Consider the following 62644-nt stretch of genomic DNA (forward strand, 5'->3'; position numbering starts at 1 on the left):
TGTGTGTGGAGTAAAGGTGGTCTAGAGTTTTTTTCCCTCTGGTTGCACATTTGACATGCTGGTAGAAATGAGGTAGAACGGATTTAAGTTTCCCTGCATTAAAGTCCCCGGCCACTAGGAGCGCTGCATCTGGATGAGCGTTTTCCTGTTGATTAATGGCCTTGTACAACTCATTCAGTGCAATCTTAATGCCAGCATTGGTTTGTGGTGGTAAATAGACAGCTATGAAAAATATAGCTGAAAACTCTCTTGGTAAATAGTGTGGTCTACAGCTTATCATAAGATACTCTACCTCAGGCGAGCAAAACCTCGAGACTTCCTTAGTATTTGATTTTGTACACCAGCTGTTGTTTACAAATATACAGAGACCGCCACCCTTTGTCTTACCGGAGCCAGCCGTTCTGTCCTGCCGATGTAGCGTGTAGCCTGCTAGCTGAATGGTATCATTGTTGTCGTTCAGCCACGACTCCGTGAAACATAAGATATTACAGTTTTTAATGTCCCGTTGGTAGGATAACCGTAATCTTAAATCGTCAATTTTATTCTCAAAAGATTGAACGTTGGCTAATAGTATTGATGGGAGAGGCAGTTTACTCGCTCGCCGTCGGATCTCACAAGGCACCCCGACCTACGTCCACGATATCTCCGTCTCTTCCTCAGGCGAATGACGGGGATCTGGGCCTTGCCGGGTGTCTGTAGAATATCCTTCGCGTCCGACTCGTTGAAGAAAAAGTCTTCGTCCAATGCGAGGTGAGTAATCGCTGTCCTGATATCCAGAAGCTCTTTTTGGTTATAAGAGACGATGGCATAAACATTATGTACAAAATAAATTACAAATAACGCGGAAAAACACACATAATAGTACAATTGGTTAGAGGGCTGTAAAACGGCAGCCATCTTCTCCGGCGCTGTTTTTTGTCCCAATGGATGGCAGAAATGTCAAGTTATGTATCACCAGATTAGATTTATTACAGGATGAAGGGTATACTGGGCATCTTTCATAAGGTCTGGATGCCTTCTATCAGATACTGGACGACTAAAGGAGTCTGTATTGAAAACACGCCCACATCAAGGGAGATACCTATTTAGGAAATCCCTAGCTGCTGGGCTGCTCAGTCCTGGCCCTGGGGGTCTGCTGGGCTGCTCAGTCCTGGCCCTGGGGGTCTGCTGGGCTGCTCAGTCCTGGCCCTGGGGGTCTGCTGGGCTGCTCAGTCCTGGCCCTGGGGGTCTGCTGGGCTGCTCAGTCCTGGCCCTGGGGGTCTGCTGGGCTGCTCAGTCCTGGCCCTGGGGGGTCTGCTGGGCTGCTCCCGGCCCTGGGGGTCTGCTGGGCTGCTCAGTCCTGGCCCTGGGGGTCTGCTGGGCTGCTCAGTCCTGGCCCTGGGGGTCTGCTGTACTGCTCCCGGCCCTGGGGGTCTGCTGTACTGCTCCTGGCCCTGGGGGTCTGCTGGGCTGCTCAGTCCTGGCCCTGGGGGTCTGCTGGGCTGCTCAGTCCTGGCCCTGGGGGTCTGCTGTACTGCTCCCGGCCCTGGGGGGTCTGCTGGGCTGCTCAGTCCTGGCCCTGGGGGTCTGCTGGGCTGCTCAGTCCTGGCCCTGGGGGTCTGCTGTACTGCTCAGTCCTGGACCTGGGGGTCTGCTGGGCTGCTCAGTCCTGGCCCTGGGGGTCTGCTGTACTGCTCAGTCCTGGCCCTGGGGGGTCTGCTGTACTGCTCAGTCCTGGCCCTGGGGGTCTGCTGGGCTGCTCAGTCCTGGCCCTGGGGGGTCTGCTGTACTGTTGGTTGTCACTCTGGCCTTGGCCTAACACACTCAAAACCAATAATGAACGTTTCACTAACATCCTAAAGCTGAGTGGGGTGTGTTGGGTTGGAGCGCTGCAGGGCGGTGGACCCCCAGGGGGGCAGGACGATCCTAAAGAGCTCTACAGTACTATTAGGCAGTGTTGTAGTACGCGAGTCAGGTCTCGAGACCAAATATTGAGTGTCTCGGTCTTAATAATAATAATAATAATAATAATAATATGCCATTTAGCAGACGCTTTTATCCAAAGCGACTTACAGTCATGTGCGCATACATTTTTACGTATGGGTGGTCCCGGGGATCGAACCCACTACCCTGGCGTTACAAGCGCCGTGCTCTACCAGCTGAGCTACAGAGGACCGGTGTCGGATACATTTATACTCTGAATTGACTCGGTCTCGGACGGAGAGGACTCCCGAGACCAGCCGGGACCGGCAGAGTAGAAAACTCATCATTATCAGCTTCCATTTAGTCAGTGCATAAAACCGCTTATCCAGGCCAAATATATACACTCCTTCATTGATACATTAATATCTTAACAACGTTATCTATTATAGACTTGTTTGATCAGTGGTGAACCTATAGGCCTTCAGTGGTGACAGTGGTGAACCTAAAGGCCTTCAGTGGTGACAGTGGTGAACCTATAGGCCTTCAGTGGTGACAGTGGTGAACCTATAGGCCTTCAGTGGTGACAGTGGTGAACCTATAGGTCTTCAGTGGTGAACCTATAGGTCTTCAGTGGTGAACCTATAGGCCTTCAGTGGTGAACCTATAGGCCTTCAGTGGTGAACCTATAGGCCTTCAGTGTGTGACAGTGGTGAACCTATAGGTCTTCAGTGGTGAACCTATAGGCCTTCAGTGGTGAACCTATAGGCCTTCAGTGGTGAACCTATAGACCTTCAGTGGTGACAGTGGTGAACCCATAGACCTTCAGTGGTGACAGTGGTGAACCTATAGGACTTCAGTGGTGAACCTATAGGCCTTCAGTGGTGACAGTGGTGAACCTATAGGCCTTCAGTGGTGAACCTATAGGCCTTCAGTGTGTGACAGTGGTGAACCTATAGGCCTTCAGTGGTGAACCTATAGGCCTTCAGTGGTGAACCTATAGACCTTCAGTGGTGACAGTGGTGAACCTATAGACCTTCAGTGGTGACAGTGGTGAACCTATAGGACTTCAGTGGTGAACCTATAGGCCTTCAGTGGTGACAGTGGTGAACCCTATAGGCCTTCAGTGGTGAACCTATAGGCCTTCAGTGGTGACAGTGGTGAACCCATAGGCCTTCAGTGGTGACAGTGGTGAACCTATAGGCCTTCAGTGGTGACAGTGGTGAACCTATAGGCCTTCAGTGGTGACAGTGGTGAACCCTATAGGCCTTCAGTGGTGAACCTATAGGACTTCAGAGTGTGACAGGTTCGTGATTCTGAAAGAACAGCAACCGTAATACCAGAGAACTCATGTAGGAGAGTTCACTTTTTGTAAACACAAAGGGCCGGTGGTGTAGTGGAGGCTCTACGCAGGTATAAACCGTAAACCCAAAGGGCCGGTGGTGTAGTGGAGGCTCTACGCAGGTATAAACCGTAAACCCAAAGGGCCGGTGGTGTAGTGGAGGCTCTACGCAGGTATAAACCGTAAACCCAAAGGGCCGGTGGTGTAGTGGAGGCTCTACGCAGGTATAAACCGTAAACCCAAAGGGCCGGTGGTGTAGTGGAGGCTCTACGCAGGTATAAACCGTAAACCCAAAGGGCCGGTGGTGTAGTGGAGGCTCTACGCAGGTATAAACCGTAAACCCAAAGGGCCGGTGGTGTAGTGGAGGCTCTACGCAGGTATAAACCGTAAACCCAAAGGGCCGGTGGTGTAGTGGAGGCTCTACCCAGGTATAAACCGTAAACCCAAAGGGCCGGTGGTGTAGTGGAGGCTCTACGCAGGTATAAACCGTAAACCCAAAGGGCCGGTGGTGTAGTGGAGGCTCTACGCAGGTATAAACCGTAAACCCAAAGGGCCGGTGGTGTAGTGGAGGCTCTACGCAGGTATAAACCGTAAACCCAAAGGGCCGGTGGTGTAGTGGAGGCTCTACGCAGGTATAAACCGTAAACCCAAAGGGCCGGTGGTGTAGTGGAGGCTCTACGCAGGTATAAACCGTAAACCCAAAGGGCCGGTGGTGTAGTGGAGGCTCTACGCAGGTATAAACCGTAAACCCAAAGGGCCAGTGGTGTAGTGGAGGCTCTACGCAGGTATAAACCGTAAACCCAAAGGGCCGGTGGTGTAGTGGAGGCTCTACGCAGGTATAAACCGTAAACCCAAAGGGCCGGTGGTGTAGTGGAGGCTCTACCCAGGTATAAACCGTAAACCCAAAGGGCCGGTGGTGTAGTGGAGGCTCTACGCAGGTATAAACCGTAAACCCAAAGGGCCGGTGGTGTAGTGGAGGCTCTACGCAGGTATAAACCGTAAACCCAAAGGGCCGGTGGTGTAGTGGAGGCTCTACGCAGGTATAAACCGTAAACCCAAAGGGCCGGTGGTGTAGTGGAGGCTCTACGCAGGTATAAACCGTAAACCCAAAGGGCCGGTGGTGTAGTGGAGGCTCTACGCAGGTATAAACCGTAAACCCAAAGGGCCGGTGGTGTAGTGGAGGCTCTACGCAGGTATAAACCGTAAACCCAAAGGGCCAGTGGTGTAGTGGAGGCTCTACGCAGGTATAAACCGTAAACCCAAAGGGCCAGTGGTGTAGTGGAGGCTCTACGCAGGTATAAACCGTAAACCCAAAGGGCCAGTGGTGTAGTGGAGGCTCTACGCAGGTATAAACCGTAAACCCAAAGGGCCAGTGGTGTAGTGGAGGCTCTACGCAGGTATAAACCGTAAACCCAAAGGGCCAGTGGTGTAGTGGAGGCTCTACGCAGGTATAAACCGTAAACCCAAAGGGCCGGTGGTGTAGTGGAGGCTCTACGCAGGTATAAACCGTAAACCCAAAGGGCCGGTGGTGTAGTGGAGGCTCTACGCAGGTATAAACCGTAAACCCAAAGGGCCGGTGGTGTAGTGGAGGCTCTACGCAGGTATAAACCGTAAACCCAAAGGGCCGGTGGTGTAGTGGAGGCTCTACGCAGGTATAAACCGTAAACCCAAAGGGCCGGTGGTGTAGTGGAGGCTCTACGCAGGTATAAACCGTAAACCCAAAGGGCCAGTGGTGTAGTGGAGGCTATACGCAGGTATAAACCGTAAACCCAAAGGGCCAGTGGTGTAGTGGAGGCTATAGACCAGGTATAAACCGTAAACCCAAAGGGCCAGTGGTGTAGTGGAGGCTATAGACCAGGTATAAACCGTAAACCCAAAGGGCCAGTCGTGTAGTGGAGGCTATAGACCAGGTATAAACCGTAAACCCAAAGGGCCAGTGGTGTAGTGGAGGCTATAGACCAGGTATAAACCGTAAACCCAAAGGGCCAGTGGTGTAGTGGAGGCTATAGACCAGGTATAAACCGTAAACCCAAAGGGCCAGTGGTGTAGTGGAGGCTCTACCCAGGTATAAACCGTAAACCCAAAGGGCCAGTGGTGTAGTGGAGGCTATACGCAGGTATAAACCGTAAACCCAAAGGGCCGGTGGTGTAGTGGAGGCTCTACGCAGGTATAAACCGTAAACCCAAAGGGCCGGTGGTGTAGTGGAGGCTCTACGCAGGTATAAACCGTAAACCCAAAGGGCCGGTGGTGTAGTGGAGGCTCTACGCAGGTATAAACCGTAAACCCAAAGGGCCGGTGGTGTAGTGGAGGCTCTACGCAGGTATAAACCGTAAACCCAAAGGGCCGGTGGTGTAGTGGAGGCTCTACGCAGGTATAAACCGTAAACCCAAAGGGCCAGTGGTGTAGTGGAGGCTCTACGCAGGTATAAACCGTAAACCCAAAGGGTCGGTGGTGTAGTGGAGGCTCTACGCAGGTATAAACCGTAAACCCAAAGGGCCGGTGGTGTAGTGGAGGCTCTACGCAGGTATAAACCGTAAACCCAAAGGGCCAGTGGTGTAGTGGAGGCTCTACGCAGGTATAAACCGTAAACCCACTTCCTTTTTCAGTGGGCGTTGCGTAATACTCATTGGTTAATCCCTACTGATGCATGTGATAGTAATGTAGTGGAGGAATACGACTTATCAATTCCAGAGCCTTCGGAAAGTATTCAGACCCCTTGACTTTTTACACACTGTGTTACGTTACAGCCTTATTCTAAAATGGATTACATATTTTTTTCCCTCATCAATCTACACACAATACCCCCATAATGACAAAGCAAAAACAGTTTTAAAAAATGTGTGTGCAAATGTATTAAAAATTTTAAAAAACGTATTTACATAAGTATTCAGACCCTTTGCTATTAGACTCGAAATTGAGCTCAGGTGCATCCTGTTTCCATTGATCATCCTTGAGATGTTTCTACAACTTGATTGGAGTCCACCTGTGGTAAATTCAATTGTTTTGCCATGATTTGGAAAGGCACACACCTGTCTATATAAGGTCCCACAGTTGACAGTGTATGTCAGAGCAAAAACCAAGGTTAAAGTAACTGTCCGTAGAGCTCCGAAACAGGATTGTGTGGAGGCACAGATCCGGTGAAGGGTACCAAAACATTTCTGCAGCATTGAAGGTCCCCAAGAACACAGTGGCCTCCATCATTCTTAATGGAATAAGTTTGGAACCACCAAGACTCTTCCTAGAGCTGGCCGCCAGGCCAAACTGAGCAATCAGGGGAAAAGGGCCTTGGTCAGGTAAGTGACCAAGATTCCGATAGTCACTCTGACAGAGCTCCAGAGTTCCTCTGTGGAGATGGGAGAACTTTCCAGAAGGACAACCATCTCTGCAGTACTCCACCAATCAGGCCTTTATGGTAGAGTGGCCAGACGGAAGCCACTCCTCAGTAAAAGGCAAATGACAGCCCGCTTGGAGTTTGCCAAAAGGCACCTAAAGGACTCTCAGACCATGAGAAACAAGATTCTCTGGTCTGATGAAACCAAGCGTCATGTCTGGAGCAAACCTGGCACCATTCCTACGGTGAAGCATGGTGGTGGCAGCATCGTGCTGTGGCGATGTTTTTCAGTGGCAGGGACTGGGAGACTAGTCAGGATCGAGGGAAAGATGAACGGAGCAAAATACAGAGAGATCCTTTTTTACATGTTTTATTATTATTATTTAATTTTTTCGTGATATCCAATTGGTAGTTACAGTCCCGTACGGACTCGGGAGAGGCGAAGGTCGAGAGCCATGCGTCCTCCGAAACACGACCCGCCAAGCCGCACTGCTTCTTGACACACTGCTCGCTTAACAGGAAGCCAGCCGCACCAATGGAAACACCGTACAGCTGGTGACCTGAAGTCAGCGTGCATGCGCCCGGCCGCCACAAGGAGTCGCTAGAGCACGATGGGACAAGGACATCCAATACGCTGGGCCAATTGTACGCCGCCTCATGGGTCTCCCGGTCGCGGCTGGCTGCGATACAACCCGGGATCGAACCCGGATCTGTAGTGATGCCTCTAGCACTGCGATGCAATGCCTTAGACCGCTGCGCCACTCGGGAGGCCCACAGAGAGATCCTTGATGAAAATCTGCTCCAGAGCGCTCAGGACTTCAGACTGGGGGTGAAGGTTCACCTTCCAACAGGACAACGACCCTGAGCACACAGCCAAGACAACGCAGGAGTGGCTTCGGTCTCTGAATGTCCTTGAGTGGCCCAGCCAGAGCCGAGATCGGAAAATAGCTGTGCAGTGACAATCACCAACCATCAAAATGTGGAAAAAGGGAAGGGGTCTGAATACTTTCCGAATGTTGCTAAAATGCTGTCAGTTCCACTTTAAATGCAACAGTGTTTCACACACAGAAGTTATTTTCAAAGAGATGGCTAACAACAGCAAGCTGCAATAAAAAGCACAGTTCCACCAGATGACGATCATTTGAAACTTAACTTCTTGTTGAAAGTTATTCTTGAAAAGGAAGAAGCTAACAAATTAGCAACATCATCCTCTTTGATAACACCTGCTGCAGCCGCTGCAAACTAGCCGACAACAAAAGCTAGCTAGCTAGACCGTGGGAAAATTACTGCTCGCTATTGCGCAGTGACATGTTGGCCTTCGAGAAGGCAGAAGTTTTTGTAAAAACGTTCCCACCCATTAAGTCAAAATGTGATTGGTTGATTCTGCTGTCACTCCAAAATGTTGCCCTAATACAGTTGAATGGCAGATGCCTTCTATCTAGCTTCTGATGGCCTAGCCAATGGCTGACTTTGCCAGCTACATTTATCTCCCCCAGAGACCAGAACATTTTAAAAACTGACTGGATCTTTTTATCTCTTTAGTGTTAACCGATTCCTTTCCAACAAAAGCTGCAGAGATTAAATCAGAACATCACTGAAAATAATAGTATAATTATTATTATAATATAAATCCTTAGCCCTTCTCTGAAGGCGTAGAAGGCCCATTGTTCATGTGTTTGGGTTAGTCATCATTTTTTTCCCAAAGCATGCATTTTTTCACTAATCTGAATGTCTAAAGAATCCATATGTTGTTCTGAAATATGAACACAGAAATACTGGACATTTTGGACTCTTATTATGGTGGTTATTTGACACAATTTCAATCATGGTCTTGAATTGGACTCGCATGGTCTTGACTCGGTCTCGGACCCCTTGTCCCCCCTCCCGGTCTCGGTCTTGACTCGGTCTCAAACCCCCTTGTCCCCCTCCCGGTTTCGGTCTTGACTCGGTCTCGGACCCCTTGTCCCCCTCCCGGTCTCGGTCTTGACTCGGTCTCGAACCCCTTGTCCCCCTCCCGGTCTCGGTCTTGACTCGGTCTCGACCCCTTGTCCCCCCTCCCGGTCTCGGTCTTGACTCGGTCTCGGACCCCTTGTCCCCCTCCCGGTCTCGGTCTTGACTCGGTCTCGTACTCCCTTGTCCCCCTCCCGGTCTCGGTCTTGACTCGGTCTCGGACCCCTTGTCCCCCTCCCGGTCTCGGTCTTGACTCGGTCTCGAACCCCTTGTCCCCCTCCCGGTCTCGGTCCCCTTGTCCCCCTCCCAGTCTCGGTCTTGACTCGGTCTCGGACCCCTTGTCCCCCTCCCGGTCTCGGTCTTGACTCGGTCTCGGACCCCTTGTCCCCCCTCCCGGTCTCGGTCTTGACTCGGTCTCGGACCCCTTGTCCCCCCTCCCGGTCTCGGTCTCGACCCCTTGTCCCCCTCCCGGTCTCGGTCTTGACTCGGTCTCGGACCCCTTGTCCCCCCTCCCGGTCTCGGTCTTGACTCGGTCTCGGACCCCTTGTCCCCCCTCCCGGTCTCGGTCTTGACTCGGTCTCGGACCCCTTGTCCCCCTCCCGGTCTCGGTCTCGGACCCCTTGTCCCCCTCCCGGTCTCGGTCTTGACTCGGTCTCGGACCCCTTGTCCCCCCTCCCGGTCTCGGTCTTGACTCGGTCTCGGACGCCTTGTCCCCCTCCCGGTCCCGGTCTTGACTCGGTCTCGGACCCCTTGTCCCCCTCCCGGTCTCGGTCTTGACTCGGTCTCGGACCCCTTGTCCCCCTCCCGGTCTCGGTCTTGACTCGGTCTCTGACCCCTTGTCCCCATCCCGGTCTCGGTCTTGACTCAGTCTCGGACCCTTGTCCCCCCCGCCGGTCTTGGTCTTAGAGTGTTGAAATATATATTTTTATGCAAAAATGTGAAAGAATTGAAGGTGCCAACAAATGTTATAGTCATCATAACAATATTTTACTGTCATATACAAAAAAATCAGGTCCTCCCTCGACTGGCATCGATTAACTTCGCTCTTTTCAGCTTCTGCCCACCACCTGATAACACAACCACACCACAGATAGAACAATGAGCCAGATATTTCACCTGATGTATAAATGTGAAACATAATGTGAAGCATCCGGTTGGCGTTTCAACTCACTACCAAATATGGTGATGAGAGGAAGCCCAGTGGCCGGCAGTGGGAGAAGATGGAGCGAGATGGATTTTGGCCGATATTCCGCAATTTTTCTCATGATAAACGGTTGATCTCAATACAGTTTTCTATTTTCAAAACTAGAATCTGTGTCAAACAGAGTGGACTACGTTTTGTAGACTTTAACCTTTTACAAAGTTTCTAATAATTGTGTTGTTTAGAAGGAGTGCAAGGGCGAATTGAGTTATTGCAGAGTAGGCGTTCCCTAACGGAATAATGCAAATAAATGCTAGAACGCGCCAATAGGACCTCTCTTGCTCCTGCTTGGCTCTGCCCACCTCCTTGCTTGTTCTGCCCACTATGATTAATTTGCTCCTATCGGAAACGACAGGCTCTGGTCTATCTTGGGTTGTACAAGTCTTTAGCCACACAAGTCCAGGTGTGGCTAACGTTAGCCAGCTTGAGCTAGCTGCAGAGATAGCGTTCAAACTCGGTAGCACAGAGTAGACCAATATTTAAACAATAAATAAAAAAAGAGTACATCAATATGACGTTGAGAAATAATGCATTGTGGGTAGTTTAGAAGATACTTTGGCTTCCTACCCTTGAACTTTTATTCTAAACATAAAATCTACATTTTACTCAACTTCGTTACCCACTCCAGTCAGCAGATGGCGATGTTGGACTTTAAGGCTATGCTGCTAGTGTGACGTATAATCTAGTGGACGGGACGCTTCTTTCAACGGCAGCAACAGTTAGTCAGACACCTCGGTAGCTTGCTAGACAAAATAGCTGAACCAATAAAGCTCTTTAGACGCTTTCGTGTATATTAGCCACTGTGTTTTAAACCCACTTCTGTCGTCTAGTTAGTTATCCCATTTAATTTCATATTTACGGTGTTGTTGTTATTGGTCAGCTAGCTGGCTGGTTAAGTTAGCACTAGCCTAGCTAGCTAACATCCCCGACCATGAGCTCACTAAGCTACTCTCCTCCTGCTAAAGAAGAGGAGGTCTGCTGGACGGAGAAAGAAGCTCTAGTGAAAGAGGAGGAGGAAGAGGAGGATGTTACAATACAAAAACAAGTAGAGGGTGAGGCTGTTACCGTGAAAGAAGAAGAGAAAGATGTTACAGTGAAAGAAGAGGAAGACGCGTTCAGAGTGAAAGAGGAGGAGGATGTTACAGTGAAAGAAGAGGAAGACGCGTTCAGAGTGAAAGAGGAGGAGGATGTTGCAGTGAAAGAAGAGGAGGCTCCCGTTTTTGGAGTGAAAGAGGAGGAGGGGGAGATGACTGTCACATCGAAAATGGAGGAGGAAGAAGAGGAGGAAACTGGATATCTGGTTCCGGGTTCCCAAAGGCATCTTAAGGCATCCAATGGTTCTAATGATGAACTTAGCAGTAAGATGGTTTTGAGAAACCGGGCCCTGATTAACACTAGTAAGTACTGTCTTAAAAACAGAGGCACAAACTCTGCAGTTGTTGAACTGATGTGTGGTGTTAAAGGGGGAATCTGCAGTTGCTACATCCATATTTGGACTTTTAAATGATTTATATATAGCCATTGATTCTTGAAGAATATAACACATGCCTCATGAGCTTAGTTCAACTGTTGCCAACCCTCACCACCTGGGGGCAGCCTGTCAGGATGTTCAGGATCCAGTTGCAGATGGAGGTGTTCAGTCCAAGGGTCCTTAGCTTAGTGATGAGCTTTGAGGGCACTATGGTGTGGAACACTATGGTGGTTTGCTTGAAACATGTAGGTACTGAGTCAGGAGACGTTGAAAATGTCAGTGAAGACTGGTAATCCGTTTGTCCCTGCAGCTTTGTGAATGTTAACCTGTTTAAAGGTCTTACTCACATCGGCTAAGGAGAGCATGATCATATGTGATCATATCATTAACCCCTTAGAGTAGACTGACACAAATTTGCTTCAGTCTAAGTAACCTAAGTAATCCATAGTACGACCATCTTAAAACGATTCCATATGTCAGTTTAGACCCCCCCCCCCAAACGGTATTAAATTGAAGGAATGAATCCAAGCCTCACGCTCATCACCTGTGGAAGGCGGGGCTTCCAGCGAGGCGTGGATTTGGTAGTATGTTGTACCTAGTTTCCCTCCTTCAGGGAACAGTAGTTATAGTCATACCGTTACGCTTGTCATATGATGTATTAAGCATTTAACAGTTAAATTAGGCCTCGACATTGAACTACACTGAACAAATATATAAGCGCAACATGTAAAGTGTTGGTCCCATGTATTTGTAACCAGGGCCTGTAGGACCTGCCTTGTTGATAGTGCTGTTAAGAAGGCAGAGCAGAGCTTTATTATGGACAGACTTCTCCCCATCTTAGCTACTGTTGTAGCAACATGTTTTGACCATGACAGTTTACAATCCAGGGTTACTCCAAGCAGTTTAGTCACCTCAACTTGCTCAATTTCCACATTATTCATTACAAGAATTAGTTGAGGTTTAGGGTTTAGTGAATGATTTGTCCCAAATACAATGCTTTTAGTTTTTTTAGTTTTTAGTTTTTGTAATATTTAGGACTAACTTATTTCTTGCCACCCATTCTGAAACTATCTGCAGCTCTTTGTTTGTTAAGTGTTGCAGTGATTTCATCCGCATACATACACACTGGCTTTTCTCAAAGCCAGTGGCATGTCGTTAGTAAAGATTGAAAAAAGTAAGGGGCCTAGACAGCTGCCCTGGGGAATTCCTGATTCTACCTGGATTATGTTGGAGAGGCTTCCATTAAAGAACACCCTCTGTGTTCTGTTAGACAGGTAACTCTTTATCCACAATATAGCAGGGGGGTGTAAAGCCATAACACATACGTTTTTCCATCAGCAAACTATGATCGATAATGTCAAAAGCCGCACTGAAGTCTAACAAAACAGCACCCACAATCTTTTTATAATTCATTTATCTAGGCCAATCAGTCATTTGTGTAAGTGCCGGGCTTGTTGAATGTCCTTCCCTATAAGCATGCTGAAAGTCTGTTGTCAATTTGTTTACAGTAAAATAGCATTGTATCTGGTCAAACCATTTTTTCTCCAAAAGTTTACTAAGGGTTGGTAACAGGCTGATTGGTCGGCTATTTGAGCCAGTAAAGGAGGCTTTAATATTCTTAGGTAGCGGAATGACTTATGCTTCCCTCCAGGCCTGAGGGCACACACTTTCTAGTAGGCTTAAATTGAATGTATGGCAAATAGGAATGGCAATATCGTCCGCTGTTATCCTCAGTAGTTTTCCATCCAAGTTGTCAGACCCCGGTGGCTTGTCATTGTTGATAGACAACAATACTTTTTTCACCTCTTCCACACTCACTTTACGGAATTCAAAATTACAATTGCTTGTCTTTCATAATTTGATCAGTTATACTTGGATGTGTAGTGTCAGCGTTTGTTGCTGGCACGTCATGCATAAATTAGCTAATCTAGCCAATGAAAAAAAACATTAACGTAATTGGCAATATCAGTGGGTTTTGTGATGAATGAGCCAACTGATTCAATGAATGATGGAGCCGAGTTTGTATTTTTGTCTAAAACGTCATTTAAGCTAGTTTCTTCTTATTTTTATTCAGTTTATTCACATGATTTCTCAATTTGCAGTAAATTTTTTTACATTTACATTTTAGTCATTTAGCAGACGCTCTTATCCAGAGTGCATACATTTTTATTTTTTTTCAGTACATATGCTAATCGGTTATGCAGCCAGACTTATATGCCATTCCTTTTGCGTCATGCCTCTCAACCATACAGATTTACCAGGTTATTACTTCTAAATAAACTGCTGTTCATCATCTGGGACCATTCAACATCCTAGATTTACCAGGTTATTACTTCTAAACGATAGACACTTTTTTTGCGTTCTCGTAGACTTAACAATTGTTGTCTTGATTATTGCTTGAACAGTCGCTAAGATATGTGATCCGAAAGCTGGGTGTCGCGCGTCACTACTTCACAGGAGAGGCATTTGAACATTTAAAAAAAAACATCAACATCAAAAAGCCTTTTTTTTTGCAGAAAAACTAGAACTTTCATGTGCCTTAATAACAAACTCTTATGTAATCTGGAAATATAAATAAAATGTGAACTCTCTAAGCTGATTAGACATGGAGAAATTACAGAATCTTGCCTAGCCATGATTGGTTGAGATAATGAGGGTGTGGGACATTCAGGTGAAAGAGAGTCTATTCTGTGACTCAAGGCTTCTCTGTCAAATGGCACGTCCTGCTCTCTGCTACCGTGGATATTTCAAAGATCCATTGGATTTACTAATATTTTCATCATGGACTACATGCAAAGTGTATCTACAGCTTTCAATACCAGTGTTGTCCTGAATACAGCCGCTGGTATCGACACAGTTCTCTCTACTGTGGCTAAAGCAGTCTGAACTGGTTGAAGCTGAGTGGGAAGGATTATTTAGAAAGTGTTTGTCTGCCATGAATTATCATAATCCATACACCGGTAAGAGTCTACAGGTAAAATGCTAAAATAGCTACATGTACATACGTTATTGTCTCAACTGTATCAAAAAGTCATTTTCATATTAGCTATATAGCTAGCTAGCTAGACAGTTGCATACAGGTACCGTTATAGCTTGCCATTGTTTACAGAAGTCTTCTAAGTCCCTATAGCAACAAGCCATTGTTTACAGATGTCTCGTTTCGGGATGAAGCAACATTAAGACAGATAGCTGAGCTGGCCAGTTGCATTCTGCCGTGAAAGCATCCCCCGGACTAGACACAACCCAGCAAACATATATTTCTGAGAAGAGCAGGACTTTTGCAATGAAAAGGCCGTGGACATTACATGTCCTGGCTTAGGGTTACACTAACCCTAACAAAGAGCAGTACTGTAGCTATACAACAGTAGAAGGATCTGATGATCTAACCCTAACAAAGAGCAGTACTGTAGCTATACAACAGTAGAAGGATCTGATGATCTAACCCTAACAAAGAGCAGTACTGTAGCTATACAACAGTAGAAGGATCTGATGATCTAACCCTAACAAAGAGCAGTACTGTAGCTATACAACAGTAGAAGGATCTGATGATCTAACCCTAACAAAGAGCAGTACTGTAGCTATACAACAGTAGAAGGATCTGATGATCTAACCCTAACAAAGAGCAGTACTGTAGCTATACAACAGTAGAAGGATCTGATGATCTAACCCTAACAAAGAGCAGTACTGTAGCTATACAACAGTAGAAGGATCTGATGATCTAACCCTAACAAAGAGCAGTACTGTAGCTATACAACAGTAGAAGGATCTGATGATCTAACCCTAACAAAGAGCAGTACTGTAGCTATACAACAGTAGAAGGATCTGATGATCTAACCCTAACAAAGAGCAGTACTGTAGCTATACAACAGTAGAAGGATCTGATGATCTAACCCTAACAAAGAGCAGTACTGTAGCTATACAACAGTAGAAGGATCTGATGATCTAACCCTAACAAAGAGCAGTACTGTAGCTATACAACAGTAGAAGGATCTGATGATCTAACCCTAACAAAGAGCAGTACTGTAGCTATACAACAGTAGAAGGATCTGATGATCTAACCCTAACAAAGAGCAGTACTGTAGCAATACAACAGTAGAAGGATCTGATGATCTAACCCTAACAAAGAGCAGTACTGTAGCTATACAACAGTAGAAGGATCTGATGATCTAACCCTAACAAAGAGCAGTACTGTAGCTATACAACAGTAGAAGGATCTGATGATGTAACCCTAACAAAGAGCAGTACTGTAGCTATACAACAGTAGAAGGATCTGATGATCTAACCCTAACAAAGAGCAGTACTGTAGCTATACAACAGTAGAATGATCTGATGATCTAACCCTAACAAAGAGCAGTACTGTAGCTATACAACAGTAGACAATGTAATAATGTTAATGGTTTGCCTAATCAGGTAACCTGGTGAGATAATGTTCAGAGAATCCATTTTGGCAATTTGGTGAAAGTATTTCTTTTCTAAATATATGTAACTACATGAGACTGAAAAGGGACGGTGGGTCACATATTTGGTTGTGATAGTTGCAAACTATGTATTTTGGATGCAGCACTTGTTAGCTTGAATGCTAACTCTCATTAACAGGCTGGTAGCAAAGCTAGCCAAAGAGCATTTTACTGGTTGAAGTTGAAGTGTTTTTTTAAAGTATAAAGCAGTTGATTTGAGACGATGGCACAAACATTATATTAAACAGGACATTCAAACGAGCCTTACAATTATAATCCAAAAGTAGTGTGAAATGCACTCTGTAAATGGAGGCTATTTTTGCTGGCAGCCTCTGAGAACTCCTTGAGTTTACCCCACGGTGGTGAAATTGTGAATAGCGACACAGATCTTAATGCTGCAATTCTTGCAATCACAGAAATGGGCCTATATTGGTGATCAAAAGTCATCTGGCAAAGTGCTTAGGGTTTCAGAAACTTTAATAACTAATTTCTAGCCTAGAATCATTCACTATACTAGTGAAAAAATAAGACAGAATATGGCTGTTGTTGCTCACTTGATGTCTTATTAAGACAATTGTCAAATAAACATGAATTACAGACGTAAATTGTTGTACAACATCATGGACATCACCTTTTTAGCTCAAATAAACAGTGGATTTCTGCTGTTGTGGGACTTTAACCATCTGTCTGACTTTGTTGTTCACACAGGAGAGAGACGTGACTATCGTGGATCCTCTGGGGAGCCTCAACAACATCATGAAGCTGACAAGGCAGAGAAGAGTCTTTCCACATCAGAACATCTCAAGAAACACCAGTGGAAACCCACAGGCAAGAAATCTCACCACTGCTCTGACTGTGGGAAGAGTTACTCAAGCTCAGATTCACTAAAAGTACACACAAGAATTCACACTGGAGAGAAACCTTATAGCTGTGATCAATGTGGGAAGAGTTTTTGTTCATCAGGAGAGTTAAAATCACACCACATAACACACACAGGAGAGAAATCTTACAGCTGTTATCAATGTGAGAAGAGTTTTAGTCACTCAAGCAGCCTGATAGTACATCAGAGGATCCATACAGGAGCGAAGCTTTATAGCTGTGATCAATGTGAGAAGAGTTTTAGTCACTCAAGCAGCCTGATGGTACATCAGAGGATCCATACAGGAGAGAAATCCCATAGCTGTGATCAATGTGGGAAGAGGTCTTTTACAACTAGCTGTCTTACTATATACAAGAGAACACACACAGGAGAGAAACCTTACCACTGCTCTTACTGTGGAAAGAGTTTTGTTTCGTCAGGATATTTAAAATCACACCAGAAAATACACACAGGAGAGAAGCCTCATAGCTGTAACCAATGTGGGAATAGTTTTGTTACATCTGGAATCCTGAAAACACACCAAAGAACACACACAGGAGAGAAGCCTTTTAGCTGTAATCAATGTGGGAAGCGTTTTGTTGCATCTAGCCAGCTGACTGTACACCAGAGAACACACACTGGAGAGAAACCTCATAGTTGTGATCGATGTGACAAGAGATACTCTGATAAAAGATCTCTGATTAAACATCAGACAATTCATACATGAAGGAGTTGTTCCATGATATCAATGAAATAATGTCTCAATGTAGAATGTTTTAACAATGTAGAAGGAGTACTTTAATGAATAATGTCACGATTTAGAATGTATGCAACACTTCAAAATGTAGCTAGATGTTTTCTACAAATGTTCCTCTACACATTATTCCCAGATTCCGTGTGGTTTTTTGAGCTGTTAGTTTTAACAGGACCAGCAACCTCATCTCCCCCCTCCCCAATTGATTTCAACGTAATATCGATGAGTGATGACAAATAAGTATTGAATTTGTCTTTGTTTTGGGGACCCCTGAATTTAAATGCATCACTTTAAATGTAGCTGACTGTCTTCTGCAGGTTGTCCTCTAACCAGTGAGGTAAAATATATCACCCATTTCCATGTGACTTTTTAGTTAGTTTCAACAGAACGTACAACCTGATTTAATCGATATCAGTGATTTATTGCCACAAAACAACATTGTTGTTTTAAGATGCTTGTTTAAAAAAATACAAGTAATATGATTATTGAACACATTAAAACTGTGTTTTGAAATTGGGCTACCCCACCTAGCAAAATGTTGTTGAAACGAAGACTATACCCGACATCCAATCTGCATTTGGTTGAAAGTGAAAGTTGAACATATGTATTTTTCTTGCAGCCTTGGCATTCAGGCCATAGAGTCTTGGTCACCTCCCTGACCAAGGCCCTTCTCCCCCGATTGCTCAGTTTGGCTGGGCGGCCATCTCTAGGAAGCGTCTTGGTGGTTCCAAACTTCTTCCATTTAAGAATGATGGAGGCCAATGTGTTCTTGGGGACCTTCAATGCTGCAGACATTTTTTGCTACCCTTCCCCAGATCTGTGCCTCGACACAATTCTGTGTCGGAGCTCTACGGACAATTCCTTCAACCTCATGGCTTGGTGTATTTCTGTTTATTTTATTTTATAAATGTTCTAACATTTCTAAAAACCTTTTTTTGCTTTGTCATTATGGGGTATTGTGTGTAGATTGATGAGGGGGAAAACAATGTACTCCTTTTATTTAATCCATTTTAGAATAAGGCTGAAACGTAACAAAATGTGGAAAAGGAAAGGGGTCTGAATACTTTTCCGAATGCACTGTAACTCATAAACTAAGGACTTATTAACCTACTCTGTTGTTTATGATTTTGTTGTCATGGAGGACTGATTCGGCTCATTGCTTCTAGTTGAAAAAGAAATGCTGCTCTCGGGAAAGGCATATTTGCAGGGCCGCAACTTTCACTGGAGACGGGGGTGCTTTAGGACCTTGCGGTCGGGTAGGCTGTGTGAAAGGGAAAGCTTCTGGAAGCCTGGCTGGACACAACATAGCAGGCGGCACGGGAGAGTTGAACAGAGGAGTCTGTGTGTTGCTCTTTTTCCCAGTTGTAAAAGCAAGCAGAGCAGAAACTGGCTACTCTTTAGTTGATTGATGTAGCTGGCAAGGTAACTGCTGTTTAACTTAACAGAAAAAAAGTAAAAGTAGTGTTTATTCCCGGTGCTGAGCTATTAGCTAGTGTAACTGACATGTAACGACATGCAATGGGGAGAATTCTATTGTCCCCATCAGGAGCCCAGGCTCTTGCCATAGGTAGTAGAGTTCTCATCTCTGGACCACACAAGCTTTAGATTTTATTCTGCTAAGGCACTTGTCTCTCTACATCAGTCAGCTACATTGGTGACCAGGGTGGCATCTTTTCCATACACCTTTGGGGACTGGGCACACAAATGCTCCTAGAGAGAAGGGGGAATATGGAAGCATGTGTTTGACAGTTCTACAGCCTCCATCAGATGCCCAGACTTTGGCAGAGATGGTAAAGCTCTCTTTTCTGGACTGCAACATTGTAAGATTGTGCCCTCCATGGCACTTGATATACATTGATTGGTAGGTTAAACTATATTTAGATACTTCACATACTGCCCGAGACACCTTTGGTATTTGTCTCCGTACTCAATAAATGGTGAAACACTTTTTGTGATAGTGTTCGTATGTATATGCATGAAATGTACATTGTCTCACACTCAGTCATAGTTAGTAGAATAATGAATGCATTGGTAAGATTTTGGCACCGTCAACTTCTAGAAGGTTAGCAGGACAGTTAATCATGTAAATATACTCACATTCACTAAACATTTAGTATTTGAAAGTCAAACATTCATTTCCCAACAGTTTTGTCTATAATCCTATAGGCTCTTTATCAGTTTCCATACCTTATATTCCAATGCATCCAACATGATGCCCACCATGGTATTGGTCAGCTGCTATTTGAGAACTCATCTGGTTTAGAAATCAAACTCTGGGTATCTTATCACATTGTCCAACTGTTTTTAGAGTAGATTGTACTGCAAGGTATGCTATATGTGTAGGCTATGCCATATGTACTGGTTAATATGCTGCTGTCGTTTCGAAACCTCTATTCTAGCAGACATGACACACACACTTCTTTCTATAAACATGCTTTTATTTGGGTTTCTGTGCAAAGTATATGATTGGAATGTTTCTTTAAGCCTGCATCAAGTTACTTGAAATGAGACATATAATCATGACAAAACATGATTCAAAATGTCAATTAACTGACAGAGAGAGCACTAGATAATGAAACACACATTGACATTTACTGTAGCTGGCTAGGCTATTAAAACTGTAACATTGACTAGCTTTCATTAAATTGGATAAATGGTCCAGGGAGTTACTTCTTCATACTATCAATAAAATTTGTATTGCATGCTGAATATTTCAAGTGCACTCGAAACATTATATTTATCTGATTTCAGTCTTCGGGAGCTAGATATATCTGTTTCTCTTCATCAAACAGCAGTTTTCACAAGATGCTGTAGTTACATCGTAGACAGAAGCAGGCCATTGGCTGCCTCCATCACCAGGGGTATGTACGGGACCTCTGATTGGTTCCAAGTTTAGGAGTGCGGCAATGTTGCCAGAGCTGACAGTGTTGAAATATACATTTTATGAGAAAATGTGTAAGTATTGAAGGTGGCAACAAATGTTATAGTCATCATAAAAATATTTTACTCTCATAAATTCGAATTGAGTTATTGCACACATGCGCATCACACAGTGGGCGTTCCCTGAAGGACATATGCAAATAAACTCGTGCTTCCTACCCTTTAACTTTTTGTCTGAAAATAAAATCTACATTTTACTCAACTTCGTTACCCACTCCAGTCAGCAGATGGCGATGTGGGACTTTAAGGCTATGCTGCTAGTGTGACGTATAATCTAGTGGACGGGACGCTTCTTTCAACAGCAGCAACAGTTAGTCAGACACCTCGGTAGCTTGCTAGCCAAAATAGCCCAACCAATAAAGCTCTTTAGACGCTTTCGTGTATATTAGCCACTGTGTTTTAAACCCACTTCTGTCGTCTAGTTAGTTATCCCATTTAATTTCATATTTACGGTGTTGTTGTTATTGGTCAGCTAGCTGGCTGGTTAAGTTAGCACTAGCCTAGCTAGCTAACATTTACATTTACATTTTAGTCATTTAGCAGACGCTCTTATCCAGAGCGACTTACAATTAGTGAATACATATTTTTTTTTTATACTGGCCCCCCGTGGGAATCGAACCCACAACCCTGGCGTTGCAAACGCCATGCTCTATCAACTGAGCTACATCCCTGCCGGCCATTCCCTCCCCTACCCTGGACGACGCTGGGCCAATTATGCGCCGCCCACGAGTCTCCCGGTCGCGGCCGGCTGCGACAGAGCCTGGATTCGAACCAGGATCTAGTGGCACAGTTAGCACTGCGATGCAGTGCCTTAGACCACTGCCCCACTCAGGAGTCTAACATCCCCGACCATGAGCTCACTAAGCTACTCTCCTCCTGCTAAAGAAGAGGAGGTCTGCTGGACGGAGAAAGAAGCTCTAGTGAAAGAGGAGGAGGAAGAGGAGGATGTTACAATACAAAAACAAGTAGAGGGTGATGCTGTTACCGTGAAAGAAGAAGAGAAAGACGTTACAGTGAAAGAAGAGGAAGACGCGTTCAGAGTGAAAGAGGAGGAGGATGTTGTTTTTGGAGTGAAAAAGGAGGAGGGGGAGATGACTGTCGCATCGAAAAAGGAGGAGGAAACTGGATATCTGGTTCTGGTTTCCCAAAGGCATCTTAAGGCATCCAATGGTTCTAATGATGAACTTAACCTTAAGATGGTTTTGGGAAACCGGACCCTGATTAACACTAGTAAGTACTGTCTTAAAAACAGAGGCACAAACTCTGCAGTTGTTGAACTGATGTGTGGTGTTAAAGGGGGAATCTGTAGTTGCTCCATCCATATTTGGACTTTTACATTATTTATATTCTTGAAGAATATAACACACTACTGGTCAAATGTTTTACTCATTCAAATGTCTTTCTTTCTTTTTCTACTTAATAGAATTATTGTGACAAGAAGACTCGAGGCTGTAATCGCTGCCAAAGGTGCTTCAACAAAGTACTGAGTAAAGGATCTGAATACTTATGTAAATGTGATATATACACTACCGGTCAAATGTTTTAGAACACCTACTCATTCAAGGGTTTTTCTTTATGTGTACTATTTTCTACATTGTAGAATAACAGTGAAGACATCAAAACTAGACATCAGTACTTTGTTGATGCACCTTTGGCAGCGATTACAGCCTCGAGTCTTCTTGGGTATGACGCTACAAGCTTGGCACACCTGTATTTGGGGAGTTTCTCCCATTCTTCTCTGCAGATCCTCTCAAGCTCTGTCAGGTTGGATGGGGAGCGTCACTGCACAGCTATTTTCAGGTCTCTCCAGAGGTGTTTGATAGGGTTCAAGTCCGGGCTCTGGATGGGCCACTCACGAACATTCAGAGACTTGCCCCAAAGCCACTCCTGCGTTGTCTTGTCCCAAAGCCACTCCTGCGTTGTCTTGTCCCGAAGCCGCTCCTGCGTTGTCTTGGCTGTGTGCTTAGGGTCGTTGTCCTGTTGGAAGGTGAACCTTCGCCCCCCAGTCTGAGGTCCTGAGTGCTCTGGAGCAGGTTTTCATCAAGGATCTTTGCTCTGTTCATCTTTCCCTCGATCCTGACTGGTGTCCCAGTCCCAGCCGCTGAAAAACATCCCCACAGCATGATGCTGCCACCACCATGCTTTACCGTAGGGATGGTGCCAGGTTTCCTCCAGACGTGACGCTTGGCATTCATGCCAAAGAGTTCAATCTTGGTTTCATCAGACCAGAGAATCTTGTTTCTCATGGTCTGAGAGTCCTTTAGGTGCCTTTTTATCAAACTCCAAACAAGCTGTTATGTGCCTTTTACTGAGGAGTGGCTTCCGTCTGGCCACTATACTATAAAGGCCTGGTTGGTGGAGTGCTGCAGAGATGGTTGAAAAATGTATGCACTCACTAACTGTAAGTCGCTCTGGATAAGAGCGTCTGCTAGAATGACTAAAATGTTTAAAAAATGGTTGTCCTTCTGAAAGGTTCTCCCATCTCCATAGAGGAACTCTGGAGCTCTGTCAGTGTCCATCGGGTTCTTGGTCACCTCCCTGACCAAGGCCCTTCTCCCCCGATTGATCCGTTTTGGCCGGGTGGCCAGCTCTAGGAAGAGTCTTGTTGGTTCCAAACTTCTTCAATTTAAGAATGTTGGATGCCAGATCTGTAATGTAATAATGTATTTAATCTATATCAGAATAAGGGGAAAAAATATTTAATCAATTTTAGAATAAGGCTGTAAGGTAACAAAATGTGGAGAAAGTCAAGGGGTCTGAATACTTTCCGAAGGGATACATACATACATACTTTCCCAATGTCTATATATTTATTATGGCACAAGAGACACTTGTCTGATTCATTCACCCAAAACCTAGCGACCTCATCAAGAAGTTCAGGCATCTTTGCGTAACGGTTATGAGGTGTTGTCTTGACTACTACTATGCGTTTGTACTTGCCTTTAACCAAAGCCAGTGTGAAATCGTTACAGCTTTGAAGTTCACAAGCAATGTTGTTCAATTCAAAATGTTTGGTAGATATTTCCACTCTGTAGGGCAAGGATGAATGTCTGATTGAAAACGTTTATGAGGCTGCTTTGAGCCACAGCTTGTTCTAGCTATGTTAACAATCTAATCACATCATCACATCATTGTTTTCACCAGACAGCGTGGTGGTATGGAGAATCCTCACCACCAAGTGGAGAATATTGTAGTATGTGACACCCCGTCTGTGCCAGATCGTTTAGTGCGCTCACCACTACACTGGCAAGACTTAAAACTAGAGGAAAGTCGGTTGTTTAATGTGAAAGGCTCAGCCATGTTAGGATTTTGAAAGTCGTGTAGTGTCCACCCGGCGTAAGATGCTCAAGGCACGTCAAAGGTCTGACTGGACAGAGATGCTGGGGGAAATGGTCACAACGGGGGACTAGTGGGTGTGTGTTTCAGGGGAAGGGGGTGGATCTGATCTCCATCACCTAGGACTTGACAATGGTTCATCAAATCTCCCCGTTTCTGCCACAATGGTTCATCAAATCTCCCCGTTTCTGCCATTTTTTTACTCAATTTTGCATTGCCTTCTCCTACAGCTGCAACTGTATATGCATTTGTAAATCAAGTCCTTTCTTGAGTTGGGCTCTGGGATGGAACAACTGTTGAGCATCTGAGTTTATGGTTGTTTGTGGGGGAAAGGGGTTGAGTGTTAATGTGTGTGTGTGTGTGTGTGTGTGTGTGTGTATCCCACAACTGTTGCTAGGGATATATGGAGGCTTAAATATCCTGATCTAGTGAGATATACGTGGCGGAGACTCAATCAAGCTAGTCGTCTTCACTACTTTCTTATGTTATTCTCGCAGTCTAAGGCGCTGCATCGCAGTGCTAGAGGTGTCACTACAGACCCGGGTTTGTTCCCGGGCTGGATCACAACCGGCCGTGATCGGGAGTCCCATAGGGTGGCGCACAATTGGCCCAGCGTTGTCCCGGTTAGGGGAGGGTTTGGCCGGGGTAGGCCGTCATTGTAAATAAGAATTTGTTTTGTTCTTAACTGACTTGCCTAGTTAAATCAAGGTTAAATATCCTGACCCAGTGAGATCGGCTCAATCAAGCTGGTCGTCTTCACTACATTCTTATGTTATTCTCGCTGGCACCAAAAGTTTAAAAAGTGTTGATGGGGACAATGCGGTCGGACCATCATATAATTGGCATATACATTACCCTTACTGAATTTCCACGTGGGCAAGGGTATTGGAATTTAATCAAAGCCTATTGGATGATAATTTGTTTTTAACTAGGACAGAGGAATTTATAACTTAATTTTTCAGACATTACATATCGGTACAGCAGATCCCCTTAATTGTGTGGGACACTTTTAAATGTGCCTTTAGAGGCCATGCAATTCACTACTCATCTCTAAAACTAAAGCAATTTAGGTCAAAAGACTCCATATTAACAAAGGAAATGGAAGGACTAACAGTACAGATAGATAGCAATAAAAACGGTACCAAAGAGGCTCAGGATAAGTTAGAGGAAAAACAAAAAGAAATGGAGGAACTTACTCAAGAAAGATCCAGTGTAATATATTATTAAAATAAAATGAACTGGGTGGAATATGGGGAAAAATGCATCAAATTATTTTTCCATCGTCAACATAGAAATGCTACCAAAAAGGATTTACTGAAACTTGTTACAAATGATGGAGTCACCCATGATTCACCAAACGATATTTTGAAAGAGGAAGCAAAGTACTTTAAGCATATGTTTTCGTTTCAGTCTCCTCCATCTCCACTAACCAAAGCTAATTGTATGGATTTCTTTTCTATTAATAATGTAAAATTAACAGCCACACAGAAAGACTCATGTGAAGGCCATATTACAGAGGAGGAACTTCTGGATGCAATTAAAGCCTTTAAGTCCGGGAAAACACCTGGGCTGGATGGCATACCAGTGGAGGTATACCAAACCTTTTTTGATATACTCAGAGGACCGTTATTTTATGTATGTTTTAACCACTCCTATATAAATGGTAGATTATCTGACACTCAACAAGAAGGTCTGATTTCATTATTACTGAAACAGGACACAAGTAGTAAATATAAAGGTCCATTAAAAAAATTTGAGGCCTTTTACACTTCAGTGTTGTGATGCAAAAAATTCTAGCAAAATGCTTAGCGCATAGAATTAAAAAGGTATTGTCGGCTATTATTCATCCTAATCAGACAGGTTTTTTACATGGACGATACATTGGAGATAATATAAGACAAGTACTGGAAACAATAGAAGACTCTGAAAAATCAGGGAAACCAGCCCTGGTATTCATAGCTGACTTTGAAAAGGCCTTTGATAAAGTACGACTGGAGTTTATATATAAATGCCCGGAATATTTCAATTTTGGAGAATCTCTTATAAAATGGGTTAAAGTTATGTATAGTAACCCTAGGTGTAAAATAGTCAATAATGGTTACTTCTCAGAAAGTATAAAACTGTCAAGAGGAGTAAAACAAGGTTGTCCATTATCGGCATATCTATTTATTATGCCCATTGAAATGTTAGCTAGGGTTAGCTGTGTGGTTAAGGTTAGGGTTAGGTATTAGGGTTAGCGGTGTGGTTAAGGTTAGGGTTAGGCATTAGGGTTAGCAGTGTGGTTAAGGGTAGGGTTAGGTATTAGGGTTAGCAGTGTGGTTAAGGTTAGGGTTATTTAAGGTTAGGGATAGGTATTAGGGTTAGCAGTGTGGTTAAGGTTAGGGTTAGGTATTAGGGTTAGCAGTGTGGTTAAGGTTAGGGTTAGGTATTAGGGTTAGCAGTGTGGTTAAGGTTAGGGTTAGGTATTAGGGTTAGCAGTGTGGTTAAGGTTAGGGTTAGGCATTAGGGTTAGCAGTGTGGTTAGGGTTAGGTATTAAAATCAGATCCAACAATAATATTAAGGGATTAGAAATCCAGGGCTTAAAAACAAAGGTGTCATTGTACGCTGATGATTTTAATGTTTTCTTTAAAATCCACAAATTAGGATCAATCCACAGCCTCATAGAGGATCTAGACATTTTTTCTAACCAAATTATGATAAGTGACTATATTATGTATTGGATCACTAAAAAATACAACTTTTACATTACCTTGTAGTTTACCAATAAAATGGTCTGATGGGGATGTGGACATACTCGGTATACGTATCCCGAAGTAAAGAAATGATCTCACATTTTAATAGATAGTTATCAAAAATAGATAAGATCTTGCTACCATGCAAAGGAAAATACCTGTCTATTTGTGGAAAAATCACCCTGATTATCTCTTTTGTCATATCTCAGTTTGCTTATGGTTTTGCCAACACCTAGCGACCTGTTTTTAAAGAAATTATATGAGCAAAAAATATTCAATTTTATTTGGAATGGCAAGACAGACAAAATTATAAAGGGCCTATTTATATAATGAATTTGAATTCAGAGGGCAGAAATTATTAAATATTAAAGCATTAGACCTCTCACTAAAGGCGTCAGTCATACAAAAGTTATACTTAAATCCGAACTGGTTCTCTAGCAGATTAGTAAGAATGTCTCACCCTATGTTCAAGAATGGCCTTTTTCCTTTTATTCAGAAAAAGGCCATTATTTGAAAAACGAAATCATCTCCAAAATATAGTTATTTTTAAAACAAGCCATAGAAAGTTGGTTGCAATTTCATTTAATCTACCAGAAAGGACTGAACAAATAATACAACAAATATTGTGGTAAATCTCAAATATACTAATTGATAAAAAAAACGGTATTTTTCGATAAAATGTTTAAAAAGCTATAATCTTTGTAACTGACATCATAAATAGGACTGGTGGAGTTACAGTGAGTGAAAAAAGTATTTGATCCCCTGCTGATTTTGTACGTTTGCCCACTGACAAAGACTTGATCAGTCTATCATTTTAATGGTAGGTTTATTTGAACAGTGAGAGACAGAATAACAACAACAAAAATCCAGAAAAACGCATGTCAAAAATTTTATAGATTGATTTGCATTTTAATGAGGGAAATAAGTATTTGACCCCTCTGCAAAACATGACTTAGTACTTGGTGGCAAAACCCTTGTTGGCAATCACAGAGGTCAGACGTTTCTTATAGTTGGACACCAGGTTTGCACACATATCAGGAGTGATTTTGTTCCACTCCTCTTTGCAGATCTTCTCCAAGTCATTAAGGTTTCGAGGCTGACGTTTGGCAACTCGAACCTTCAGCTCCCTCCACAGATTTTCTATGGGATTAAGGTCTGGAGACTGGCTAGGCCACTCCAGGACCTTAATGTGCTTCTTCTTGAGCCACTCCTTTGTTGCCTTGGCCGTGTGTTTTGGGTCATTGTCATGCTGGAATACCCATCCACGACCCATTTTCAATGCCCTGGCTGAGGGAAGGAGGTTCTCACCCAAGATTTGACGGTACATGGCCCGTCCATCGTCCCTTTGATGCGGTGAAGTTGTCCTGTCCCCTTAGTAGAAAAACACCCCCAAAGCATAATGTTTCCACCTCCATGTTTGACGGTGGGGGATGGTGTTCTTGGGGTCATAGGCAGCATTCCTCCTCCTCCAAACACGGCGAGTTGAGTTGATGCCAAAGAGCTCGATTTTGGTCTCATCTAACCACAACACATAATTACTTAAAAATCATACAATGTGATTTTCTGGATTTTTGTTTTAGATTCCGTCTCTCACAGTTGAAAACCTGGAAAATCGGCAGTGTATCAAATACTTGTTCTCCCCACTGTATATATGGGGGATACAACCTTCCCAGCTCTGCAGATTTTGCTGCGACGTGGCAGAGTCATTAGATCATTTATTTTGGTACTGTCCATATGTAGGTAGTTTTTTGGACACAGTTCCAGGAATGGCTGAAGAATTGCAACATTTACCTGGAGCTAACCCTGCAGATAGCAATACTAGGTGATTTGAAGTCATAGTCAATCGATCAATAATATAATAATACTTTTAGCAACAATGTTTCTTTAATTTACAATCTGTAGAAACTATGAGAATAGAAAGGTTCAGAGCTTTTTGTGAAACATCACAGCACAGTTGAAAAATATATGGCAAATAGAAATCCAGTAGTGATGGTGTTAAGAGATAGATGGGGGGTGTTGAATGGAGCTGAAAGGTGAGACTAATAACATTAAGATAACTCATGTAAAATACACTGTGTCTGTAAAATGTATATCGGTTCAGAGCTTTTGTGAAACAGTGCAGTAAAAAATATATGGCAAATAGAAATCAATTTTTTGAGAAGATCAGGACTTCTGCAATGAAAAGGTTTATTTATCTGGAGCTTGGTTGTTGTCGGAAAAGGGTTTCAGCTGCTGTGCAATGTTGACGTCCTTCCTCCCAGAGAGGTGAAAGCAACCCGGCAAACATATATTTTAGGAGATCAGGACTTTTGAAATGAAAAAGGCTGTGGACATGAAATGTCCAGCCCCAAAGGGATTAATTTGTTCAAACAAAGTTCCTCAGAGGATCTGATGATATAGGCCCTAGGTCTAGATATTGGTTTTGTCTTTGGGTTTTAGGTTTTCCCTAATTGTAATCTACTACCTTTAGTACTTGAAGTTAATAAAATATTGAATAGCAACAGTAGACAATGTAATACTGTTAATGGTTTGCCTAATCAGGTAACCTGGTGAGATAATGTTCAGAGAATCCATTTTGGCAATTTGGTGAAAGTATTCCTTTTCTAAATATATGTAACTACATGAGACTGAAAAGGGACGGTGGGTCACATATTTGGTTGTGATAGTTGCAAAATATGTATTTTGGATGCAGCACTTGTTAGCTTGAATGCTAACGCTCATTAACAGGCTGGTAGCAAATAAAGTATAAAGCAGTTGATTTGAGACGATGGCACAAACATTATATTAAGCAGGACATTCAAACGAGCCTTACAATTATAATCCAAAAGTAGTGTGAAATGCACTCTGTAAATGGAGGCTATTTTTGCTGGCAGCCTCTGAGAACTCCTTGAGTTTACCCCACGGTGGTGAAATTGGCAGCCTCTGAGAACTCCTTGAGTTTACCCCACGGTGGTGAAATTGGCAGCCTCTGAGAACTCCTTGAGTTTACCCCACGGTGGTGAAATTGGCAGCCTCTGAGAACTCCTTGAGTTTACCCCACGGTGGTGAAATTGGCAGCCTCTGAGAACTCCTTGAGTTTACCCCACGGTGGTGAAATTGGCAGCCTCTGAGAACTCCTTGAGTTTACCCCACGGTGGTGAAATTGTGAATACCGACACAGATCTTAATGCTGCAATTCTTGCAATCACAGAAATGGGCCTATATTGGTGATCAAAAGTCATCTGGCAAAGTGCTTAGGGTTTCAGAAACTTTAATAACTAATTTCTAGCCTAGAATCATTCACTATACCAGTGAAAAAATAAGACAGAATATGGCTGTTGTTGCTCACTTGATGTCTTATTAAGACAATTGTCAAATAAGTTTGTAAAAGCATTTAAAAATGAATTACAGACGTAAATTGATGTAAAGCATCATGGACATCACCTTTTAGCTCAAATAAACAGTGGATTTCTGCTGTTGTGGGACATTAACCATCTGTCTGACTTTGTTGTTCACACAGGAGAGAGACGTGACTATTGTGGATCCTCTGGGGAGCCTCAACAACATCATGAAGCTGACAAGGCAGAGAAGAGTCTTTCCACATCAGAACATCTCAAGAAACACCAGCGGAAACCCACGGGAAGAAATCTCACCACTGCTCTGACTGTGGGAAGAGTTACTCAAGCTCAGATTCACTAAAAGTACACACGAGAATTCACACTGGAGAGAAACCTTATAGCTGTGATCAATGTGGGAAGAGTTTTACTACATCTAGCCAGCTGACTATACACCAGAGAACACACACAGGAGAGAAACCTTACCACTGCTCTGACTGTGGGAAGAGATGCATCTCTTTAGCAACCCTTAAAATACATCAGAGAATCCATACAGGAGAGAAATCTTACCACTGCTCTGACTGTGGGAAGAGTTTTTCTTCATCAGGACAGTTAAAATCACACCACATAACACACACAGGAGAGAAACCTTACAGCTGTTATCAATGTGGGAAGAGTTTTAGTCACTCAAGCAGCCTGATAGTACATCAGAGAATCCATACAGGAGCGAAGCCTTATAGCTGTGATCAATGTGAGAAGAGTTTTAGTCACTCAAGCAGCCTGGTAGTACATCAGAGAATCCATACAGGAGAGAAACCTTACAGCTGTGATCAATGTGGGAAGAGTTTTTTTACAACTAGCCGTCTTACTATACACAAGAGAACACACACAGGAGAGAAACCTTACCACTGCTCTTACTGTGGAAAGAGTTTTATTTCCTCAGGATATTTAAAATCACACCAGAGAACACACACAGGAGAGAAACCTTATAGCTGTAACCAATGTGGGAATAGTTTTGTTACATCTGGAAGCCTGAAAACACACCAGAGAACACACACAGGAGAGAAACCTTTTAGCTGTAATCAATGTGGGAATAGTTTTGTTGCATCTAGCCAGCTGACTGTACACCAGAGAACACACACTGGAGAGAAGCCTTTTAGCTGTAATCAATGTGGGAAGCGTTTTGTTACATTTAGCCAGCTGACTATACACCAGAGAACACACACAGGAGAGAAACCTTATAGCTGTAATCAATGTGGGAAGCGTTTTGTTGCAGCTACCTGTTGTACTATACACCAGAGAACACACACACAATCTCATAGCTGTGATCAATGTGACAAGAGATACTCTGATAAAAGATGTCTGATTAAACATCAGATAATTCATACATGAAGGAGGTGTTCCATGATATCAATGAAATAATGTCACAATGTAGAATGTTTTAACAATGTAGAAGGAGTATTTTAATGAATAATGTCACGATTTAGAATGTATGCAACACTTCAAAATGTAGCTAGATGTTTTCTACAAATGTTCCTCTACACATTATTCCCAGATTCCGTGTGGTTTTTTGAGCTGTTAGTTTTAACAGGACCAGCAACCTCATCTCCCCCCTCCCCAATTGATTTTGTGATATCGATATGAGTGATGAGAAATAAGTATTGAATTTGTCTTTGTTTTGGGGACCCCTGAATTTAAATGCATCACTTAAAATGTAGCTGACTGTATTCTGCAGGTTGTCCTCCAACCAGTGAGGTAAAATATATCTCCCATTTCCATGTTACTTTTTAGTTAGTTTCAACAGCACGTACAACCTGATTTAATCGATATCAGTGATTTATTGCCACAAAACAACATTGTTGTTTTAAGATGCTCGTTTAAAAAAATACAAGTAATATGATTATTGAACACAATAAAACTGTGTTTTGAAATTGGGCTACCCCACCTAGCAAAATGTTGTTGAAAAGATGTTGAAAAGAAGACTATACCCGACATCCAATCTGCATTTGGTTGAAAGTGAAAGTTGAACATATGTATTTTTCTTGCAGCCTTGGCATTCAGGCCATAGAGTCTTGGTCACCTCCCCTGACCAAGGCCCTTCTCCCCCCGATTGCTCTAGTTTGGCCGGGCGGCCATCTCTAGGAAGCGTCTTGGTGGTTCCAAACTTCTTCCATTTAAGAATGATGGAGGCCACTGTGTTCTTGGGGACCTTCAATGCTGCAGACATTTTTTGGTACCCTTTCCCAGATATGTGCCTCGACACAATCCTGTCCACAATTCCTTCGACCTCATGGCTTGGTGTATTTCTGTTTATTTTATTTTATAAATTTTCTAACATTTCTAAAAACCTGTTTTCGCTTTGTCATTATGGGGTATTGTGTGTAGATTGATGAGGGGGGAAAACAATGTACTCCTTTTATTTAATCCATTTTAGAATAAGGCTGAAACGTAACAAAATGTGGAAAAGGAAAGGGGTCTGAATACTTTTCCGAATGCACTGTAACTCATAAACTAAGGACTTATTAACCTACTCTGTTGTTTATGATTTTGTTGTCATGGAGGACTGATTCGGCTCATTGCTTCTAGTTGAAAAAAAATGCTGCTCTCGGAAAGGCATGCTTTGAGCACTACTGAAAAGGGATATTTGCAGGGCTGCAACTTTCACTGGAGACAGGGGGGGTCACGTCCCACCCACATTCAGAAATTGCACTTTTGTCCCCCCCAGTTTTATCATTGCAATATGATACAAAAAGTGGCAACTGTGTGTGCTTTAGGACCTTGCGGACGGCACAGAGCGGTCGGGTAGGCTGTGTGAAAGGGAAAGCTTCTGGAAGGCTGGCTGGACACAACATAGCAGGCGGCACGGGAGAGTTGAACAGAGGAGTCTGTGTGTTGCTCTTTTTCCCAGTTGTAAAAGCAAGCAGAGCAGAAACTGGCTACTCTTTAGTTGATTGATGTAGCTGGCAAGGTAACTGCTGTTTTAACTTAACAGAAAAAAACTAAAGTAGTGTTTATTCCCGGTGCTGAGCTGTTAGCTAGTGTAACTGACATGTAACGACATGCAATGGGGAGAATTATATTGTCCCCGTCAGGAGCCCAGGCTCTTGCCATAGGTAGTAGAGTTCTCTTCTCTGGACCACACAAGCTTTAGATTTGATTCTGCTAAGGCACTTGTCTCTCTACATCGGTCAGCTACATTGGTGACCAGGGTGGCATCTTTTCCATACACCTTTGGGGACTGGGCACCCAAATGCTCCTAGAGAGAAGGGGGAATACTGAAGAATATGTTTGACAGTTCTACAGCCTCCATCAGATGCCCAGACTTTGGCATAGAGGGTAAAGCTCTCTTTTCTGGACTGCAACATTGTAAGATTGTGCCCTCCATGGCACTTGATATACATTGATTGGTAGGTTGCACTATATTTAGATACTTCATATACTGCCTGAGACACCTTTGCTATTTCTCTCCGTACTCAATAAAAGTGGTGAAACACTATTTGTGATGGTGTTCGTATGTATATGCATGAAACGTACATTCTGGAAAACATGTCTCACACTCAGTCATAGTTAGTAGAATAATGAATGCATTGGCAAGATTTTGGCACCGTCAACTTTTAGAAGGTTAGCAGGAAAGTTAATAATTTAAACCACCTAAATATACTCCCATTCACTGAACATTTAGTATTTGAAAGTCAAACATTCATTTCCCAACAGTTTTTTATATAATCCTACAGGCTCTTTATCAGTTTCCATACCTTATATTCCAATGCATCCAACATGATGCCCACCATGGTATTGGTCAGCTGCTATTTGAGAACTCATCTGGTTTAGAAATCAAACTCTGGGTATCTTATTGCACAGCACATTGTACAACTGTTTTTAGAGTAGATTGTACTGCAAGGTATGCTATATGTGTAGGCTATGCTATATGTACTGGTTAATATGCTGCTGTCGTTTTTAAACCTCCATTCTAGCAGACATGACACACACACTTCTTTCTATATACATGCTTTTATTTGGGTTTCTGTGCAAAGTATATGATTGGAATGTTTCTTTAAGCCTGCAGCTAGTTACTTGAAATGAGAAATATTTTTACGCTAAAACATGATTGAAAATGTCAATTAACTGAGAGAGAGCACTAGATAATGAAACACACATTGACATTTACAGTAGCTGGCTAGGCTATTCAAACTGTAACATTGACTAGCTTTCAATACATTTGATAAAAGGTCCATGGAGTTACCTCTTCATTCTATCAAGACAATTCGTATTGCATGGTGAATATTTCAAGTACACTCGAAACATTATATTTATCTTATTTCAGTCTTCGGGAGCAAGATATATCTGTTACTCTTCATCAAACAGCAGTTTTCACAAGAGGCTGTCGTTACATCGTAGATAGAAGCAGGCCATTGGCTGCCTTCATCACGAGGGATATGTACGGGACCTCTGATTGGTTCCGAGTTTAGGAGTTCGGAAAATACATACTTTTTAAGGAAATGTGCAAGAATTGAAGGTGACAACAAATGTTATAGTCATCATAATATTTTACTGTGATATTTTACCCACTCCAGTCAGCAGATGGCGATGTGGGACTTTAAGGCTATGCTGCTAGTGTGACGTATAATCTAGTGGACGGGACGCTTCTTTCAACAGCAGAAACAGTTAGTCAGACACCTCGGTAGCTTGCTAGACAAAATAGCCCAACCAATAAAGCTCTTTAGACGCTTTCGTGTATATTAGCCACTGTGTTTTAAACCCACTCCTGTCGTCTAGTTAGTTATCCCATTTAATTTCATATTTACGGTGTTGTTGTTATTGGTCAGCTAGCTGGCTGGTTAAGTTAGCACTAGCCTAGCTAGCTAACATCCCCGACCATGAGCTCACTAAGCTACTCTCCTCCTGCTAAAGAAGAGGAGGTCTGCTGGACGGAGAAAGAAGCTCTAGTGAAAGAGGAGGAGGAAGAGGAGGATGTTACAATACAAAAACAAGTAGAGGGTGAAGCTGTTACCGTGAAAGAAGAAGAGAAAGACGTTACAGTGAAAGAAGAGGAAGACGCGTTCAGAGTGAAAGAGGAGGAGGATTTTACAGTGAAAGAAGAGGAAGACGCGTTCAGAGTGAAAGAGGAGGAGGATGTTACAGTGAAAGAAGAGGAGGCTCCCGTTTTTGAAGTGAAAGAGGAGGGGGAGATGACTGTCACATCGAAAGAAGAGGAGGAAACTGGATATCTGGTTCCGGTTTCCCAAAGGCATCTTAAGGCATCCAATGGTTCTAATGATGAACTTAGCAGTAAGATACTTTTGAGAAACCGAGCCCTGATTAACACTAGTAAGTACTGTCTTAAAAACAGAGGCACAAACTCTGCAGTTGTTGATCTGATGTGTGGTGTTAAAGGGGGAATCTGCAGTTTATATATAGCCATTGATTCTTGAAGAATATAACACATGCCTCATGAGCTTAGTTCAACTGTCGTACCCCATCAGAACCTAAAATAAGCTTTTTTTACTCCAATGTTTAGAAACAATGTAAATGTAAATCAACACTGTATAGCCTCAACATGGTTAAAACTATAATGTTGATACCATGGATGGTCAGTCCTTGCATCCATAGGTCTGTCTATGATTTTGAGAGTAGTTACATTTCTCCAGTCCCATCCATCATCTTATTACCAAAACAGAGGCGGAATGACAGCTTTGTTATTGTTTGAACTGCAGATTGGTTGATTGATTGATGTGGCTTTTTTAAAAGGACAACCTAGGATTTAAACAGCAACAAAATGGCTGCCCTTAGACTTGGTTTGGTAAACAGTGGAGGGAATGGGGGCTGGAGAAATGTAACCACTCTCAAATTCATAGAGAACGCTATTGTAGCAACCTTAACCCAAAACCTAGCGACCTCATCAAGAAGTTCAGACATCTTGGTACAACAGTTATAAGGTGTTGGCTTGACAGTCTCTGGACCCAGGTTTGAGTCCAGCTCAGGGCTACCCCTGGAATTCACTACACTATGAATACAAGGACTGGCCGTCCATAAGGTCAAAATCACAGTTTTAACCAAATTGAGGCTATACAGTGTTTGTTTACAAACAGTGGCGTTATATGAGCTTATGTTTTGGTTTCTGATGGGGTAAGACAGTTGAAACATTTGAGGCATTTAAAAGTTATATTCTTAAAGAATCAATGACTATCCAGTTTATGGGTCTTTCTATATCTGCCAGTGAGGCTTTCCTGTGGGGGTCAAATTGTTGGAGCTGTTGATAAGTCATTGTATAATATTCTGCAAATGTATTTTCATTTTTTTTAGGGCTGACTCTAGTCGACTGGTCGATTGTTTGGTCGATAGGCTGTTTTGTCGACAGAGATGCTAGGAGCAACAACGGCTGAAGCGCGAAGTGGTAGGCCACACAAGCTCACAGAACGGGTCCGCCGAGTGCTGAAGCGTGTTCCAAACTGCCTCTGGAAGCAACGTCAGCAGAATAACTGTTAGTCGGGAGCTTCATGAAATGGGTTTCCATTTCCGATAAATCTACAATAATCGAGAATTTCAACAAGCATTTTGCTACGGCTGGCCATGCTTTCCACCTGGCTACCTCTACCCTGGCCACCAGCTCTGCACCCTCCGCTGCAACTTGCCCATGCCCCCCCCCGCTTCTCCTTCACACAAATCCAGACAGCTGATGTTCTAAAAGAGCTGCAAAATCTGGACCCCTACAAATCAGCTGGGCTAGACAATCTGGACCCTTTCTTTCTAAAACTAGCTGCTGAAATTGTCGCAACCCCTATTACTAGCCTGTTCAACCTCTCTTTCGTAACGTCTGAGATCCCCAGAGATTGGAAAGCTGCCGCGGTCATCCCCCTTTTCAAAGGGGGTGACACTCTAGATCCAAACTGTTACAGACCCATATCCATCCTGCCCTGCCTTTCAAAAGTTTTTGAAAGCCAAGTCAACAAACAGATCACCGACCATTTCGAATCCCACCGTACCTTCTCCGCTATGCAATCCGGTTTCCGAGCTGGTCATGGGTGCACTTCAGCCACGCTCAAGGTCCTAAACGATATTATAACCGCAAACGATAATAGACAGTACTGTGCAGCCGTTTTCATTGACCTGGCCAAGGCTTTCGACTCTGTCAACCACCGCATTCTTATTGGCAGACTAAATAGCCTTGGTTTCTCAAATGACTGCCTCGCCTGGTTCACCAACTACTTCTCAGATAGAGTTCAATGTGTCAAATCGGAGGGCTTGTTGTCTGGACCTATGACAGTCTCTATGGGGGTGCCACAGGGTTCAATTCTTGGGCTGACTCTTTTCTCTGTGTATATCAATGACGTCGCTCTTGCTGCTGGTGACTCTCAGATCCACCTCTACGCAGACAACACCATTTTGTATACATCTGGCCCTTCATTGGACACTGTGTTAACAAACCTCCAAACGAGCTTCAATTCCATACAACACTCCTTCAGTAGCCTCCAACTGCTCTTAAACACTAGTAAAACTAAATGCATGCTCTTCAACCGAACGCTGCTTGCACCCGCACACCCGACTAAAATCACTACTCTCGACGGGTCTGACCTAGAGTATGTGGACAACTACAAATATCTAGGTGTCTGGTTAGACTGTAAACTCTCCTTCCAGACTCACATTAAGAATCTCCAATCCAAAGTTAAATCTAGAATCGGTTTCCTATTTCGCAACAAAGCCTCCTTCACTCATGCTGCCAAACATGCCCTCGTAAAACTGACTATCCTACCGATCCTTGACTTCGGTGATGTCATTTACAAAATTGCCTCCAACACTCTACTCAGCAAATTGGATGTAGTCTATCACAGTGCCATCCGTTTTGTCTCCAAAGCCCCATATACTACCCACCACTGTGACCTGTACGCTCTTGTTGGCTGGTCCTCACTACATATTCGTCGCCTAACCCACTGGCTCCAGGCCATCTATAAATCACTGCTAGGCAAATCCCCGCCTTATCTTAGCTCATTGGTCACCATAGCAACACCCACCCGTAGTCTGCGCTCCAGCGGGTATATCTCACTGGTCATCCCCAAAGCCAACACCTCCTTTGGCCGCAATTCCTTCCAGTTCTCTGCTGCCAATGACTGGAACAAATTGCAAAAATCTCTGAAGCTGGAGACACTTATCTCCCTCACTAACTTTAAGCATCAGTTGTCAGAGCACCTTACCGATCACTGCACCTGTACACAGCCCATCTGAAATTAGCCCGCCCAACTACCTCATTCCTATATTGTTATTTATTTTGCTCTTTTGCACCCCAGTATCTCTATTTGCACATCATCTCTTGCACATCTATCAGTCCAATGTTAATACTAATTGTAATTTTTTTTTGCACTATAGCCTATTTTATTTCCTTACCTCCATAACTTGCTAAATTTGCACACACTGTATATTATATGTATTTCTGTTGTATTTTTTGACTTTGTTTGTTTTGCCCCATATGTAACTCTGTATTCTTGTTTTTATCGCACTGCTTTGCTTTATCTTGGCCAGGTCGCAGTTGTAAATGAGAACTTGTTCTCAACTGGTTTACCTGGTTAAATAAAGGTGAAATAAAATAAAATAAAATGGCCGAGCAGCCGCACACAAGCCCCAGATCACCATGCGCAATGCCAAGGGAAATCTTAACGCTACAGCATACAGTGACATTCTAGACGATTCTGTGCTTCCAACTTTTTGGCAACAGCTTTGGGGAAGGCCCTTTCCTGTTTCAGCATGACAATGCCCCTGTGCGTAAAGCAAAGTCCAAACAGAAATGGTTTGTCAAGATCGGTGTGGAAGAACTTGACTTGCCTGCACAGAGCTCTGACCTCAACCCCATCGAACACCTTTGGGATGAATTGGAAGGTCGACTGCGAGCCAGGCCTAATCGCCCAACGTCAGTGCCCGACCTCATTAAAGCTCTTGTGGCTGAATGGAAGCAAGTCCCGCAGCAATGTTCCAACATCTAGTGGAAAGCCTTCCTAGAAGAGAGGAGGCTGTTATAGCAGCAAAGGGGGACCAACTCCATATTAATGGCTCTGCTTGAAACATGTAGGTATTACAGACGCGGTCAGGGAGACGTTTAAAAATGTCAGTGAAGACTTGCCAGCTGGTCAGTGCATGCTCTGAGTACGCGTCCTGGTAATCTGTCTGTGAAGATTAACCTGTTTAACCCCCTTGGAGTCAATTGACGCAAATTTGCTTCAATCTAAGTAATTGAAGTAATCCATAGTACGACCATCTTAAAACAATTCCATATGTCAGTTTAGACCCCCTCCCCCAACGGCTTAGATTTACAGGGGTTAAAGGTCTTACTCACATCGGCTAAGGAGAGAGTGATCATACAGTCGTCCGGAACAGCTGGTGCACAAGACTTTGTGGAGGCCACGGAGATGGCACAGTCCATCGCTCTAAGACATGTGATACATAAATTGTATATGGTTATATTATGTACAAAAAAATGATGCAACACTAATAAATCTAATATTATTTTATAACAAATGTACTTTCTCCCGCTTTGGATACTGTCGCTGTCCGCGGTTCTGAATGTAATTATATGCACAAGCACAAAACACCACATCTGTAATGTTAGTCCCGTCTGAATCTGCCATGGCAGTCATTTTTACATGGCAGGAGAGGAACAATTCAAGCCAGAATAACCTACTGTTTTTTGGCGAGCTCCAAGGTCCTCTGGTAATACTAGTCCCGTGGGAATCGACATCCCTGTGTTTTGAGAGAAATTAGTTTGACAGGTGTTGCTCACGGTTTGATCAAGAAAACAATAACTGATTTGATCAATTTAACGAAGTGCTGCTCATAGCCTACGAAGGGCCTGCAAGTATCAACTTTCACAGTGGATGATTTTGTTCATATGTTTTGTGTGTATTAATATTTCTAGCCTACAATCATCGATGTTACTACTAATGTGAAAACAAGACAAAATATTACTATTATTGCTCACTTGACTGTCTTAAGACAATTGTCAAATAATTTAACAGATGTCAATTGTTGTACAGCTTCATGGGTACGCTCTGGGCATCACCTTTTACCTCAAATAAACAGTATTTCTGCTGTTGTGGGCCTTTAACCATCTGTCTGACTTTGTCGTTCACACAGAAGAGAGACGTGACTATCGTGGATCCTCTGGGGAGCCTCAACAACATCATGAAGCTGAGGAGGCAGAGAAGAGTCCCTCCAGATCAGAACACCTCAAGAAACACCAGCGGAGACCCACAGGGAAGAAATCTCACTGCTGCTCTGACTGTGGGAAGATATTCAACTCTTCAACAGACCTTAAAAGACATATTAGAATCCATACAGGAGAGAAACCGTATAGCTGTAATCAATGTGGGAAGAGTTTTACTCGCTCAAGCTTCCTGAAGGAACATTTGAGAACACACACAGGAGAGAAACTATATAGCTGCGATCAATGTGGGAAGAGTTTTACTTACTCAAGCAACATGAAGGTACATGTGAGAACACACACAGGAGAGAAACCACACCACTGCTCTGACTGTGGGAAGAGTTTTGTTTCGTCCCAATATTTAGAATCACACCAGAGAACACACACAGGAGAGAAGCCTTATAGCTGTGATCAATGTGGGAAGAGTTTTAGTCAATCAAGCAACCTGACGGTACATTTGAGAACGCACACTAGAGAGAAATCTTATAGCTGTGATCAATGTGGGAAGAGTTTTACTACATCTACCAGTCTGACTATACACCAGAGAATACACACAGGAGAGAAACCTTATAGCTGTGATCAATGCGGGAAGAGTTTTAGTCAATCAAGCAAGCTGATGGTACATTTGAGAATGCACACAGGAGAGAAATCTTATAGCTGTGATCAATGCGGGAAGAGTTTTACTCAATCAAGCTGCCTGATAGTACATCAGAGAACACACACAGGAGAGGAACCTTATAGCTGTGACCATTGTGGGAAGAATTTTACTTCATCTAGCCAGCTGACTATCCACCAGAGAACGCACACAGGAGAGAAACCTTATACTGCTCTGACAATGTGGGAAGAGTTTTGTGTTCAACCAAATATTTAGAATCACACCAGAGAACACACACAAGAGAGAAGCCTTATAGCTGTGATGAATGTGGGAAGAGTTTTAGTCGATCAAGCATCCTGATGGTACATTTGAGAACGCACACTGGAGAGAAACCTTATAGCTGTGATCAATGTGGGAAGAGTTTTAGTGATTCAAGCAACCTGAAGGTACATTTGAGAACACACACTAGAGAGAAACCTTATAGCTGTGATCAATGTGGAAGAGATACGCTGGTAAAAGAACTCTGATTAAACATCAGAAAGTACATACATGAAGGAGTTGTTTCATGATATCAATTAAATAATGTCACAATGTTTTAAAATTGTTGTATGAGTATTTTAATGAATTTTACAATGTAGAACCATTTACATTTTTAAAAATTTGTCATTTAGCAGAGGCTCTTATCCAGATCAACTTACAGTTAGTAAGTGCATACATTATTTTTTTTATTTTTCATACTGGCCCCCGTGGGAATCGCAACCCTGGCGGGGTTACCAACTGAGCTACATCCCTGCTGGTCATTCCCTCCCCTACCCTGGACGACGCTGGGCCAATTGTGCGCCGCCCCAACCGTTTTCCCCCTGTTCTATTGATTTCAGCGTGATATGGATATTAGCCTCATCAGGGGGAAAATCCAGGCTCTGAAATGAGTTGTGTTACACGTACCACGTTGGCGACCCACTTGAATCAAAATGCAACACTTCAAAATGTAGCTAGCTGTTTTCTACAAATTGTCCTCTGACCAGTGATGTACACATTATTCCCAGATTCCGTGTGGTTTTTGAGCTGTTAGTTTTAACAGGATGTGCAACCTCATCTCCCCCCTCTCGCGCAATTGATTTCAACGTGATATCGATATGAGTGATGACAAATAAGTGTTGCGTTTCTCTTCGTTTTGGGGACCGCTAAATTTAAATGCATCACTCCAAAATGTAGCTGACTGTCTTCTGCAGGTTGTCCTCTAACCAGTGAAGTAAAAGATATCGGCCGTTTCCATGTGTATTTTTTTGTTGTGTTAGTTTCAACAGCACTTACAACCTGATTCCCCCCTAATCGATATCAGTGATTTATTGCCACTTGTCAAAACAACAGTGTTTTTGGTGCTTGTGCAGTTAATAAGGTGGTTGTTTAAAAAAATACAAGTATTATGATTACTATTGTGGATCATGTTTGTGTTGATAGTACATTTTATGTTTAGGTTTTCCATTTATCACAAACTGTTTCTGCATATTGGTTATTGATTTGGACACGTTAAAACTGTGTTTTGACATTGGGCAGTAACCCACCTTGCAAAATATAGTTGAAAAGACGTTGAAAATAAGACTATACTCGAGGTCCAATCTACGTTTGGTTTTGGTTGAAAGTTAAAGTTAAAAATATGTATTTTTTAGGTCATTGTTTCAACGACTTGAAAACAACTTCATTTCAACGTACTTGCAGACTATAAACGTTGACGCAGGATAACACATGCGTCTATGAACTGTTTTATTAACAATCTTACATCACTCCATTATTTCTTTACAACATTCAAGTGCTACTTGTCTTTATTCCACTACTGAAGAAGCATGACTCAAATCACCTACTCATATTTCAAACATCCAGCCTGACAAAAGATACATTTGTAATTATTCCATGCCTCCCTATTGGAAATGAATTATTGCCAATACATATGAACAAAGGGGTGTACATTCGGTTTTGATATTTCCATTTCATGTAACATTTAGTAATCATAATAATTTATGTGACTGATTATTTTTTTGTACAATTATATTGTTTATAAACAGTGTAGTAAAACCAGCTTATATTTTGGGCTGGATATTACATCATATTCTTACTGTTTTAACCAATGATATTTCCTTAGATGCTCTTTAGTCTTTCAGCTTTTACTGATATTCTTTAGTTTTTTATCCACTGTTTGTTGTGTAGTAAATATTAACATAGCTTTTATTCATTTTTTCCTGTGAATTGCGTTGCATTTCATGTCTGAAATGTGGTATATAAATAAACTACACTGAACAAAAATATAAACGCAACAACGTAAAGTGTTGGTCCCATGTTTCATGAGCTGAAATAAAAGATCTCAGACATTTTCCATACTCACAAAAAGCTTCTTTCTCTCAAATGTTGTTCACATCCCTGTTAGTGAGCATTTCTCCTCCTTTGCCATAATAATCCATCCACTTCACAGCTGTGGCATATCAAGAAGCTGATTAAACAGCATGATCATTACACAGGTGCACCTTGTGCTAGGCACAATAAAAGGCCACTTTAAAATATGCAGTTTTATCACACAATGCAATGCCACCGCCTGGGATCGAACCCGGGTCTGTAGTGACGCCTCATGGGTCTCACAGTCACGGCAGGCTGTGACACCGCCTGGGATCGAACCCGGGTCTGTAGTGACGCCTCATGGGTCTCACAGTCACGGCAGGCTGTGACACCGCCTGGGATCGAACCCGGGTCTGTAGTGACGCCTCATGGGTCTCACAGTCACGGCAGGCTGTGACACCGCCTGGGATCGAACCCGGGTCTGTAGTGACGCCTCATGGGTCTCACAGTCACGGCAGGCTGTGACACCGCCTGGGATCGAACCCGGGTCTGTAGTGACGCCTCAAGCACTGCGACACAGTGCCTTAGACCGCTACACCACTTGGGAGGCCTGGGTAGGTTACTTTCTAAATCTACAGTCCAGAATTCTCATCAGTAACTAACCTTTGGATTACTGACACTCAGTAATGTAATCTGATTACTTTCAGTTACTTTACACTACTAACCCTAATGCCTAACCCTAACATTAAATAACCCTAACCTTAAACACACTGCTAACCCTAATGCCTAACCCTAACATTAAATAACCCTAACCTTACATTTGTGTTTTCATGAAAATTGACAGTATAGCCAATGTTGACTGCAGCTGGCCCATCTAGCAGAAATCCCTCAGTTCTGCCTCCAGGACAAGACTCATCACAATAAACGTCAACCTGCTTAAGAGGCATTAGAAGAAGACACATTTAATATTACCAATTGAACATCTATTGCAGGATAAATCAATGTTAGAGGTTATGTAGCTGGCCATAAATGGATGTTGCATTTAACTTTATGAGTTTGTTATGTAGGCATCTTCTAACCCATTGCTTTCTACTACAGATAATAATACGATTAGGTTATATCTTTAGGCCTACAGAAAAAACTGTCTGTCAGATTTCCAGTCTTCAAGAACAGGAGTTGGAATTATGGAAGTATAGATTAGACAAATTGTTTCTCCTGAGCATAACTCAAAAACGAAGGATTGAATAGCCCCATTCTGTTGCTTATGATGTTGTTGTCATGGAGGACTGATTGGGCTCATTGTTTCCAGTTGAAAAATAAATGCTGCTCCCCATTCAGAGGATCTTATAAATACTACGTAACCTCCAAGATCCTACAAGACCTCCAAGATCCTACAAGACCTCCAAGATCCTACAAGACCACCAAGACTCACCAGATTTCCCCACCATTGATTTCTCTACCCTTGACTAGTCCCCCTAACAGAAATTGGAAACCAGAACAGTTGAGTAAGGAAAATGGCATACTGACAATAGTAAAGAGCACAAGAAAAAGACAGAGAAGAGAAACAGACAGGATTGGAATGTATATTCTTGCACAAGCAAGAACCACAACTGAAGTACAGAAAGGGATCGCTATTAAAGTACGAGGGTCAAATGATTATTGGTGTAGGAGGAACCAGCACAAAGATTATGGGGAAATTGCGTTGGGTAACTGTGACCTCAGGATAATAAAAGGAACGACAGGTGGATCATGGGTAACTGTGACCTCAGGATAATAAAAGGAACGACAGGTGGATCATGGGTAACTGTGACCTCAGGATAATAAAAGGAACGACAGGTGGATCATGGGTAACTGTGACCTCAGGATAATAAAAGGAACGACAGGTGGATCATGGGTAACTGTGACCTCAGGATAATAAAAGGAACGACAGGTGGATCATGGGTAACTGTGACCTCAGGATAATAAAAGGAACGACAGGTGGATCATGGGTAACTTTGACCTCAGGATAATAAAAGGAACGACAGGTGGATCATGGGTAACTGTGACCTCAGGATAATAAAAGGAACGACAGGTGGATCATGGGTAATTGTGACCTCAGGATAATAAAAGGAACGACAGGTGGATCATGGGTAACTGTGACCTCAGGATAATAAAAGGAACGACAGGTGGATCATGGGTAACTGTGACCTCAGGATAATAAAAGGAACGACAGGTGGATCATGGGTAACTGTGACCTCAGGATAATAAAAGGAACGACAGGTGGATCATGGGTAACTGTGACCTCAGTATAATAAAAGGAACGACAGGTGGATCATGGGTAACTGTGACCTCAGGATAATAAAAGGAACGACAGGTGGATCATGGGTAACTGTGACCTCAGTATAATAAAAGGAACGACAGGTGGATCATGGGTAACTGTGACCTCAGGATAATAAAAGGAACGACAGGTGGATCATGGGTAACTATGACCTCAGGATAATAAAAGGAACCACAGGTTGATCATGGGTAACTGTGAACTCAGTATAATAAAAGGAACGACAGGTGGATCATGGGTAACTGTGACCTCAGGATAGTAAAAGGAACGACAGGTGGTTCATGGGTAACTGTGACCTCAGTATAATAAAAGGAACGACAGGTGGATCATGGGTAACTGTGACCTCAGGATAGTAAAAGGAACGACAGGTGGATCATGGGTAACTGTGACCTCAGTATAATAAAAGGAACGACAGGTGGATCATGGGTAACTGTGACCTCAGGATAATAAAAGGAACGACAGGTGGATCATGGGTAACTGTGACCTCAGGATAATAAAAGGAACGACAGGTGGATCATGGGTAACTGTGACCTCAGCATAGTAAAAGGAATGACAGGTGGATCATGGGTAACTGTGACCTCAGGATAATAAAAGGAACGACAGGTGGATCATGGGTAACTGTGACCTCAGGATAATAAAAGGAACGACAGGTGGATCATAGACATAAGAATAACAGTCCAAGACTTAGATAAACAATTTGATGTAGTACTTACAAATACTACGTGTCCAGGGGGCAGTGTTGCCGAAGTAGTTATTCCTTGGGAAAGTTCACTAAACCCCTTACATGTTAGAGCCCCATCAGAAGCAGAAGGAAGAGAATGGAAGGAGGAGCTAAACAATGACTGGTATAGACGGGCACAATATACTACATTACAATGACTGGTATAGATGGCCCAATATACTACATTACAATGACTGGTATAGATGGCCACAATATACTACATTACAATGACTGGTATAGATGGCCACAATATACTACATTACAATGACTGGTACAGATGGCCACAATATACTACATTACAATGACTGGTATAGACGGCCACAATATACTACATTACAATGACTGGTATAGATGGGCCCAATATACTACATTACAATGACTGGTATAGATGGCCACAATATACTACATTACAATGACTGGTATAGACGGCCACAATATACTACATTACAATGACTGGTATAGACGGCCACAATATACTACATTACAATGACTGGTATAGATGGCCACAATATACTACATTACAATGACTGGTATAGATGGCCACAATATACTACATTACAATGACTGGTATAGATGGCCACAATATACTACATTACAATGACTGGTATAGATGGCCACAATATACTACATTACAATGACTGGTATAGACGGCCACAATATACTACATTACAATAACAGTAGTACCAAATCCCCACAGCTACCAGGACTGTGCTACGTTTAAATCACAACTTCTGTCATCTAAGGGACTCGGAAAGACCGTATTGCCCAGCAGAATGTTGGTCATATTTTAGGAAATCCTAAATATGAACAATTTTATAATCAACCAGGATGGGGAGAGAAGTGTAAGCAATTAGACGTTAGAATAGAAACCAGGAAAGGGGAAGCACCAAAGAAATATCAAATAGACTATGAGCAGAAATATGAGTGTTACAACAAAACAATCGGATTATATCATTTGGGAGAATTCAAGGGAGAATGTGAAACAACATGACACCTAGATACAGATAGCTTTTGGAATGCAGACACCCCTCAAAGAAAAATGTGTCAGGCAGCAGGGTCAAGTACTGGGGTCATAGTTATCCCGGAAGGATGCGGAAATCAGACACTGGCATCACCACTGATCGTTCCTTATGAGGATCAGTCGGGGGGCCATTGAGAATTTCTTCTGGGTCTGTCAGGGGCAAACTAAGGACGTTATGGCCAAAAGGATGGAAAGGGATCTGTGCCAGAGTACAGCTGATACAAAATGTTTTAAATAGTTGACTGGAAGGCCTTAAATGTTGATATACAAGATACTAAATTAAATAGATCAGAAAGGGCATGTGAAGCTGACCCCAAACGTACAGATAGGTGCTAAAGGCCAACCTAGAGGAATTCCCAATTAATTTAAAGCTAGGAGTGAGAATAAATCAGGATTTGAATCAATATTTCTTTGGATAACTCTTAATAAAAATGTGGAATGGAACAATTAAATACATTACAATCAACAGAGGTTCATAAATTATACTGACTCAGTGTAACAGTGTTGCTTCCGTCCCTCTCCTCGCCCCTACCTGGGCTTGAACCAGGGACCCTCTGCACACATCGACAACAGTCACCCTCGAAACACCGTCACCCGTCGCTCCACAAAAGGCCACTGCCCTTGCAGGGAAACAACTACTTCAAGGTCTCAGAGCGAGTGACGTCACCGATTGAAACGCTACTAGTGCGCACCGCTAACTAGCTAGCCATTTCACACCGGTTACATCAGCATTGTCAATGCTGGGAGAACAAGTACAGGTAACAAGTAGGATGATCTGGCAGAATTGACAGGCTCTAGATTGGCTCCTAACAGAAAAAGGCGGAGTCTGTGTTATGTTCGGAAACAAGGGCTGAACTTTTAGTCCTAATAATAATGCCCCCAGGAGGAATATTCTCTGAGGCAATGATCAAGCTTAAAGGATTGAGACAGGAAGTCCAGAACAATGCTGGGCAGGACACGTGTGCCTGGGATTGGCTGGTTCTTGACATTTGGAAAACGGGGAGCAATGTTCACTAAAAATGGCAATGATAATAAGCATAGCACTGGCAGTAACGGGAATAGTCTTTTTGCTGTTTGTTGCCATTGCTGAAAACCCAGTTGATCAGAACCACGGTGAAACAAATGACTGTGAGGAGAACGACCATAAGGACCGGAACCCGAATGGGACATGAACATGACAGAGGGGATCCCAGTTACCAGGGAAACCAGGACACTATACGAATTCTAATGGGAAGCCGTGCAACGTCAAAGGAGGACCACTTGACTGCCCTTACGGAAACCCAGAATGTCTTTTATAGGGTGGTGGCAGGAGGAGGAGGAGGGGCTTGTCATGACTACAAGGACCAGCAACAGCAGGAGAAACCTGGACTTGGAGATATTCATCCTCCCAGACTTATATATCCTGTTCCATATTACTTTTGTGGTGATAATGACTCTAGAATGACGTCAGAAATGGGATAATAAGCAAACATAGATGAAGCATTAGTTAAGGAAAGTAGGTGAGGTAACATTTGAAATGGATTTTGTTGTTGGAACTTGGAGTCCCATATGGGGGACACCTGAGGAAAACCAGGAACCCTAAAAAAGATAGACTACGCCTCTCCCATGTCTTACCTATGTAGTAGATGTATGTTACAAAGGGTTTTCCGGTTACGAGTGTCCACGGACATGTCTCTTAATCCCCTAAACAAGGTTCTGCTTAGATTCAGAAGTCGGTTGTTAGGGAAGTAAACAGGTTCTGCTTAGATTCAGAAGTCGGTTGTAAGGGAAGGAAACAGGTTCTGCTTAGATTCAGAAGTCGGTTGTTAGGGAAGTGAACAGGTTCTGCTTAGATTCAGAAGTCGGTTGTTAGGGAAGGAAACAGGTTCTACTTAGATTCAGAAGTCGGTTGTTAGGGAAGTGTCCGAAATGGAGAGCAAGCATTACTAGACCTTGTAAACATTAATAAAATATATTATGAGAAATAATATTAGAAATAATCCACTAGTTCATGTATTGCTTATACAATTGCAAGATAACTGTCTTAAATAGATATTATGGTTGAAACAGAGCTGCATTATTGTTGTGTATTTTTTATGTGTTAGGATACTGACACTTATATTTTATTTTGAGTAGAAACATTTATGTTGTTACCTTTGGAATTGGTAATGTTTGAAAGTATAACCTTAGTGCTTTATATCGTAAACATAGTTCTTCTTATGTTAGTCACTACATATCCCTGTATTCATATATTAGTCACTATATCCATTTGTAAAGATGTGGGACCAATAAAGTCCCAGAGTGGGGATGATGGGAATTATTCAGTGGACTATACAGTAGTTACATCTCTTCAGACTCAGACTACAGATAAACATAGTTAATCACAACATGACGAACACGGAGCTAAAAAAAGAAATGTTATTTTTTAAATGTTTATATATTGTAAAGTGGTTGTCCCACTGGCTATCATAAGGTGAATGCACCAATTTGTAAGTCGCTCTGGATAAGACCGTCTGCTAAATGACAAAAATGTAAATGTTAATCACAACATGACGAACACGGAGCCAGAGTTAAACATGGGTACATCTCTGTTGCTAGGCAAAAACTTAATTGGTTCCTCTAACTGGTGTAGTTACTGCCCTGCCTGGTATACAGTTGAAGTCGGAAGTTTATAAAACCTTAGCCAAATACATTTAAACTCAGATTCACAATTTCTGACATTTAATCCTAGTAAAAATTCCCTGTTTTAGGTCAGTTAGGATCACCACTTTATTTTAAGAATGTGAAATGTCAGAATAAAAGTAGAGAGAATGATTTATTTCAGCTTTTATTTCTTTCATAACATTCCCAGTGGGTCAGAAGTTTACATACACTCAATTAGTATTTGGTAGCATTGCCTTTAAATTGTTTAACTTGGGTCAAACGTTTTGGGTAGCCTTCCACAATAAGTTAGTTGAATTTTGGCCCATTCCTCCTGACAGAGCTGGTGTAACGGAGTCAGGTTTGTAGGCCTCCTTGCTCGCACAAACTTTTTCAGTTCTGCCCACAAATGTTCTATAGGATTGAGGTCAGGGCTTTGTGATGGCCACTCCAATACCTTGACTTTGTTGTCCTTAAACCATTTTGCCACAACTTTGGAAGTATGTTTACATTTTACATTTTAGTCATTTAGCAGACGCTCTTATCCAGAGCGACTTACAGTTAGTGATTTTTTTTTATACTGGCCCCCCTTGGGAATCGAACCCACAACCCTGGCGTTGCAAACGCCATGCTCTATCAACTGAGCTACATCCCTGCCGGCCATTCCCTCCCCTACCCTGGGCCAATTGTGCGCCGCCCATGAGTCTCCCGGTCGCGGCCGGCTGCGACAGAGCCTGGATTCGAACCAGGATCTCTAGTGGCACAGTTAGCACTGCAATGCAGTGCCTTAGACCACTGCGCCACTCAGGAGACTAGTATGCTTGGGGTCATTGTCCATTTGGAAGACCCATTTGCGACCAAGCTTTAACTCCCTGACTGCTGTCTTGAGATGTTGCTTCAATATATATAAATACTTTTCCTTCCTCATGATGCCGTCTATTTTGTGAAGTGCACCAGTCCCTCCTGCAGCAAAGCACCCCCACAGCATGATGCTGCCACCCCGTGCTTCACGGTTGGGATGGTGTTCTTTGGCTTGCAAGACCCCCTTTTTCCTCCAAACATAACTATGGTTATTATGGCCAAACAGTTCTGTTTTTGTTTCATCAGACCAGAGGACATTTCTCCAAAAAGTACGATCTTTGTCCCCATGTTCAGTTGCAAACCGTAGTCTGGCTTTTTTATGGAGGTTTTGGAGCAGTGGCTTATTCCTTGCTGAGCAGCCTTTCCGGTTATGTCGATATAGGACTCATTTTACTGTAGATATAGATACTTTTGTACCTGTTTCCTCCAGCATCTTCACAAGGTCCTTTGCTGTTGTTCTGGGATTGATTTGCACTTTTCGCACCAAAGTATGTTCATCTCTAGGAGACAGAACGCGTCTCCTTCCTGAGTGGTATGACGGCTGCGTGGTCCCATGGTGTTTATACTTGCGTACTATTGTTTGTACAGATGAACGTGGTACCTTCAAGCGTTTGGAAATTGCTCCCAAGGAAGAACCAGACTTGTGGAGGTATACAATTTTTTCTGAGGTCTTGGCTGATTTCTTTTGATTTTCCCATGATGTCAATCAAAGAGGCACTGAGTTTGAAGGTAGGCCTTGAAATACATCCACAGGTACACCTCCAATTGACTCAAAGTATGTCAAATAGCCTATCAGAAGCTTCTAAACCATGACATCATTTTCTGGAATTTTCCAAGCTGTTTAAAGGCACAGTCAACTTAGTGTATGTAAACTTTGCCCACTGGAATTGTGATACAGTGAATTATAAGTCAAATAATATCTCTGTAAACAATTGTTGGAAAAATTACTTGTGTCATGCACAAAGTCGATGTCCTAACCGACTTGCCAAAACTATAGTTTGTTAACAAGACATTTGTGGAGTGGTTGAAAAACAAGTTTTAATGACTCCAAACTAAGTGTATGTAAACTTCCGACTTCAACTGTACATATACACACACACACACACACACACAAAAGTGTGTCTCAAATGGTTTCCTGTTCCCTATATAGTGCACTACTTTTGACCAGAGCTCTATGGGGATAGGATGCCATTTGAGATACCAGTTCATACAGGTAGAGTACACCAACAGAACTCATACAGTATTAAATATACACAGTATAATATAGACATCTCTCTTCATACCTCAACGACTTTTAATGACTCCCACCTGTAAGTGTCTGTAAACTTCCGACTTCTCTTTTCATCTGACCTGTCTTCGGGTCTAATTCCTCGCTCCTCTCTAATCCACGGCTGTCCTGCCTTATCAGTGACTGAAACCAGACTGCTGCCCTTCGCCTCTCTCCTTAGGCATAGTCCTGGAACAGAGCCAGGGGTTGAACAGAGTTCAGACTAAACCTGGTTAATCACAGCATGACGGGGGGCGTTTGGACTGGGTGGTACAGAGGGAGGAGGCTTGTGTATGTTTGAGAAAATTTATTATGGACCTGCCATGTTTTTTAAGTATCGATTGATAGGTTTGGGAATCAATTAGGGGTCAGAACGGAGCCAGGGATTAGGGGGTCATGACAGGGCTTGGTCCCACCACTATTGTTTCCAGACACGGAACTAGAAGGGAGGGAAGTCAGATACCGCCATTAAGGAAGTGGGCGGAGCGGTCAAGAGGTGAAAACTGGAGACAGTGGTGGAGGAACCAAAGAGGGAGGGATTAAGCTAAAATGTATGTAAATTGACTGTATAAACTGAGAGCTGAGAGGTGGAAAGTTAGATGCTCTGCAGACCACCTCGGCTATATTGATTGTAATAAAGTCTATCTTAATTCTACAAAAAACTCTGAAAGTACTTTGTGTTTGACGGAGGACAAAGACAAGTTTCTACAACATTAATAATTAGATTGTTCTCTGCAATATTCTAACCTTAATGGTCCTCTGTAGCTCAATTGGTAGAGCAATGTTTGATCCCCGGGACCACACATACGTAAAAATGTATGCACGCATGACTGTAAGTCGCTTTGGATAAAAGCGTCTGCTAAATGGCATATTATTATTATTAATATGCTTGTCCTTAACAGTGTTGATTTAAATAAGAGCGTTAGTTTGCTGTGACCGTTACTAGTTTAGACCACGCCCCTCCTGGTTGTATCTCTTCCATATTTCAGAGTTGGGTCGGGAGGGTGGTACCATTTTGTTTCCGGCGCCTCGGACCAATCAAAATCAACTTGAAACCCTCGTCATTTTCATCTCCAGATCTGTTGCTTCCTCTAACCCCTGGTCAATCTACGTTTTCTATGGCGGTTTAATTACATGGAAAGACTCAAATACACCCATGGAAAACTACCTTGCCATGCAACTGAATCCACTTCTGAGCATTGTTAAATTTGCTTCCTCTTCAAAGTGAAGTCATCATGGCATGGATGCTGCTATTCCAGACTGTACCACTGGGGGGGCTTTCGGCTTTCTCTTCAAAGTGAAGTCATCATGGCATGGATGCTGCTATTCCAGACTGTACCACTGGGGGGGCTTCCTCTTCAAAGTGAAGTCATCATGGCATGGATCCAACAGGCCAACGGCAAACTGCAACCCTTGTGGCAACAGGAACAAACCAACAGGTTTGTAGATGCTGAGTGTGAAGCCCCCTTCTGACATTCCCTCAAACACTGAAGATAGTTAGGACTCTAGGACACAATCGGCAGAGTTGGTTATTGACATTATTTTCCCTCACATTGCACTCTCGAAAACGATTGACAATTCTCTCCAAGGATCATGCAGACCTGCCTAAAGACCCAAGAACCCTGCTGGGAAAAGAACAGACCTCTGAGGTATATATCACCACTCTGGAATTGAGCATGGAATACTGGCCCAGAATTCCCAGACTTGCAGACATTTAAGTCAATTTCTATCCAAATCAACATTGATGGCACTCCCACTTTACAAAAGTTCAACTGCCCAGTTCTGGCCAATCCTTGGATGAATTTAGCAATAGGTGGATAATGTCCAGCAAAACAAACTCCCGTTTCTCATTGGCCTTTACTTTGGGAAGAAGAAGCCAAACAGTCTGGGTTTTTGAATCATTTTGTTGAGGAGGCACAGCCACCGGAAAGGGAAGGAGTTTTTAAAGGGACACGGCTTCCTTTCAAGATGTCAGCGTTCATCTGTGACACACCCCTGCTCAGGCAATTGGGGGGAAAATGTTAAGGGCCACAGTGGATGCTGTGGATGTGACAAGTGCACTCAAAAATGGTTCTACTACGAGAACAGAATGACTTTCCCTCAAACAGATGCAACTCTGAGACTGGCCAATGAGGTCCCTGATGAACTCCCTGATGACAGCCATCGGTGTGGAGAAACACCACTTGCTTTGCTGTCTGTTGGTTTGGTGACACAGTTCCCACTGGATTACATCTGGTGACTAGGAGTGACAAGGAAGTTGTTGCATCTTTTGGCTAAAAGGACGTCTGGCAACAAGATTGGCGCCCCAGTGCGGTAAAGGAGACCTCCAAAGTACTCATGACCTTCAGACCCAATGTTCCGTGCGAGTTCAACAGGAAGCAAAAGATCCCATGGAGGAAGTTGAGCGCTGGAAAGCTACGGAATTCAGACAGTTCCTCGTGTACACTGGGCCAGTCAGATTGAAAGGGCTTGTACCAACTCGAGTGTACAACACCTCCATGCTTCTTGCAGTTGGCATCACTATCCTGTTGAATGTAACACTCCAGATCAAGCTGCCCCACAGCCTCTTGGTTCTGTTTGTTGACCACTGCAGCAAACTTGATGGAAAATAACAAGTGTCATACAACATGCATGGATTGGTGCACCGCTGCCAAGGATTGATTTATTTTATTTAACCCTTGTTTTACCAGTTAAGTTGACTGAGAACACATTCTCATTTACAGAAACGACCTGGGGAATTGTTACAAGGGGAGAGGAGGAAGCCAAGAAGTATAGTGACCTTGACAACATCTCTTGTTTCCCATTTAAGAACTTCCTTGGGCAAATGAAGGGACTGCTTCGCAAGCCTGCCCACCCACTAGAGCAGGTTGTTCATCAGCCCACCCACTGGAGCAGGTTGTTCATCAGCCCACCCACTGGAGCAGGTTGTTCATCAGCCCGCCCACTGGAGCAGGTTGTTCATCAGCCCGCCCACTGTAGCAGGTTGTTCATCAGCCTGCCCACCCACTAGAGCAGGTTGTTCATCAGCCCACCCACTGGAGCAGGTTGTTCATCAGCCCGCCCACTGGAGCAGGTTGTTCATCAGCCCACCCACTGGAGCAGGTTGTTCATCAGCCCACCCACTGGAGCAGGCTGTTGGTCGACTATCAGAGAAGAAACAACACCTCCAGTTCTCTGAGAGCACAACAGAGGACAGCAGTGACCAATCAGCATGAGCAGTTTTACTTTGGAGAATTTGCTGTGAAAAGGTCAGAGGGAGACAACTGTGTCCTGTTACAAAACCAAGACATTGCTGTTGTACTGTGGTCGTCAACGAAATGGGCAGCACTTTCGTCATCTACAAGAGGTTCAGGAACACTGTTGATTTCTTCACCTACCCTTTGCCAAGATAGGCATTTTTCACCTCTCTGGATTATCCGATAATCTTCGCTTCACCAACGCTACAAATGTGCTGAAGAAATAATATCTTCTTCCTTGCCAGGATGGATATGCTGGGTTTCCATTGAGCCATTTATAGACATAGCATAGCCCTTGTTTGTTTCTGTTCGCCTCTCACAAGGTAAATATCTTAGGGTTTCACTGGGTATCGTGTGATTGTAAATGATTATTAGTTAATTGTAAGTCTTTACGCTTAGTTCTCCCTCTTTTCTCCTGCCTTTAGATCATGAAGCTTGCCGTAGTTCAGTTCCTGGATGAAAAGAAAGTCCACCACTCAGCCCCAGAAAGAAGAACAAAAATAAACCATGTATCCATGGCAACACCTGGGAAAGAAGCTGCTTCAAGTTCATGAAGGGAGCAGGTCATCTGGCCTGATTTATGTCTCTGATATACCCTCACTTTAACTGTTAGAGTAATTCACTTGCCTGATGTGAAAGTCAGTGTTTTGCAGGATAATGAATGACTCTGCCTTTATTATTCACTGGTCTAGCCAATTGCGAGATGGCACAGTTGTAACGTGCAAATATTGAGGTGCCAGTGGACGGTGGTGTTGATGTGTTGAACGCTTCTCTTCCAGATGCATCGCCAGTCTCACCTTATCAGGAGCTTCTATCGAACTGTGAAAACAGTGCGTGCCAGCGGATTTTAGAGCTGGTATGTAAAATAGATTTTTTTAAATACTTCATTATATGCAAAGTTCCATTTCTGAAACATAATCAGCTTTCATGTTCAATTTCCAAAGGTACTTATCAGTTTTCGTCTTCTTAGAACTATAACTTACGGGTGCCACTTACATTTACATCATTTAGCAGACGCTCTTATCCAGAGAGACTCACAGTTAGTGAGTCATTTAGCAGACGCTCTTATCCAGAGAGACTTACAGTAGTGAGTCATTTAGCAGAACGCTCTTATCCAGAGAGACTTACAGTTAGTGAGTCATTTAGCAGAACGCTCTTAACCAGAGAGACTTACAGTAGTGAGTCATTTAGCAGAAGCGCTCTTATCCAGAGAGACTTACAGTAGTGAGTCATTTAGCAGAACGCTCTTATCCAGAGAGACTTACAGTTAGTGAGTCATTTAGCAGACGCTCTTATCCAGAGAGACTTACAGTTAGTGAGTCATTTAGCAGAACGCTCTTATCCAGAGACTTACAGTAGTGAGTCGTTTAGCAGAACGCTCTTATCCAAGAGAGACTTACAGTAGTGAGTCATTTAGCAGAACGCTCTTATCCGAGAGACTTACAGTTATTGAGTCATTTAGCAGACGCTCTTATCCAGAGAGACTTACAGTTAGTGAGTCATTTAGCAGAACGCTCTTATCCAGAGAGACTTACAGTAGTGAGTCATTTAGCAGAACGCTCTAATCCAGAGAGACTTACAGTTAGTGAGTCATTTAGCAGACACTCTTATCCAGAGAGACTTACAGTAGTGAGTCATTTAGCAGACGCTCTTATCCAGAGATACTTACAGTAGTGAGTCATTTAGCAGAACGCTCTAATCCAGAGAGATTTACAGTTAGTGAGTCATTTAGCAGATGCTCTTTATCCAGAGAGACTTACAGTTAGTTAGTGCATACATTTACATACTGGCCCCCCATGGGAAACGAACCCACAACCCTGGCGTTGCAAGCACCATGCTCTACCAACTGAGCTACAGGGGACACTTCAAGGGGCCAAGAGACCGAAGACAAAAATATAAAGGCAACATGCAACAATTAACGTTTTTTATGAGTTACAGTTCATATGAGGAAATCAGTCAATTGAAATACATTCATTAGGTCCTAATCTATGGATTTAACATGACTGGGAATACAGATATGCATCTGTTGGTCAGAGATACTGTAAGTGGGACGTGACTACCATTTGCCTCATGCTGTGCGGCACATCTCCTGCTTATAGAGTTGATCAGGCTGTTGGTTGTGTCCTGTGTAATGTTGTCCCACTCCTCTTCAATGGCTGTGCAGAGTTGGTGGATATTGGCGGGAACTGGAACACCTTGTCGATCCAGAGCATCCCAAACATGCTCAATGGGTATGTCACCCATGTCATCTGGCGAGTATGCAGGCCATGGAAGAACTGGGACATTTTCAGCTCATGGTATCTCTGTGCGTTCAAATTGCCATCGATAAATGCAATTGTGTTTGTTGTCCATAGCTTATGCCTGCCCATACCATAACCCACACCGCCACCATGGGGCACTATGTTCACAATGATGACCGCTCGCAAACATGACGCCATATTCGTGGTCTGTGGTTGTGAGGCCGGTTGAACGCACGGCCAAATTCTCTGAAACGATGTTGGAGGCGGCTTATGGTAGAGCAATGAACATTAAATTCTCTGGTAACAGCTCTGGTGGACATTCCTGCAGGCAGCATGCCAATTGCACACTCCTTCAAAACTTGAGACATCTGTGGCATTGTGTTATGTGACAAACTGCACATTTTAAAGTGGCCTTTTATTGTCCCCAGCACAAGGTGCACCTGTGTAATGATCATACTGTTTAATCGGCTTCTTGATATGCCACACCTGTCAAGTGGATGGATTATCTTGGCAAAGGAGAAATGCTCACTGACAGGGATATAAACAAAAATGTTGTGCGTATGAAAAATTTATTTTTTCAGGCTCATGAAATCAAAACTTTAAATGTTGCATTTACATTGCATTCGAAAAGTATTCAGACCCCTTGACTTTTTCCAAATTTTGTTACGTTACAGCCTTATTCTAAAATGGATTAAATAGTTTTTTCCCCTCATCAACCTACACACAATACACCATAATACATTTCATAAGTATTCAGACCCTTTACTCAGTACTTTTTTAAAGCACCTTTGGCAGTGATTACAGCCTCGAGTCTTCTTGGGTATGACACTTCAAGCTTGGCACATCTGTATTTGGGGATTTTCTCCTATTTGTCTCTGCAGATCCTCTCAAGCTCTGTCAGGTTGGATGGGGAGCTTCACTGCACAGCTATTTTCAGGTCTCTCCAGAGATGTTCGATCGGATTCAAGTCCGGGCTCTGACTGGGCCACTCAAGGACATTCAGAGACACTCCTGCATTGTCTTGGCTGTGTGCTTAGGGTTGTTGTCCTGTTTGAAGGCGAACCTTCGCCCCAGTCTGAGGTCCTGAGCACTCTGAAGCAGATTTTCATCAAGGATCTCTCTGTACTTTTGCTCCGATCATCTTTCCTTCGATGCTGACTAGTCTCCCAGTCCCTGCCGCTGTAAAACATCCCCACAGCATGATGCTGCCACCACCATGCTTCACCGTAGGGATGGTGCCAGGTTTCCTCCGGACGTGACGCTTGGCATTCAGGCCAAAGAGTTCTATCTTGGTTTCATCAGACCATAGAATCTTGTTTCTCATGGTCTGAGAATCCTTTAGGTGCCTTTTGGCAAACTCCAAGCGGGCTTCATGTGCCTTTTACTGAGCAGTGGATTCCCTCTGGCCACTCTACCATAGAGGCCTGATTGGTGGAGTGCTACAGAGATGGTTGTCGTTCTGGAAGGTTCTCCCATCTCCACAGAGGAACTCTGGGGCTCTGTCAGAGTGACCACCGGGTTCTTGGTCACCTCCCTGACCAAGGACCTTCTCCCCGATTGCTCAGTTTGGCCGTGTGGCCAGCTCTAGGAAGAGTATTGGTGGTTCCAAACGTATTCATTTAAGAATGATGGAGGCCACTGTGTTCTTGGGGATCTTCAATGCTGCAGAAATGTTTTGGTACCCTTCCCCAGACATGTGCCTCGACACAATCCTGTCTCGGAGCTCTACAGACAATTCCTTCGACCTCATGGTTTGGTCTTTGCTCTGACGTGCACTGTCAACTGTGGGACCTTATATAGACAGGTGTGTGCGCCTTTCCAAATCATGTCCAATCATTTGAATTTACCCCAGGAGGACTCCAATTCAAGTTGTTGAAACATCTCAAGGATGATCAATGGAAAGAGGGTTGGGTCATCAGGTAACTGACTAATAATGATCTCCTGCAGTAGAAATACCCTTTAAAACACTTCTCTTAATATGAGAAGTAGAAGCTGTGTGTCTATTAGGAAGAGAGGTGAACTTGGTACCCTTGTCTGATACCCACATTAATTCAAACCTTGTGGTCCTCTGTAGCTCAATTGGTAGAGCATGGCGCTTGTGTAGTGGGTTCGATCCCCGGGACAACCCATACGTAAAAATTTATGCACACATGACTGTAAGTCGCTTTGGATAAAAGTGTCTGCTAAATGGCATATTAAGTACATTTCTTGCTTTCAATTTGATAGAGCTATTATCATTTCTATATAGAGTATTAATAGATTTACAAAATAAATCTCCAAAGACAAATGTTTTAAGGGCATGAAAAATAGTAATGTTCTACTTTATCCCTCTAGCTCAGTTGGTAGAGCATGGCGCTTGCAACGCCAGGGTTGTGGGTTCGTTTCCCACGGGGGGCAGTATGAAAATGTATGCACTCACTAACTGTAAGTCGCTCTGGATAAGAGCGTCTGCTAAAATGACTAAAATGTATCGAAGGCTTTATAAAATCCCAAAGAGAATAAAACTCTCATCAGAGACCAAATCTGAGTAATCTATGATATTTAATACCAGTGTGACATTATTCGAGATTTGTCTATTTCTCATCAACCCTGTCCGGGACTCATCTATAATGGCATCCAAAACCAGAGCTATTAGCTTAGAATCGTTATTTAAAACACAAAGTGGACGGCAATTATCAATGAGTAACAAGTATTTTTTTAGGTTAGAGTAATTAAACCTTGCGTTAGAGGGGCTAGCATACAAACTGTAGCACAGACTAGATCAATATGATGTTGAGAAATAGTGCATTGTGGGTAGTTTAGAAGATATTGGAAATAAGTTAATAAATATGTAATAACCCAAAAAACATAACAATGTTTGTACTTATAGGTAACCAGATTTGACTACAACTACGTTATTACGTCTTTAAAACGCCACTGTGTTGTTACATTGGTGAGTAAAAACTCATGCTTCCTACCCTTTAACTTTTTGTCTGAAAATAAAATCTACATTTTACTCAACCGTTACCCACTCCAGTCAGCAGATGGCGATGTGGGACTTTAAGGCTATGCTGCCTAGTGTGACGTATAATCTAGTGGACGGGACGCTTCTTTCAACAGCAGCAACAGTTAGTCAGACACCTCGGTAGCTTGTAGCCAAAATAGCCGAACCAATAAAGCTCTTTAGACGCTTTCGTGTATATTAGCCACTGTGTTTTAAACCCACTTCTGTCGTCTAGTTAGTTATCCCATTTAATTTCATATTTACGGTGTTGTTGTTATTGGTCAGCTAGCTGGCTGGTTGAGTTAGCACTAGCCTAGCTAGCTAACATCCCCGACCATGAGCTCACTAAGCTACTCTCCTCCTGCTAAAGAAGAGGAGGTCTGCTGGACGGAGAAAGAAGCTCTAGTGAAGAGAGAGGAGGAAGAGAGATGTTGCAATGCAAAAAAAGTAGAGGTGAGGTATTACCGTGAAAGAGAGGAAAGACGTTACAGTGAAGAGAGGAAAGAGGTCTGTGGTTCAATGTCGGGAAAGAGGAGGAAGGAGGATGTCACAGTACAAAAGAAGAGGAGTGGTGAGACTGTTACAGTGAAAGATGAAGAGAATAAAGACGAGGCTTTTTTTTGGAGTGAAGGAGGGAGAGGTAATCTGTCACGTTGAAGGAGGAGGAGGGGAAAGAAGAAGAGGAGGGAGGGGGAAGAGGAGGAGGAGGGGGGAAGAAGAGGAAGAGAGGAGGGGAAGAAGAAGAGGAGAGAGGAGGATGGGGAAGAGAGGAGGAGGAGGAAGAGAGGAGGAGGAGACGGAAGATCTGATTAACAACAATAAGTAACGTTACTGTCTTGGAAGGAGCAGTTGTTGAACTGATGCGTGTTTTTTTTCAAATGATGTTCTGAGCTTAAATATGTCGTTTTTTAAATGAGAAATTGATAAAGCTACTCGGTAAAGATGTATACCATCAACAAGCTGGCCAACAACAAAACGTTATTTGCACAACTTAAATGTTCTCATAGACTTGCCCTCATCAATACTGCAATTCCATTGTAGCTACTCTGGAGGGGGATTCCTAGTCCAATATTGACTGCGGTCAAGTGATACGACACTCGCAAAACGCGGTCAAGCCATCTGCTCTTCAGTTTCTTCCTGAATTTGCGTAGGCGAATACACTTTACAGAAATTGCGTTTTTCCGGTAGGGAAATTGAGTTGGATGGACTCTAATTACAGAAAAAGTCGAGACGATAGCTACAAATCATTCCAAACAAACCGTTTGAAACATAATTTATTCAATCTTCCATAATAAAAAATGATACCAAATCATTTATTTTCATATTTCGCGTGATAAAAAATGACTTTGTCATGGGTAGAGTGAGGCTGCAGTATCCTATCAGGGTGCTGTTTAAGCAAATGTTAAATTGTTAAAGCAAAATGTGTTTACAGTCATGACATACACTATATATACAAAAGTATGTGGACACCCCTTGAAATTAGTGGATTCGGCTATTTCAGCCACACCTGTTGCTAACAGGTGTATAAAATCGAGCACACCGCCATGCAATCTCCATAGACAAACATTGGCAGTAGAATGACCCTTACTGAAGGCTCAGTGACTTTAAACGTGGAACCGTCATAGGATGCCACCTTTCCAACAAGTCAGTTTGTCAAATTTCTGCCCTGCTAGAGCTGCCCGGTCAACTGTAAGTGCTGTTATTGTGAAGTGGAAACATCTAGGAGCAACAACGGCTCAGCTTGGCAAGTGGTAGGGCCACACATGCTCACAGAACGGGACCGCTGAAGCGCCGTACGAGTGGAAATCCTCGGTCCTCAGGTTGCAACACTCACTACCGGGGTTCAAAACTGCCTCTTAGCAACGTCAAGTTTACCAGCTGTTCGTCGATCTTCATGAAATGGGTTTCACGGCCGAGCAGCCGCACACAAGCCTAAGGTCACCATGTGCAATGTAGCGTCGGGGGGGTATGTGGAGCAACATTTTGTGCTTCCAACTTTGTGGCAACAATTTTGGGAAGGCCTTTTTCCTGTTTCCAGCATGACAACGCCCCCTGTGCACAAATCTAGGTCCGTAGGCAGAAATGGGTTTGACGAGATCGGTGTGGAAGAACTTGACTGGCCTGCACAGAGCCCTGACCTCAACCCCGTCTGAACACCTTTGGGATGAATTGGAACGCCGACATACGAGCCAGGCCTAATCGCCCAATATCAGTGCCCGACCTCACTAATGCTCTTGTGGCTGAAAGGAAGCAAGAGTCCCAGCAGCAATGTTCCAACATCTAGTGGAAAGCCTTCCCAGAAGAATGGAGGCTGTTTAGCAGCAAAGGGGGATCAACTCCATATTAATGCCCATGATTTTGGAGTGAGAATGTTGGGACGAGGGTGTCCACATACTTCTGGTCCTACTACTACTACTACTACTACTACTACTACTACTACTACTAGCAGGTGTCCACATACTGTTGGTCATGTAGTGTAGCTACTACTACTACTACTACTACTACTACTACTACTACTACTACTGACTAGCAGGTGTCCACATACTGTTGGTCGTGTAGTGTAGCTTACTACTACTACTAGAAGGTGTCCACATACTGTTGGTCATGTGTGTAGCTACTACTACTAGCTACTACTACTACTAGCAGGTGTCCACATACTGTTGGTCATGTAGTGTAGCTACTACTA

At 43.2% G+C, this 62644-nt stretch overlaps 1 protein-coding gene across 1 annotated transcript; it reads left to right on the forward strand.

The window, feature by feature from the left end:
• Positions 1 to 40200: 40200 nt before the first annotated feature.
• On the forward strand, positions 40201 to 40760 carry LOC123486464 (zinc finger protein 239-like; the record flags this gene model as incomplete). Its single annotated transcript, XM_045217792.1, has 2 exons — positions 40201 to 40610; positions 40685 to 40760. Coding segments are annotated over 2 exons (486 nt in total), but the record flags the coding sequence as incomplete, so codon positions are not given.
• Positions 40761 to 62644: the final 21884 nt, after the last annotated feature.

Source organism: Coregonus clupeaformis, unplaced genomic scaffold, assembly GCF_020615455.1.
Source record: "Coregonus clupeaformis isolate EN_2021a unplaced genomic scaffold, ASM2061545v1 scaf1229, whole genome shotgun sequence".
Lineage (NCBI taxonomy): Eukaryota > Metazoa > Chordata > Actinopteri > Salmoniformes > Salmonidae > Coregonus > Coregonus clupeaformis.